Genomic DNA, 72089 nt, shown 5'->3' on the forward strand with positions numbered 1-72089 from the left:
TGTGTCTGTGTGTCTTTGTGGTTTGTGCGTGCATCTGTCTGTGTGTCTTTGCGGTTTGTGCGTGCATGTGTCTGTGTGTCTTTGCGGTTTGTGCGTGCATGTGTCTGTGTGTCTTTGTGGTTTGTGCTTGCATCTGTCTGTGTGTCTTTGCGGTTTGTGCGTGCATCTGTCTGTGTGTCTTTGCGGTTTGTGCGTGCATGTGTCTGTGTGTCTTTGTGGTTTGTGCGTGCATGTGTCTGTGTGTCTTTGTGGTTTGTGCGTGCATGTGTCTGTGTGTCTTTGTGGTTTGTGCGTGCATTTGTCTGTGTGTCTTTGCGGTTTGTGCGTGCATGTGTCTGTGTGTCTTTGTGGTTTGTGCGTGCATGTGTCTGTGTGTCTTTGCGGTTTGTGCGTGCATGTGTCTGTGTGTCTTTGTGGTTTGTGCTTGCATCTGTCTGTGTGTCTTTGTGGTTTGTGCGTGCATGTGTCTGTGTGTCTTTGTGGTTTGTGCGTGCATCTGTCTGTGTGTCTTTGCGGTTTGTGCGTGCATTTGTCTTTGTGTCTTACCCTTTGTGGTTTGTGCGTGCATTTGTCTTTGTGTATTACCCTTTGTGGTTTGTGCGTGCATTTGTCTTTGTGTATTACCCTTTGTGGTTTGTGCGTGCATGTGTCTGTGTGTATATCAATAACAAAGTGTGAGTGTTTATATTTGTTTCAGGCTTATACCTCCTGAGTGACTAGTACAGAAAGAATGAAGGAGTGCCTTGGCTTCTTTAAAAACCCATCTACTCCCATTCAGACCTTATTCATGACTCTGTTGACCCCCAGAGCATAGCTCTAGCAGTCCCTACCTACTGGCTTTATTAGTAGGAGTTTACAGGCCTGTCCATGACATTCCCACCGCTCTCTGGGAGCTCCTCCACATTATTCCAGGGCAACTGCAGGTTAATGTAAGCCAGGTGGAGCCTCCCCCGCACTTCCTCTGAATGAGGCTGTTTGATTGACAGGGAGTTGTGGTAGTGAATCGGAGCGTTGCTGCTCAGGATCAGGTTGTGATGGAAACATGGAGACTCACAAGGAACAGCTGTTTGACTTGGCCACAACAGAGACGACTTCTCCACTCACTTGTGACCATTCTTAATTAAAACGTGTGGATGTGTGTGATCAGGTCTGTGTCAGTCAGTGCATGTTGAACTCCTATTCGTCTCTTACATGTTGCAAGTATACTGTAAGTGTGGTTAAAACTGTGTTACCCTACATCTGAAAACACATGAAAACTAAACGATCGCAGACACTAATGTGACATAAGTTGTACTTTGTACCTGTGTAGACACTACAGATGTAGGATCTTAATTTGAGACAGTTTAACAACAGGTAAACTATGGCCTATTTATTGCCTTACCTCCTTACTTCATTTGCACACAGTGTATACACATTTCCTACTGTATTATTGACTGTACGATTGTTTATTCCATGTGTAACTCTGTGTTGTTGTTTGTGTCGCACTGCTTTGCTTTATCATGGCCTGGTCACAGTTGTAAATGAGAACTTGTTCTCAACTGGCCTACCTGGTTAAATAAAGGTGAAATAAAATAAATACAAAATCATTATGTGGATTATAATTCATGGACATTTTTGTAGAGGCTGATGCATTTTTTTTGTAAGGGAAAATCAAGTCTGAAATTTCTAAGTGGAAATTACAAACTACAGAAGCCTTTTTAAACCTCAAATACACAGCATTGCAGGAAAGTTCTCCCGCAACAGTTTTATCAAATTAAGATCCTACACCTGTACCTTTGAGAACTTTTGACACCGGCAATAAAACAACATTTACCATCATTCAAATACGTTCCTCCAAATAATTCACTCCGTCAGTCCCATTCGTCTGATGCATTATGTCCATACTAAAATGATCTTACATGTCAGTAATCGTTTGTCAACGATCATGTTATGCTTACAAGGACATACCGCAGGACTAACGTAAAATCTATAAACACTATATATCCTCCTTTCTGCTGATACACTGCTGTCTGACAAACTGCATCTATCTATGTGACGTTAACTAGCCCACAGAAGAACATGACACCCAGGGTGACACAGGGATTACTTGTTCTATATTTAGTGTTTATGTACATGAATATTGGCAGGACAACTCTGTACATGTGACAAACACGGTGATACAGTGATAACACAGACCTCCAGCACAGAACACATTTACAGACGGGCTCTTGAGTGTACCCTGGCTGAGATGCACAAGGGAATGTCTCCACAACCACAATTTCCTCATAGATTTTGAATTACTTCCTCATAAATGTAATAGTCATCATTACCAATAAATCAAACAATCAAACCAAAAGAGGCAAAGAAGTATAAAATAATTGAAATCTATCCTAAATGTGAATAAAGCAATGAGAGAACTATACAAGGCCGGTAGCTATTGTATCTCTGCAGGTCCACGGGAATTGAAACTGAAGGAACAAACCATTTTGACAAACACAAGAGTCATGCAGCAACAAAGAAACACACAAGATGAAACAGTCTCTTTTCTGAAGCTCGGAGGTCTCCCTGTTGGCAACGAGATGCTAGGTCCCCAAGCAAAGGTGACAGAGCACCTCGCTATGGATCGCCCAAAAACGTGCCAACAATGAAATGTAAACATAAATATACAGGTTGATATCTCTACAAACAGTTCAGTCTCTGCCACAGGCCCATCAGCTGTGTGAGTAGTCAGTCTGTATTCACTCCTTAGTAGAATATCACTTAGAGTTAAATAAAACTTTTTTAATATATATATTTATAATAGATTTATTCTATGCAGTCTTTTAGCAGTATTTCCTTGTTTTCACCAGTTTGCTCTGGTATTTGACTGAGTGACCACTGTGGCCCACAACATAAACGTCCAGCAGGTAGGTCTTGCCCGGCTCTAGCCCTGTGATGGTTTCCGTGGTAACGGCCTTCTGCAGGTTAGGGCTGTGGAAGTACTTGCAGAGGACCTTCTCTGACTTCCTGCGCGTCTCGGGCCCGGCACACTGGTTCTGCTCACGGCGCCGCTGCTCCTCGCCGTAGCTCTCGGACACCTCTTTTTTGTAGACACAGTACTTGTTGCGGTCCTGCGTTCCCAGCCAGGCCACAGTGGCAGTGGAGCAGGTACGCAGCTTGTCAAAAGCCTTGATGCGCGTGTCCTCGGGAAGCGAGGGGAAGGGCTGCTTGCTGCTGGGCTTTGTGGTGGCCAGCACCTTCAGGGTGGACGCTCCTTTCCTGCTGCCTCGCAGACGGATCAGGTACTTGGCCTTAGGCTTCCCCCGCAGCTGGAACTGTCGTACCCCTTCCACATTCTGGGAGAGCAGCAACTTGCCGTCACGCCTCACCTGCACCTGGACAGAGTCCAGACAGGCGTGCACAAACAGAGTGACCCTCTGATGAGAGGAGACCGGGGCGAAGCGTAGGAACTTACTGCCCTTCCTCTTGATGAAGACATCAGACACCTTGCCATCCTTCAGCTCCACTGTCTTCTGCCGAGCCTCCTCCTTAGTGCGGGCGAACGTGCCCACGTAGGCAGTGCTGGTGTTGGTGGCAGAGTTCATAGCAAATACGTCAAAGTAGTACTGAGTGTCCGGCTTCAGATCCGACACGGTGAAGATGTTCTTGTTACCGATGCAGACTTTCTGAATGTCCGAGGCCTTGGACTTGGCTGTGTAGGAGCGGGAGATCTTGTTGCTGGTGAGACCTCGGTCCTTGTTGAAGTCATTGTCTGAGCGGACAAAGCCAAAGTGGGCAAAGTCGAAGGGGCTGAAGTCCCGGCCTGGCTTTGGAACGGCCATGAAGGCATCGTCAGCGCTGATCTTAGCCTCGGCAGCACACAGACTTTTGAAGTTGTGCTCCTTGTTGATGACAACACAGTACTGGACGGGCTGGCCCATCAGAACGCCCGTCGGGGTGGGCTTCCAGGCCAGAGTGACAGTGGTACGGCCCAGGGCAGTGACGTCCACCCGGGGATCGTAGGGCAGCTCGGGGTAGGGCTGGTCAGACTCTGGGGTGGTGGTGGCGTACACCTTGAAGTTGCTGTCCTTCTCTGTGGAGAGCATCTCCAGTTGGTAGAGGCCGGAGGGAGAGCTGGTAGCCACGTAAGACTCCACATCATTCCCCTTGTAGGAGAAGAGCTCTGTGCCCTCATCCACTGTCACCTGCTGCTGCTTCTGCTGGTCCAGGGGCTCCGGCTTACCTGGAAAGCACACAGAGACACAGGAAGACTTAACATTACTTATTTTCATATCACAGCAACCACATCATCATCTCCTGAGATATTTTTTGTTAACATCCCCTAATGTTTTTGTTTTTGTTTTTTATGTTTTTGTCCTGAAGTAAAATAATTTCCATAGGTGGCAAATAATTACCCATTTAAAGTGTTGATCATGGTGAGGTCATGGTGAGGCAATCTCCGAGCCAGACAATTAGCCCCTTATGAGTCAGCAGCCATGCTTTCACTCTAAACATCTCTAAACATCCCAAAAGATCACAGGCCAATATTCACTTGGCCCTTCCTGGGAAGTTCTGCTACAAAGAGGCCCAGCCCTTATTTCAGTTGTGCTTAGAACCATAATATTATGTTTGTCATCCAAAGAGTGGGCTGAACGGTGTTCTAAAGGAATGATAAAAGATCCAATCTGAGTCTGAGACCTTCAGCAAACAGAGGAGTAAACAGATGAATAGATAGAGAAGTTGGGCATTTGTGGATTTACAGTGTTCACTGGAAATTCGTGCACATACATCGCCTTCTACCTATATGTGAATGGCTCCTTGGTCTACGGTAAGATGCCATGTGTAGCAAATATGTAGCACATTACTGTGTTACAGTATTTAGTCTCTATTCTGTAATATATTAGGACAGTGAACATCAAAAAAGTAGGTAGTATCAGGCAAAAAGCCCATTTATTAATTGGCAGAGACACACGTGCATACGCATATTCATACACGTGCATACGCATAGTCATACACGCGCATACGCATAGTCATACACGTGCATACGCATAGTCATACACGTGCATACGCATAGTCCTACACGTGCATACGCATAGTCCTACACGTGCATACGCATAGTCCTACACGTGCATACACATAGTCATACACGTGCATACACATAGTCCTACACGTGCATACGCACAGTCCTACACGTGCATGCGCATAGTCATACACGTGCATACGCATAGTCATACACGTGCATACGCATAGTCCTACACGTGCATACGCATAATCATACACGTGCATATGCATAGTCATACACGTGCATACGCATAGTCATACACGTGCATACGCATAGTCATACACGTGCATACGCATAGTCATACACGTGCATACACATAGTCATACACGTGCATACATGTACTTTCACACCCTCACATATGTACACTCTAAAACCACCGCTGCAGTCCATGTCTGTGCTCTAATGGGACTGGGCTTGAGGGAGTTGATTGATTTTTTGTGTTTCAAAGACACTGTCCAGATGGAGAGAGTCCGAGTGTGTGTGAATGAGAGGGGAGGGCGAGAGAGAGAGAGAGAGAGAGAGGGGTGGGGTATTCAATTTGAAGGGCAAAAGGAGTATATGCTAGTAGTGGACAAGGGGATTCTTGTACCTAGCTATCTACAGATGTTATGGGGGATTCATGTAGAAGGCTTAATCACATTCTAAACTCTTTACTTATACACTGTATTTGTCTGCCAGCCAACCAACCAGCCAACCAGCTAATGAGCCAACCAGCCAGCCAACCTGCCAAGGGCAGTCTCTCCTATTCAGGGCTCTGTGCCCTTTTCACAGGCTACAGACATCAGGTGTGGTCAATCCAGACATCAAGTGTGGTCAGTTCATACACTGTGTTAGTTAATAACCATACCACAACCACAGCAAAAAAGCAGACCACCAATGCTGCCCAACCACAACAAAATGTAGAGTGTCTTTCCAATTTTATTCAAAACCACATCAATCAAATGTTAATGCTAGTTACTGTTCATCCTGATACATTTCTGAAATTATTGTTTATGTATTTGTTGTACCTTAATCATATATTGCACGTTTTACAACTTAATTACATTGTAATAGTCCCATTTACATTAGCTAATAGTTCCATAAATCATATTTATATGAATTCCCATTTACACTACATTACCAAAGGTAGGTGGACACCTGCTCATTGAACATCTCATTCCAAAATCATGGGCATTAATATGGTGTTGGTCCCCCCCCTATGCTGCTATAACAGCCTCCACTCTTCTGGGTAGGCATTCTACTAGATCTTGGAACATTGCTGCAGGGACTTGTTTCCATTCAGCCACAAAAGCATTTGTGAGGTCGGGCACTGATGGGTTAGAGGTGTTCGATGGGATAGAGGTCATGGCTCTGTGCAGGCCAGTCAAGTTCTTCCACACCGTTCTCGACAAACTACTTCTGTATGGACCTCGCTTTGTGCACAAGGGGGCATTGTCATGCTGAAATAGGAAAGGACCTTTCCCAAACTGTTGCCACAAAGTTGGAAGCACAGAATCGTCTAGAATGTCATTGTATGCTGTAGCGTTAAGATTTCCCTTCACTGGAACTACGGGGCCAAGCCCGAACCATGAAAAACAGCCCCAGACCATTATTCCTCCTCCACCAAACTTTACAGTTGGCACTATGCATTGGGGCAGGTAGCATTCTCCTGATATCCGCCAAACGCAGATATGTTTGTCAGGACTGCCAGATGGTGAAGCATGATTAATCAGTCCAGAGAACGTGTTTCCACTGCTCCAGAGTCCAATGGCGGTGAGCTTTACACCACTCCTGTTGACGCTTGACATTGCACAAGGGGATCTTAGTCTTGTGTGCAGTTGCTCAGCCATGGAAACCCATTTCATGAAGCTCCCGACAAACAGTTATTATGCTGACGTTGCTTCCAGAGGCAGTTTGGAACTAAGAACTGAGTGTTGCACCCGAGGACAGACGATTTTTATGTAGTACGCGCTTCTGCACTCGGCGGTCCCATTCTGTGAGCTTGTGTGGACTACCATTTCACAGCTGAGCCATTTTTGCTCCTTTACGTTTCCACTTCACAATAACGGCACTTACAGTTGACCGGGGCAGCTCTAGCATGGCAGAAATTTGAAGAACTGACTTGTTGGAAAGGTGACATCCTATGACGGTGCCATGTTGAAAGTCTACTGCCAATGTTCATCAATGGAGATTGCATGTCTGTGTGCTCGATTTTATACACCAGTCAACAACAGGTGTGGCTGAAATAGCCGAATCCACTAATTTTAAGGGGTACTCACATACTTTTGTATATATATTCTAATTGGTGTTTACCTGATCCCTCTCCGCTGGCCTCATCAGGCAGCTCCTGCAGAGTGAGCTTCCACTCCAGAGGAGCATCACATGGTGTCACCGTCACAGACAGCGGGGTGTTGTCCTCCTCCACCACAAAGTAGTACCTGCAGGAACAAGAAGTAGTGCCCAGGTAAATGATAGGGTTAACTACAGGTTTAACTACTGAAATCATCTATGGTCACTCTATGGTTGTCTCCGAGTGCTAATGACCTGAGTCTCTTTCAGCAGACATTATCTCAATTACATGAACATCTCTTTCTCATCTATTATGCATTTCCTCATCCTAGTATCCATTACAATGTATTCCATATTCCCAATGCATCCACTTACAGTAAGTCATTATACAGAGCCTACAGTACTATTTAGTGTGGGAAAGCTACAATGCTGTTTGTTTTCGATCAAACACAGCCTGGTCTCATGTATTTGGTAAGATAAGACATACAGTACATGTACATGTTTGGAGCAGTAGACCTACATGTTGGTAATGGTTGTTGATAGTGATGGTGGATTTATAGCAGGTTAGTGTTTTTTGTCATGAATCTTGTTCTGGAGGTCACCAGCTAGCACAGCCACAAAGTCATACAATCTGATTTTAAACCAAACCCTAACCTTAACCCTAACTTTAGCCACACTGCTAACCCTAATGCCTAACCATAACCTTAAATGAAGACCAAAAAGCTTTGTTGAATTTTTACAATATAGCCAATTTTGACTTTGTAGCTGGCCTATCTACAGGGAAATCGCTGTTCTGCCTCCAGGACAAAGCTTATGGCAATAAACGTCAACTTGCGTATTGCTATAGACCTGGAATCGTTACCTTTTAGGTGTGTCCCTGAACAAGTATCCACTGATCTCGGCGCCGTCTGGGATGACGGAGGAATCATGAAACAGGGTCTTGTCTCTGATCTGCATCTGGAACAGGCCCTCATCTCGTGTGGGCAGCTTCTGGCCAAATACAACCCCCAGCACCAGAGCCAGGCCCAGAGGCCAGCCCTGAGGTCCCAAGCACAGCCTCATCCTCCTGTAACACACAAAATAGTAATGCAGGAATGTCAGAACAGTTAGAAATGCCAAAGTACACTCTTGGAAAAAAGGGTTCCAAAAGGGTTCTTCGACTGTCCCCATAGCAGAACCCATTTTGGTTTCAGGTAGAACTCTTTTGATTTCCATGTAGAAGCCTGTGAAAAGGGTTCTACATGGAACTGAAAAGGGTTCCACCTGGAACTAAAAGGGTTCTTTAAAGGGTTCTCCTATGGGGACTGCCGAATAACCCTTTTAGGTTCTAGATAGCACCTTTTTTTAAGAGTGTAGTGAATATTGGAAATCTTTCAATCAATACTTGGAAGAAGAACTTGAAAATGTGTTTCCAGTTTTGCCTGTTAAGTCTCAGAATGGAAGGGAAACCAGTAACATGCTGCCAAAGAGAGGAAAGTGAGAGACAGAGATGGACAGAGAGAGGCCCCATCTCTTCAAAAAGAGAGTGGAAGGCAGACAAAAAAGAGAGAAGACACTTTGGACCAGAAAGGGGGAGAAGATAAAGACAGTGGCTAGTGTGAGAAGGGTCAAAGAAACTTCATTTAAGGGGATAGAAGAGGAGGAAAGATTGGCACTGGTAGCTACAGTGTACTGTTCAGTAGATATCTCTAACAGCTATGGGATGTGACTCAGTACACGGGTCTATGCAGCTTACTGAGGCTCAGGAACACAGAGATATCCTCTGTCTATTGATTTGACCACATTGATTGCAGCTGATGGGAAAGCCAAATCCCGGCTGATTTAATCAGGGTAATGATGGCAGATTAGCCAGATACTTTACTGCCATTTACTGCAAGTGAGAGTGTGTCCTTTTAATAACCCCTCTTCCCTCTCTCTCTCTCTCTCTCTGTGTCTCTCTCTCTCTCTTCCTTGTCCTCCTTTTCTCTCTCCTTCTTTCTCTTCCACCCTAGCTCTCCATGTATTTTTTCCCCACAAATATAGCTCATCTTTTTTTTCTTCTCTCGCACACACATGTACAGTAATCTCTATCCCACCCTCTTTCTGTCCTTGTCAAACAGACATTCTCTCCTTCCTCTCCTCCCTCCCTCTGGAGAGACATAAGTCAAACCAGAGAACCCAAAGCTGGTCATGCTTCCATGCTACAAACATGGCTTCATTACTACATGATCTTCCTTTAAAAACACAATGCAGAGAAAAGCCCTCGACAGCTCCTGTCAGTGTGTCCATCTCCCCTGTGCCTGAGCTGAGCCTCCCATCATCCTGTCAGACTTCAGAGAGGCGGAGGAAAGCCATCTAAGTGGTACTTTGAGGTTTGACTCACAGAGAGGTGATCCTTAGCTCCTCAGCTTGTCTCATTCCATTTCAGAAGAGTGTCAGGCGGAACAAATGTCTATTAATACTCAAGACAGCGCTGAGGTGGTATGTACAGAGCTCTACAGGGACCCCAATACACAGCACAGAGGCTCCCAGAAGACTCTCCCAGTCCCTGCTGCACTAAGCCCACGCAATGACACTATCAGACTGATGTCATCCGATATGGGATATGTGCTCTCTCAATGGTTAGTGTGGTATCGTCCATCAGATTTGCCTGCCAACATATTTAGCATAACCCAACATGCACTTGATGTGCTGTTTCCAATGTAAGCAACTTGCCCACCGCGTGTGGTAATACTGATTTAAACCAATGCCTTTGGTTTGAGTTGGTCAAAGTGCTGCAGTATCCCAAGTCTGAGAAGTGTTACCACTAAATGCTACGTTCCTCCATCCAGACTCAGATCCCATGTATGAGCCATCACTGAAAGATGACACCTTCACATTAATATAGTTGGATTTGACTGTGCTAATGTCTGGGCCATGTGGTTGTGTGGAGCAGCACAGACAGACTGGAATTTGGAATGGTTGTGCATGCATGAGACTGCTCAGGCCATGGAGTTAGCTCTCTTTACCAAAATAAAACTTCAAAAAAGCTGCATCTGGAACAAATAAAGCCTAATGTTTAATTAGAGTGAGGGAGAATGTATGATGGTAATTCGGGGGAGGATAATTTGAAGGCAGAGCCGGCCACAATCGTGTCAACTTTGTTTTGCTGCCGTTTATTTATTTATTTATATATTCATTTATTTTTCACTTTCACTCCGACTGGAACTTTGTTCAAAACTTGAAGCACTTTTGGTCATTAAAGAAAAAAGCCTAATGCATAATAGATGTGAAGTTGTGCATAGCCGCAGGAAGTAGTTTGGGGGTGGGGGTGCTGCGATTCTTTTGCCAGGGGGCGGAGAAAAAACTAATATTGCCTGCGCTGAAGATGTCTTTATCTGTCCACTAATACAATACACTACTTTTGTGAATAAAATTTGACTAAATGTAAGCCTATTTGAGTGCTTACCAGCATTTGTAACTTGAGTCTGATAATGTACAAAACAGTTAATCTGATCATACTTGTTGAATATAAAAATACTTGCTTGGTATATGTTTTCAAGTTTCTTTAAATACTTTGCAAATGCAACTTATTTCTATGTGAAAACTGAAATGGTCTATTCATGACTTTTCCATTTTAGTAGATGCTCTTATCCAGAGCAACTTACAGTATTGAGTGCATACATTTTCATACTTTTTTGTACTGGTCCCCCATGGGAATCGAACCCACAAGCCTAGCAACTGAGCCACATAATCACATTACTTCATCACAAACAACTTGATGTCTCAATGTACTCAATTACTGTATTGTGCATGGTTTTTCTTCATAGTGAATAATACTGAACAGCTTATGCAGAAAGCATAATTAATGATAGAAATATAAGTATGTCTGTCACAATTTAACTGTATAACCTGTAGTAATAACTATGTAATAACCACCTAAATTATATGACTTTACAATGACAGTTAGTTCCACCTGAATTCCTATATGGCAACAAGAACATGAACAATGCAGTGTTCACTCTGTGCCTTTAACAGAACTACGTGAATGACAATTTAGCCAGATAAAAATATTAACACAATAGATTAAACTATACTATCACTTCCCAGGTGGAGAGTCGTTGGAATAGCACCAAATCATCTAGTTCATATAAATGCATCAACTAAGATTAAAGCAAAGTGAAGAATAATCTCATCAACTAATCAATCAACCATTTACTCAATCAATCCATACATCAAACAACTGAGATGTTCAAGAAGTCATCCTGTGAATGGTCAGTTTGGTTGTAGGATGTAGGTGTTTGTTGTGGTTATTGGTGTGTGTGCTGTTTGCTCCCAGTTGGTGAGTCAGTGTGCGTGATTGAGCTGGTATTCCAGCAGTCAGTCAATGTGAAGCCAGCACACACTGATGACTAGCACATATAATCTGTGTATAGAGCCATTTCTGAGTGACAGCGAGCATGTATGCACAACAAAGCAGCTTACACCTGTCATTCACAGGGCACTACAGTAGTCCTACCCTCCAACTGTCCAACATGAAAGAACCATGTGGAGTGTGTGTGAGGACCTCTGTGTGCATATGTATATGAATGTGCTCACATGTGTGAATGTATAAGCATGTGTATGTAAAGGAAGATTGTGCGTGTGCATGTCTGTGTGCTTGCCTGCCTTTGTACGTGAGGCCATGTGCACCTGCAAGTGTGTATACTAGGCACCCCTTACACTGCCACATCCCCCCTCCATCTCTCCATCCCTCCAATGTGTTCTTTGGGTTGCCCTGTCTACCTCCTTCTGCAGCCTCAGCCCCAACCCCAACCCCAACCCCAGTCCTGCAGCTCCATCCTCCCTCCAGCCTCCCGGCCCCAGCTCCATGTCTCTCTGTCAGGACGGGTGAACCTCCTGCCTGCTCCCACATGGAGCTCATTAGCAGGACAGGAGGGAAAAATACACTAATTTCAACACAAATAAAGAGACATTTGGGATTCCTCACAAAGAGACGCCTGGCAGGGCTCAAAGGACCTGGAGCCGCTTTGTGTTTTCTTAAAACCTCTCTGAAGGCAGATTTATGGTCAGTAGGTCTTCGGTAGCAGACTCCATCACTGATGTGCTGTCACTTCAGGGCCAACCAGGGGATTGGGGATACAGACAGACAGGCAGGGCTGAGGGCTCAGAGCCTGAGATGGAACCAACCACACATAACCTGGGCCCATGCTGATGGACAGCCAAACCCAGAGCAGGTCTGGTGCACTAGGAGAGCCAAACAGCTCATTAATGAATTGGTAGAGACTGTGGTTTAGGGCCTCTGTCCAGGAGCAGAACTTTTGTCTGCGCAGAATGTGAGTTTATTTGCATGTGTGTGTGTGTCTTCTAAACTGTCAAATTCCTCTCACCCAGAGTGTATATAAGTCTACATTATCCCCCACATTCTGTCTCTAAACCATCTACATCATCATCAGCCCACAAAGACTATGCTGCTGCTACTGGCAAAATAGTATGTTCAGAAAGGGGAGCCTACTGTATTTTCCATCCTTGTCTCTCTGTTTTATGGTCCATTTCTGAGTGAGGCCTGCAGTTAGCACTGCATCCCGGAAGGATGCATGGTGGAGCATGTCAGGTCGCAGGGGCAGTTTCTATTACTGCGCTACAAATAAGACATTCAAATTAGGGGTGCAGTTCTGACTGATGTGCAATTCATTGCTGTCATTGTGAATGAAGGTCAGATCACACAAGATTAGCCCTACAAAAAGCACAATGGGAAAGAAATCGTCCACTCTCTGCCAATCAGTATATCAACGATAAGGGCACAGACCAGCATCGTGGGAAATGAGTCAATCATGTATCCGGTGGACAGAGAGCACAGACCCCTTCTTCAGGAGAGAGACGTCCACCAGTCTGATGGCACTGTCTCTGCTTGTGTCCATCTAAGGAGGCATAATGAGGGCTTTGCAGAGTGAATGTCCTGGACACTGGGAGAGGGTGTGGATATGATGAATAATTTAAGGAAGGGAATAAAACCTGTCGCTATGGCCTTAATCTTCCAGCAACGACTCTGGACGTGACATCCCACTCCAGCGGTCCGCACAAAGCAAAGGCAGTGAGGAGACTGTATATACACTGCAGCCCGTCACTTCTCCGGACGCATAAATGTTGCAGCAACACTGGCGGAATTCTTTCAGCCCGGAGTTTTCATATGCAAATCACTGTTTAGTTACGGTATGCAACACAGACCTTCCCATTTTCATACTTTTGTTCATTATTCATTCTCCTGAGAAAGTACGGGAGGCAGTGTGGCTTCTCTCTGCAACTAAATACAGTTATTCAAATTCCCAGTCTATATTGCCTATATTTTATATAGGCTACAAATATATTTTTTAAACGAATAACACTTTTGATCAATAATATATATAATTTTTTTTATCAACTCAAATACATGTTATTATCTACAATAAGATAGTAAGTAGCCTGTCTAAAAACATCGCGAGAGACAAATTAATAAGTAATTATGTAAAAATGCAACACGAAATTATGTTTACTACTTTTCATACATTTCAATAGCAGTAGGTTACTTTGTCCTGATTTTAAGAGGGAATTTTGTGTAGGCTCCCAAATGTGAGATGGTGTGTGGGTGAGGAATCAGAGCAGGATAGAGGTAGGCAACTTGCAGGTGCGTGGGCTTGCTCATTGGTAAAACGAAAACTCTGCTGTTGTAAAACTGACACCCCAGACCAGACTAACATTTTCCCAACATTTGTGTCATGTTCATCCGCAGCACCACTATAAAAAAGGGCCATTGAAGAGAATTTATGCCACGTACTATAGAAGGGGGCGAGAACGCATATTGATGAATTGCGTCTGGCGGGTTTAGAGGGTGCTCCGTCACCCCTGAGAGCATGGGAACTCCGTTATGGGCACAAAGCAGGGCTCCTCAGACTCAGAGCCCCGAGTGCGCGGACACTGCCTTCCGCGTGTCCTTTTCAACTCCCTCAAAGGTTCATCCTTTTCACGCGACATTCACCGTGCCTTGTGAAATACAGCCAAACTAAGCGAACCAAATTAAAAGAGCATGCGAGCCCAGGCTTGATTGAAATGTGTTTTGAAATCCTTAACTTCCCGGAGTTGTAAACCACAAAACCCCTTCCCCTCTATTTGGCAGACGTTTCAAAGGCAAGCGTTCTTTATTCGGAGAGTCCCTCTCTGTTTTTCTTTTTTATGGAAAAGTCTCTCCAAAAAGCGCTCCACAAACCATTTAGACTTAATAGGCTACAAAAGCGCAAGTTTATTGCTTTATAGAACCGTTTTTTTTATCGATGTGGTTTATCATAAGTTCACTTCATGGAACATGTATATAAAGCAGTGATCATATGGATAGCCTAAATATAACATATTTTGTGAATGAGCCTCAGTCTTACCTTTCAGATTTAGGGATGATAAAACAAGCTGGAAAGTTCCCTCAACCGTATCAACACTTCTGAGACCAACACAATACAAAAACTAAATCAAACAAAAAATACAATAAATGTGTCCTTTTTAGTGTTCGATAGATTCCTCGAGTCAGTTCTTGTGTGGTGATAATCGGACTACAGCTGTGGTGCGTGTTGGCAGTTCTGGAGGGTTGAACCTTGTCTGTGTATCCTGAGTTCTGGCAGCGCGTCCGTCCCCTGCCGTGTGGCTGCTATTGAGACTGGACCGACTGAATTGGAAGACAAACTGATGCGAACTTCTGTCTATGCGCTTCCCTAGGAGCACTCCGATAACCGGCCCACTCCTCCCCCTGGACACCACAGCCCCAACAAGTAAAAAAAACAACCAGAGACCAGGCAGAACCAGCAACGAACCTATCACAGACACGGACTCAAACTGACAATCCTTTATGAATGAAGAACCTATATTTCAAAAGCACCTTTAGGACTACTTTGAATTGCTATAGCCATAAACAACCCACTGTGGAAAAAAATGGCAGAATCAACGTCATTTCCACCTCATTTCAACAACAACAAAAACTCGTGGTGAGGTTGAAGCAGTGTGAAAAACTGATTGGATTTGCAAAAAGTCATCAATATAAGGAAATATTGTATTTGTTTCAACCAACTTTTAACCTAAATCCAATGACATAGTGAAATGTTTTGTTGATTGCACGTTGAATTTCGGTTAGGTGACAACTCAACCAAATGTAAAACTAGACGTTGAACTGAAGTCTATGCCCAGTGGGAAGTATAGGCCTAATGTATATACAATTAGGCATACACACGTATTAGCCTACATTATACATTTACAAAATAGATATATTAATTCGAAATACTACTTTTACAATTGTTTTCAATCGAAGGTATTATCCCTGAAATGTGAGCACTAAGGTTGAACTGATTCGAAGTACTTTTACAAAGCAAAACAACGCATAAATATCGTGTCTTCGCCTCTGTTTTTTTAAGCGCGGGGATCCCCCTCATAGTTCTCTTGTTGGGAGCTGTTTACATCGTGATGGGCTCTGAAAACGGGCACGCTTGGGTACCACCCTTTTCAAATTCAGCAAACCTCGAGGTTACATGATCTGTGTGTGGGCAAGTTTTGTCATGGGCTTAGATAGCGGGACCATTTTATTGCTTCATCTGTCGTGCGTAATTCATGTGTAAAATAAAGAGTGTGTTCTCCTGGTTGTTCTCGTTTGTCCGTAGTGTTTACCCGAAACTAATTTCACTGGGTCCAATGTGTTTTTGTTGTTCAAAGTTAGTCCGTTTAAAGGTGTGAACACGCCGGCGGGACAGGGGTGTTTTGATCTGTTCCCGGGCGGTAACTCAGGGAAGTAAATAATTATCCAAGATAAGGGCCATTGACAAAATTATGTCGCTTATTTGAATTGCACGGAATTTATGACTTGATGGGGCTGCTGAGCTATGCTGGGTAGCCGGATTAAAACGATGTCGTTATCCCTGCCCTAAAGGATATAGATAGGAGCTTCAAATTACCGTTTTAAACAGTCGTTTCATTACCCCCAATCCCTTGACGCATGATCAGGAACAAGTGTAGCAATGATGCATAGGCTATATAAAGGGATACATTATTAAAGGGGGAGAGGGAGAGGAAAGCAACGTTGGATAGGAGAGAGCATGGCAATGTTATAACACTTTGTTTAAAAGAGCGCCTAACATTTCCTGTTTGACCTCTAGCCTAATCATATAATTGAATACAGGGTAATTCAATATTTAGCCTGTTCTATCGATTAGATATTGTTCCAGACAATTAAGAGTACAAAATCCGTAATTATGCATTATGCCTAAACATTAGCCTACGCTTTAAACTGGATCGAATCCCTGAGCTGACAAGGTACAAATCTGTCGTTCTGCCCCAGAGAAAGGCAGTTAGCCCACTGTTCCCCAGGCGCCGAAGACGTGGATGTCGATTATGGCAGCCCCCCGCACCTCTCTGATTCAGAAGGTTTGGGTTAAATGCGGAAGACACATTTCAGTTGAATGCATTCAGTTGTACAACTGACTAGGCATCCCTCATCCCCTAAGCATATTCATTCGCCTTTATGTTATCTTAATTTTAGCCAGTAATAAACATCCATAATTTACAGAAAATACTATTGAGCGAGAAGCCTTTGTACAACAGCATCATCTAGCGTCAGTGTTCATTCTGGAGAAGTACATCCGCTCAAACCAACCGACACTGGTTATCACGCTGGCTGGTGAATTACCGAGGGACATTCTATGACTACTCAGAGACTATGAATATCAATAATATTTCCAGGGAGAAGCAAAAAGAACACGACGTTTATGATCTTGGGTCTTGTTATGTCCACTGTAAGTTAACGGTTCTCCAGGCACAAGGCTGCCGCCATGATTATGTGGTCTAGTCAGCGCACAGGGTTTAATGGGTTTGAGTCATTCGGCCCAGGACCATGGTGCCACAGTGGTAGGTCCTGTCCACTCACGGCTCCGCGCATGGTCTGGGTTGTCTTGAGCCTGTAGATCCTGTGTTGAACTAGATGTAGAGCTCTAGACCCCTGTCTTTCTGACCTTATTTCTCTCTTTCTCTTACACACACGCGCGCGCACACACACACACACACATACATGGCTCTGACGGTGATTAGACTGCTGTGCTGTGACTTTTGTGTTTTTGAGATTAAAATATATGTCAAATTCAATCTGCTCTCAACTACACCACAGAGCTGTGGGAATGAATCCACTATGAGGAGGGGCACACTCAAACACACTTTTTCTCTTGCTCTGACTCTCACAAAAACACACAGATTTTTGGGGGGCTATTTACATGCCAAAGTACAGTATTTGAAACCCATCCACACTAGGGATAATTTACTACCGATGGGGGAAGGACTGGAGGAGGTTAATGAGGTGAAAAATGTTAATGGCATAATTCTCTCCACTGTAATTCAGCACATGGCAGGGCAGAGACGTACACTACAGTACCAAAAGTATGTGGATACCTGCTAGCCGAACATCACATTCCAAAATCATGGCCATTAATATGGAGTTGGTCCCCCATTTGCTGCTATAACAGCCTCCACTCTTCTGGGAAGGCTTTCCACTAGATGTAGGAACATTGCTGTGCAGACTTGCTTCCATTCAGCCACAAGAGCATTAGTGAGGTTGGGCACTGATGTTGGGCAATTAGGCCTGGCTTGCAGTCAGCGTTCCAATTCATCCTTAAGGTGTTCGATGGGGTTGAGGTCAGGGACCTGTGCAGCCAGTCAAGTTCTTCCAAACCAATCTCGACAAACCATTTTTGTATGGACCCCACATTGTGCATTGGAGCATTGTAATGCTGAAACAGGAAAGGGCCTTCCCCAAACTGTTGCCACAAAGTTCAAAGAACGTCCGTTGGACGGCCAGATGGTGAGGCGTGATTCATCACTCCAGAGAACACGTTTCCACTACTCCAGAGTCCAATGGCGGCAAGCTTTACACCACTCCAGCCGACACTTGACATTGCATATGCTGATCTTAGGCTTAAGTGTGGTTTCTCAGCCATGAAAACCCATTTCATTAAGCTCCAGGCGAACAGTTCCTGTGCTGATGTTACTTCCAGAGGCAGTTTGGAACGCGGTGGTGAGTGTTGCAACCGAGGACAGACGATTTGTTTGTGCTACGCATTTCAGCATTCGGCGGTCCTGTTCCGTGAGCTTGTGTGGTCTACCACTTTGTGGCTGGGCTGCTGTTGCTCTTAGACATTTCCACTTCACAATAACAGCACGTACAGTTGACCGGGGCAGATCAAACATGGCAGAAATTTAAAGAACTGACTTGTTGGAAAGGTGGCATCCTATGATGGTGCCACGTTGAAAATCACTGAGCTCTTCAGTAAGGCCATTCTACTACCAATGTTTGTCTGTGGAGATTGAATGTCTGTGTGCTCAATTTTATACACCTGTCAGCAACGGGTGTGGCTGAAACAACCGAATCCACTAATTTGAAGGGGTATCCACATAGTTTTGTATATATAGTGTATTTAATTTTCACACACAGCCACTGACAAAAGCATTCCAAGCACATTCCAGCACACCATTAGACACATTTTAGCATTATACTACCTATAGCCAATTGTAATTAAAAACATTAGGTTAAAGTGGTGTAATTATTCTAATCATATACCATTTAAAGACGTACATCCTTACAGTAATTTTGAGTCAGCTTTACGCCATATTGTAGCCCACTCCTACAGATGTAGGATCTTATTGATCAGTTAAAAAATAAAATCAGTTTAGTTGGCGCCATAGATTTGAGGAATCGACTCTTTCAACATGCAGAGAAAGGAATCCGAAAATCTACCCCTAAACTTTGTTTCAACAAGTCAAAATCTGTTTCTATCTACTCCTCAGATACCCTAAAATGTAATCAAACAATAACATTTCTTACGGAAAGAAGTATGTTCAATAGGAAACCGATGCGGTGTGTCCTGTCTTCATGGAGCGTGCAAACACAAATTTCCAAGACTGTGTCCCTGTACTAAAACTGAGATGTCTTATTCATTTTGGAAGTTACAAGCCTCAAACCTTGAACATAGACTGCTGACACTCTGTGGAAGCCATAGGAATTGCATCCTGGGAGCTTTTCAGTATGCCTCTTGGGATTAGGTGGGATGCTAGCACATCCGGTGAAATTGCAGAGCGCTAAATTCAAAATACAAAAATCGTAATATTAAGCATTCATGAAAATACAAGTGTCTTACATCGTTTAAAAGCTTAACTTCTTGTTAATCCAACTGCTTTATCAGCTTTCAAAAAGGCTTTACGGTGAAAGCATACCATGCAATTATCTGAGGACAGCGCCCCATATACACCAGCATAAAAAACATTTCCCAAACCAGCAGAGGCGTCACAAAAATCAGAAATAGTGATAAAATAAATCACTTACCTTTGAAGATCTTCCTCTGTTTGCAATCCCAAGGGTCCCAGCTACACAACAAATGGTTGTTTTGTTCGATAAAGTGCTTCTTTGTATCTCAAAAAAGTCAGTTTAGTTGGCGCGTTTGATTCAGTAACCCAGCCGTTCCACTCGTTCAACATGCAGACAAAGTAATCCCAAAAGTTACCGGTAAACTACGTCCAAACAAAGTTTCTAATCAATCCTCAGGTACCCTAATATGTAAATAAATGATACAATTTAAGATCGAATGTAGTATATTCAATACCGGCGATAAATAACGAAGTGCGCGCCCTCATCCACTCGCGCCACAATACTACAGTCCAAATGAGACCCACCTTGAAAAACTATAACATCTAACAATTTTTTCAAAAAACAAGCCTGAAACCCTTTCAAAAGACTGTTGACATGTAGTGGAAGCCATAGGAACTGCAATCTGGGAGGAATTCCTTTGAATATCCCATAGACAAGCATTGGAATGGCATGTGACCTCAAAAACAAAAAAACTAATTTCCGGATGGATTCTCCTCGTGTTTTTGCCTTCCACATCAGTTCTGTTATACTCACAGACATTACTTTAACAGTTTTAGAAACTTCAGAGTGTTTTAAATCCAATGCTTCCAATTATATGCATATCCTAGCTGGGCCTGAGTAACAGGCAGTTTACTTTGGGCATGTCAGTCATCCGAACTTCCGAATACTGCTCCCTAGCCTTAAGAAGATTTATACTTGCCATTGTAAGAGGTAAAAAGTAAAAAGTAAATGTCAAAGTAAATAGTCCGGTGGCCATTTGATTAATTATCCAGCATTCTTATGGCTTGGGGGTAAAAGCTGATAAGGAGCCTTTTGGTCCTAGACTTGGCACTCCGGTACCGCTTTCCGTGCGGTAGCAGAGCTAACAGTCTATGACTAGGGTGGCTGGAGTCTCTGACAATTTTCTGGGCTTTCCTCTGACACCGCCTATTTTAAAGGTCCTGGATGGCAGGAAGCTTGGCCCCAGTGATGTACTGGGCCATACGCACTACACTCTGTAGCACCTTATGGTCAGATGCTGAGCAGTCGCCATACCAGGCGGTGATGCAACCGGTCAGGATGTTCTCGATGGTGCAGCTGTATAACCTTTTGAGGATCTGGGGACCCATGCCAAATATTTTCAGTCTCCTGAGGGGGAAAAGGTTTTGTCATGCCCTCTTCACGAGGTCTTGCTCACATCGGCTACCGAGAGCGTTATCACACAGTCATCCAGAACAGCTGTTGCTCTCGTGCATGCTTCAGTGTTGCTTGCCTTGACTCAAGCATAAAAGGCATTTAGCTCTTCTGGTAGGCTCACGTTTCCCTTTGTAGTCCTTTCTAGAAAATATTGCGCTCATGAAAGTCACCTGTAAATGAACATACACTATGCCCGCTCTGTTGGAATAACAGTTTTAACATACAGTATCTCTGGTTGTCAACAATCGAACTTGCGCCTGGGACTTTCCTTGGAAGGTTTGGCTTTTCTTTTAGAGTCTGTGGCATTGAGCCACTTTAAGATGTTCCGATACACACAGATAAACATCCCTGGACGTTCTGGTGACATGAACGGTTCATTGTTTCTAAAAGTAGTCTATCTTTCCCACTCTCCTTCTCTCTAAAAAACTATTTCAATCACGGGGAGGAAGAAAACAAAAAGCCCCAATTGAAGCCAGATGAAAGAAGACAAGAGTGAAGAGTGAATGTCACATATCAGAGTCTAACTTCCTCTCATTATGCAATAAGAGCGCGGTGTGTCAGCGTTCGACTTCATCTTATTATCCAATAAGGGAGCAGCATGACAGTGCTACCCAAAATACCCAGGGGATGGCAAACATAAACATAGCCCAAAGTTTGGATTCACAATCACGTACAAGCCCCTACACACACACACACACACACACACACACACACACACACACACACACACCTGTACACACACAGGCACACACACACACACACACACACCTGTACACACACACACGCTTGTACACACACACGCCTGTACTCACACACGCCTGTACTCACACACGCCCATACACATGTACACACACACACAGTCTATTCCAGGCCTTTTTACTGAAACTCTAGAGCTCAGCAGCCAGAGGCATGGTATGTGTATTGTAAACACAGCCATGGAGAGTGAGTGAGCGAGAGACAAGTGGAGGAGAGCTTGACTTCCTACTCTGCCTCTTGTCTAGGCCACAGGAGGACACACTCAGCAGAAACACTGCAGCACTGGCAGCACAGCAGCATGGTTACACAACTCACCCTTTACAGAATTTAGATATAAAGTTCAAATAAATTGTTGTTGAAGAGTTGCTAACAGGAAGTCACTGGATGTCTACTGAATAATTGTCAAATACACCAAAAAATATAAGACGATTTGTTACTATTGCCGCATTGACCAACATAATGAATAAAAAGTATGAGCCTATGAATAGTAGCGACTGATCAGATAACAACCTGATAGTGTTGTAACTGGAACTGTACATTCCAAGTGATTTTGGGGTGTGGACCGCACCCTCCTAAGGGTGACTTAGCTGCACCCAGGGGGCATCCCACTGCGCACACCACATAATTTCAACGTGGATAATTGGGCAATATTTGGTTGAGATGTTGATCAATGAGATCACAACCTATATTCACACACTCATAAAGACAGCCAAAAGTTGGTTAAATTTCAACCATCTAAAAGCACAACCAAAATCCAATGGAAAAACAATGTCAGATTTTTGGTTTTAGTTCTCACCCAAATGTCTATCACTGTGTAACCCGAAACCTTCCAGTGTCCTTCAAGATCACCCAAGTTGAGGTAAACATCGAATGTATCAACATCAACGAAAGCAAATCTTAATCGAACCTAACCTACATGGATAAAATATGAACCATGAAAGTAAGTGAGACTATATCTTTTTTTTTATATGACCAACTAACGCACCGATGTTAGCATAGGGTTAATTAGCACCCATTTTCACGTGAGCTAGCTAATTGCTCACAATGAGGGAATCTTATTCTACATTCTACATCCTGAAATATATTCCTGGGGAGGGGGGGGGGTATTATTATTATTTACTATTATCATTATTGTTGTTATCATAACTATCAAACTTAACAACCTACTCTTTCTTAGTTTACAGTATGCTCTGTACATTGCAATGGAAGCATCGTGTGATTTCACAGAGGTATGTATAAATTATGAAATTCTCATCACTATATAATGTTTTTTGGATACTCATCTGATTGTGTGATTTTCTTTTTCAAAAGAAAGCATGCAGCAAATTGGGTGATGGTTGTGCCTAGTTCTACTGCAGAACTTTCCCATGCCATGAGTCTTGAACATTATAAAAACCTTTCATTTGCATCCTTAAAATCACTTGTTTCACTGTAGCCAGACTGACCTGAGTATATGTTCATATTGAATGTATTGGTTGAAAGATCAAAAAAGGCGTTGACAACAAAACACACTACAGGTAGGTGTCATTTGATGAGTGGTATAGTCATAAACCAATGTTTAAAGACTTAAACCCCCCCTCCCATATGATGAGTGGTATAGTCATAAACCAATGTTTAAAGACTTAAACCCCCCTCTCATATGATGAATGGTATAGTCATAAACCAATGTTTAAAGACTTAAACCCCCCTCTCATTTGATGAGTGGTAAGAACCAATGTTTAAAGACTTCTCAATGCCCCCCCCCCCCCCCCCCCCCCCAATATATTTCAGTATGATGTAGAAGACGTGCCCCCCAGAAAGTCACAGCATGTCACATCAGCATCCAGCTCTGCAGGATCAGGTACTGTATGGGCTATTAGCTAAAGTGAGGTGCATTCTTCTACACACATCCCTAGAGGTTCTCTTACATTACTTAATGACAACAATCTGTTTTCTTTCTAGACGATACTGAAAACAAAATGCACAGCGAACTGGGAGCTGTGAAGTGTGTATGTAGTCTACTGTGTGTAATACTGAAGGCTTGATGCATGGCAATATATAATAGTTGTGATGACTTGTTGAGTAGTTATAGATATCACTGAAAACCCCTTTAGTAATAGTGGCTTTTGTTTGCATGGCGGTATTGTGAAAGTGGGGTGTAATTTGTCTTGATCACCCAATGAGGCACTACTCTTAATATTTATTCTTCCTTTTTCTTCAAGGAAGCAGATGTACTTCTAAGGGTCATCTTAGAGGAAGCAAGGTGCCATGATCTCCAAACATTTAAAGGCACCGTTTCCCTCCATAGTGTAATTGGGATGGACGGGGAAGACCGCATTACAACCCTTAAAGAACTATGGTTGTATGATGGCTTGGATGAAGAGGAACATATTCTCCTCAAGGAACCATGCATGTTCCAGCTACAGAGAGATAAGATGTTCTATGTGGAGGAAGTTGACAACAAGAAAATGACTGTCTTTGCTTCTTTTGATGAGCAGGAGTGAAGCCATTTTTGAGGAATGGTCAAAACTTGTTTTTGTCTGCTGTGTTAATTGTTTATGTTGTTTAGTAAAGATGACTTAGAAGTCACCCAGGTCTCTGATCACTTTACTGGAGCTGGTATAACAATGTACAAAGCACATTCAGCTTATGGTATATGGTACCAATATGGTATAGTTTGTCTCCATTCTCATGAGGAAAGTAAATAGCATTATAAATCAGGATAGGCAGTAACTGTGTGTGTGTGTGTGTATGTGTATACAGTGGGGAGAACCAGTATTTGATACACTGCCGATTTTGCAGGTTTTCCTACTTACAAAGCATGTAGAGGTCTGTAATTTTTATCATAGGTACACTTCACTTCAAGGAATCCAGAAAATCACATTGTATGATTTTTAAGTAATTAATTTGCATTTTATTGCATGACATAAGTATTTGATCACCTACCAACCAGTAAGAATTCCGGATCTCACAGACCTGTTCGTTTTTCTTTAAGAAGCCCTCCTGTTCTCCACTCGTTACCTGTAAGACACCTGTCCACACACTCAATCAAACAGAATCCAACCTCTCCACAATGGCCAAGACCAGAGTGCTGTGTAAGGACAACAGAGAAAAAATTGTAGACCTGCACAAGGCTGGGATGTGCTACAGGACAATAGGCAAGCAGCTTGGTGAGAAGGCAACAACTGTTGGCGCAATTATTAGAAAATGGAAGAAGTTCAAGATGAAGGTCAATCACCCTCGGTCTGGGGCTCCATGTAAGATCTCACCTTGTGGGGCATTAATGATCATGAGGAAGGTGAGGGATCAGCCCAGAACTACACGACAGGACCTGGTCAATGACCTGAAGAGAGCTGGGACCACAGTCTCAAAGAAAACCATTAGTAACACACTACGCCGTCATGGATTAAAATCCTGCAGCACACGCAAGATCCCCCTGCTCAAGCCAGCGCATGTTCAGGCCCATCTGAAGTTTGCCAATGACCATCTGGATGATCCAGAGGAGGAATGGGAGGTCATGTGGTCTGATGAGACAAAAATAGAGCTTTTTGGTCTAAACTCCCCTCGCCGGGTTTGGAGGAAGAAGAAGAAGGATGAGTACAACCCCAAGAACACCATCCCAACCGTGAAGCATGGAGGTGGAAACATCATTCTTTGGGGATGCTTTTCTGCAAAGGGGACAGGACGACTGCACCGTATTGAGGGGAGTATGGATGGGGCCATGTATCGCGAGATCTTGGCCAACAACCTCCTTCCCTCAGTAAGAGCATTGAAGATGGGTCGTGGCTGGGTCTTCCAGCATGACAACGACCCGAAACACACAGCCAGGGCAACTAAGGAGTATCTCAAGGTCCTGGAGTGGCCTAGCCAGTCTCCAGACCTGAACCCAATAGAAAATATTTGGAGGGAGCTGAAAGTCCGTATTGCCCAGCAACAGCCCCGAAACCTGAAGGATCTGGAGAAGGTCTGTATGGAGGAGTGGGCCAAAATCCCTGCTGCAGTGTGTGCAAACCTCGTCAAGAACAACAGGAAACGTATGATCTTTGTAATTGCAAACAAAGGTTTCTGTACCAAATATTAAGTTCTGCTTTCCTGATGTATCAAATACTTATGTCATGCAATAAAATGCAAATTAATTACTTAAAAATCATACAATGTGATTTTCTGGATTTTTGTTTTAGATTCCGTCTCTCACAGTTGAAGTGTACCTATGATAAAAAATTACAGACCTCTTCTACATGCTTTGTAAGTAGGAAAACCTGCCAAATCGTCAGTGTATCAAATACTTGTTCTCCCCACTGTGTGTGTGTATATACAGTGCCTTGCGAAAGTATTCGGCCCCCTTGAACTTTGCGACCTTTTGCCACATTTCAGGTTTCAAACATAAAGATATAAAACTGTATTTTTTTGTGAAGAATCAACAACAAGTGGGACACAATCATGAAGTGGAACGACATTTATTGGATATTTCAAACTTTTTTAACAAATCAAAAACTGAAAGATTGGGCGTGCAAAATTATTCAGCCCCCTTAAGTTAATACTTTGTAGCGCCACCTTTTGCTGCGATTACAGCTGTAAGTCGCTTGGGGTATGTCTCTATCAGTTTTGCACATCAAGAGACTGACATTTTTTCCCATTCCTGCTTGCAAAACAGCTCGAGCTCAGTGAGGTTGGATGGAGAGCATTTGTGAACAGCAGTTTTCAGTTCTTTCCACAGATTCTCAATTGGATTCAGGTCTGGACTTTGACTTGGCCATTCTAACACCTGGATATGTTTATTTTTGAACCATTCCATTGTAGATTTTGCTTTATGTTTTGGATCATTGTCTTGTTGGAAGACAAATCTCCGTCCCAGTCTCAGGTCTTTTGCATACTCCATCAGGTTTTCTTCCAGAATGGTCCTGTATTTGGCTCCATCCATCTTCCCATCAATTTTAACCATCTTCCCTGTCCCTGCTTAAGAAAAGCAGGCCCAAACCATGATGCTGCCACCACCATGTTTGACAGTGGGGATGGTGTGTTCAGTGTGATGAGCTGTGTTGCTTTTACGCCAAACATAACATTTTGCATTGTTGCCAAAAAGTTCAATTTTGGTTTCATCTGACCAGAGCACCTTCTTCCACATGTTTGGTGTGTCTCCCAGGTGGCTTGTGGCAAACTTTAAACTACACTTTTTATGGATATCTTTAAGAAATGGCTTTCTTCTTGCCACTCTTCCATAAAGGCCAGATTTGTGCAATATACGACTGATTGTTGTCCTATGGACAGAGTCTCCCACCTCAGCTGTAGATCTCTGCAGTTCATCCAGAGTGATCATGGGCCTCTTGGCTGCATCTCTGATCAGTCTTCTCCTTGTATGAGCTGAAAGTTTAGAGGGACGGCCAGGTCTTGGTAGATTTGCAGTGGTCTGATACTCCTTCCATTTCAATATTATCGCTTGCACAGTGCTCCTTGGGATGTTTAAAGCTTGGGAAATCTTTTTGTATCCAAATCCGGCTTTAAACTTCTTCACAACAGTATCTCGGACCTGCCTGGTGTGTTCCTTGTTCTTCATGATGCTCTCTGCGCTTTTAACAGACCTCTGAGACTATCACAGTGCAGGTGCATTTATACGGAGACTTGATTACACACAGGTGGATTGTATTTATCATCATTAGTCATTTAGGTCAACATTGGATCATTCAGAGATCCTCCCTGAACTTCTGGAGAGAGTTTGTTGCACTGAAAGTAAAGGGGCTGAATAATTTTGCACGCCCAATTTTTCAGTTTTTGATTTGTTAAAAAAGTTTGAAATATCCAATAAATGTCGTTCCACTTCATGATTGTGTCCCACTTGTTGTTGATTCTTCACAAAAAAAATACAGTTTTATATCTTTATGTTTGAAGCCTGAAATGTGGCAAAAGGTCGCAAAGTTCAAGGGGGCCGAATAATTTCGCAAGGCACTGTATATATATATATATATATATACACACATATATACATATGCTCAATGAAATAATATAATGACAAAGTTATAACATTTATCAACACAATTGTAACAGTACATGACATACATAACAAGTTGTTCACTGCAACAATATCAGCTTGTCTCAAATATAGGATGAAGCAAAAAGTGTTACAACACATCTGCTTGCTTGTACCACTTTATATAAAATTTATTACGATCTTCAAAAATGAAATACGTTTGTAATCAAGGTGTGCCTTGCGCAAACGTGTGTGTTTGTATTCAGTGTGTGACTGTCAAACCTCAGATGGACAAAAAGTTGGGCGAGGTCAAACGTGTGTGTTGAAGCTTGGTGAGTTGTTGACATTATTGGATAGAGATTGAAAAGTGATTGAGCATTTTTTGTTGTTGATATTATTCAAATTAGTTTATTCAAATTACAGGAGACGGAGGATGTAGATTATAAATAGTTTTCTTGGTTTTGTAACTTTATTTTTGTGTCCAGTTAGTGTAATTTATTTCAATTTGCCTTGCTAACTTCAGTTACCAACTCGAGTGTGCAGTTTTCGCCGCCAACTCTACCCCATATTTCGTTGACTTTTTGTGGAAGAACATATTTAATTATCTTGGGTACACGGAAAAAGTGCGATTTAAAACCGAGCGTTGACCTCTGCCTGAGATTAGTTTCATGAAGAAGGATGAAAAGGTGAGGGCGTTCAGTACCAATTGTTATCAAATGTATTTTTGGGGGTTACTACATGATTCCATGTGTGTTATTTCATAGTGTTGATGATGTCTTCACTGTTATTCTACAAAATAAAAAAATAAAGAAAAACCCTTGAATGCGTAGGTGTGTCCAAACTTTTGACTGGATCACCACCCCTGCGTTTTGGGGCATGCAATAACTGTCTTTTAGGGGACACGAAGAGACGGAAAGTTCCGTTGAACATATGGAACGCTCTACTGTCTTTTCTGGGATGTAGAAATAAATTCAGAATGATTTGATTGCTTCCATCGCATCATCCATTAATAGTTAGATTAAAGAGGTTGACGCAGCGCATTTTTCCGCGCGTAAGTGGACTCAAGTAGGCTTTCCACTTTGCTCCGGTATTTATTTAGCAAAGATGATAACACATAATCACTCCGGACAGACACAAGAAAAAGCTCGTTACATAAATGTTGTAGCAGCCTAGGCTACACCTAAACATTAGACATCTAACATGCTGTATGGGATGAAAACGAGACAAATACAGCCTATGTGCGCTGTCCATTTGGTCAGGGTAACTAATTGGTAACGTTATGTATTTCTAGTAAAAAATAATTACTCTTTGATGATTTTTGAAACACACTTTGACGTCTGTGTGTTCCGCGCAGCAAAACACCAGTCTCAATGTCAACAGTGAAGAGGCGACTCGGGGATCCTGGCCTTCTAGGCAGAGTTTCTCTGTCCAGTGTCTGTGTTCTTTTGCCCATCTCTATCTTTTATTTTTATTGGCTAGTCTGAGATATGGCTTTTTTGTTGCAACTCTGCCTAGAAGGCCAGCATCCCGGAGTCGCCTCTTCACTGTTGATGTTGAGACTGGTGTTTTGCGGGTACTATTTAATGAAGCTGCCTGTTGAGGACTTGTGAGGCGTCTGTTTCTCAAACTAGACACTCTAATGTACTTGTCCTCTTGCTCAGTTTTGCACAGGGGACTCCCACCTCTCTTTCTATTCTGGTCAGGGCCAGTTTGCGCTGTTCTGTGACGGGAGTAGTACGTTGTACGAGATCTTCAGTTTCTTGGCAATTTCTCGCATGGAATAGCCTTAATTTCTGGAATAGCCTTCACTTATGACATTTCTAAGTGACCCCAAACTTTTGAATGGTAGTGTACATAGGAAACCACATGAGCATGTTGTGGTTGGCTGATCTAAGCAGGAGATTTTGGAAGTAGATGAAAATAAGATATAAGTTCTTATTTTGTTTTCTGGAGAGAAAAACATTTGAGATGAGATCTAGAATGATGAATGGTTTCATTTCAAACACAGAGGGTAAGTAAATGAACTGTTCATCTCTGGAGAATAGAATCATTAACCATTTTACATTACTGCATAACATTACATGTAACAATATTTAAGTTTTCTTTATCATAAATGGAGTCAAGATAAATCTAATGTGGGATATCACTATCTCTTTTTCTCTTGCTCTCTGTAGTCCAGCTCTGATCCAATGCAGTGTATGGAGAGCAGTGCCCCTTGCTGGTTGACCGTCAAAACAGCTGCCAATGACTGGACCTGGACCAGGTCAGCATCATCTCCAGCTGGATAACTGGACTGGATCAGGTCCTCCTCTACAGCTGGAAGAGCAGGACCACACCAGGTCAGCACAAACACTCAACACAAATATTAGTTTCTAAGCTTACAGAGAACGACCCATGTACGATCACACAGAAACTGTGACCATTCCCCAACACACGTGGCCATGTGCTGTAATCCCTGTGTACACACACAGATACGATCTCGTATAGCCCCCACAATCCACACATAAGCACAGATAGACACAAAGACCCATAACACAAGCTGTAGAACACGCTCTGCGTAGGGACAGGAATGTAACTAGCCCTTAAAGTGAGGTCTGCTGTGGAGAAACCGGAAAAGTACTTGAGTAAAACGAAACCATTCTTCCAGGTCACAGTATTTTTCTGTCTCCTCTGAGGCTCCTTGTCAATCTGCTATACTGTGCATTTCTGTGGGGTTTCTTGTGAAACCTGTTTAAGAGCAGGAGGACTTACTATACTGTACTATCATACAGATCAGCACTAACTAAGCAAACAGAACTTACACTGAGTTTGGATGAAACTCCAGATCTATGCAACTAACAGGTCTATCTGTACTAATTATCACAGTGATGATGTATCAGATGCACAGGGTGCATATAGTATGTTGAAGTGTGAAGCACAGAGGGGTATACAATGCACTATGCATCAAGAGGGGAAAGCTACATAGTGTACATATACAAATAAAAAATACTGGTCTGTTTATTTGAAGCACACATATGTTACTGGTCGTTTGAGGAACAAGTAGTATGTTACTACCATTAAGATATCCGAGATCCCACGGAGATCAGTACAGTCTTTATTAGAGTTGCTCTGCCTTAGTCAGGGGACATGTCAAGCCAAAACATTGGAGGTCCATCTTTTTCAGCCAGAGGTTTTTCAGTCCATCCCAAAGAGAGGCTGTACAGGAAAAGCCCCATAAAACCCTCTTAGAGAGACGTCCAGAATCAACAGCACATTCTAGCTTGCCAAAGAAGAGGTTGAAGAATATGTGAATGGGTAGAAATGAACACGCATAGGTCCACTTACACACAGTCTGAAAAAGGTCCATGGAGTGTTTAATCAGGTCTACAGTATATGGAAACATAGAAGTAAATACATTCAAATGGTCAAACAAAAAAACCCATGACCTTTACCCTACAAACTGTATGAAGCCACATGTAATTCTGTCTGAACATCATGTTCTTATGACACAATCAAAGACTTACAGTGTTACACAATATTACTTCAAGAATCCAATGATTACCAGGTGCCAGAAGGATGAGTGAACATCCAAAGATTTTCAGAGGGTATTTGTGTCATGATTACAGAGACTACCCTTTTGTGGCCAGAGTAGTATATTGCACCCACTAAACCCAAGATGCATGTTGGTGTAATACACACTAATAAACACCTGAGGGCAGTCAAAGATTATATGATATCAAGCAAACCAAGGTTTCTGTGTCCTAGTGATGGAACTCTGTTCAACCCATAGAGATAGATAGAGGACTCATTTTGTATCTGTGCCATTATAGCGTCTGTGACAAAATGGGCAGTGCAATTGTGTCAATATCCAGTTTAAGCAGTGGAGGCTGGTAGGAGGAGCTATAGGAGGACGGGCTCATTGTAAGGGCTGGAATGGAATTAATGGAACGGTATCAAACACATCAAACATATGGAAACCACATTTGACTCCATTTATACCATTCCAGCCATTAAAGTGAGCCCGTCCTCCTATAGCGCCTCCCAAAAGCCTCCACCGATTTTAAGGTAGTCAATTTTCTTCTTCACGAACGGCTGATCCCTCCCGATGACATGACTCCTGAAATTCTGCTAATTTTCTCATAGATGAAACATTTGATCTCAATACATTTCTGTTCCCAGAACTAAAATATGTTACAAACAGAGTGGGCACCTTTTTGAAGGCTTTCCTCTTTGCCAAAGTTTCAAAAAAATTGTGTTGTTTAGCAAGAGCGAATTGAGTTATTGTACACGTGCACTTCACAGAGTAGGCATTCTCTAACGGAAATATTCAAAGACATGCTAGAATGCACTAATACAATCTCGCTAGCTCTTACTGGGCTCTGCCCACCTCCTTGCTTGCTCTGCCCACTATGATTAATATGCTCCAATTGGAAATGACACGCTGTGGTCTATCTTGGGTTATTTACAACAACAAAAAACATGTTAAACAAGAGACTGCAGGTTAGGGATTAGTGAAGTTGATGTCTCTCAAGGTATCTATTTGCAGTAAACACACTGTGACGATTGTCCCATGTCCATCGTCACCGTCCTAGCTGAGGAACGCTCGACTCTCTTATAGGGAGGTGGAGTTGAGTTTAGATAACTGGTCGCAGGATTTGCTAGAAACAACATTGAGTCACCATCAGTCGATTATTGTGAAAATGTCTGGTTGTATTTGCTAAAAGTTATTAAAAGCATGAATTTCAGCACCCTGCTGAAGGACCGCAGTTGTACAGGGCAAACATAGTAGGCTGCAGGTAAGCATTTTCCAAATAGACATTTTTACAAGAATCAACTGATGGTGACTCAATGTTGTTGCTATCAAATCCCACAACCAGTTATCAAAACTCAACTCTGCCTCTATATAAGAGAGTGGAGTTGAGCGTTCCTCAGCTAACCGTCACCTGAGCTTGAGCGCTCCTCAGCTAACCGTCACAGCAGCACGAAGCATGGGTGATGAGGTGCTGCAGCACCCCCTGTTGGTGAGGTGGTAAAACTGCACAAATTAGAATTTTTGATATAAATGACAATGGGATTTGGGTAGGGGAGAGAAAAAAACATGGGATATTTATATATGGGCCACGTTCTGCATGAAAAGCTCTCAGCTCTGTTTTGTAAGTGGTGCGCTCATAATATGCTCTTATCTATTCATTTGGGGGTTTGGAGTTGGACACATGCTCTGCTGTAAGATCCCTCTCTCCCTCTTCTCTCACCCTTGTGGTGGATATCAAGTGATCTGCAGCAGTGCTCACAATACTTTTCCACTTCTATTGTCTACTAGTTTATAATTCTAAACTTGGCGAAAAAGGAATGGGAACAATATCAAATTAGGAACATGCCATTTTCTCACCATCGGCTCGCAGGCCTGCTCCTGTCCATGTCAAACACGTAGATGTATTAGCCCACTAGTCTAGAAGGAACACAGTGCTGGAAGTGGTCCAGTGAGTGGTGCTTTCCACCCCCTGGTGCCGGATCGAGGTAAGAGGTCCACGATGGATCGCATAGCTGCCCATTTGTGCTCAGTTTTAATAGGCACAATCTTAGTTTCTAGACAACACCCATCTCATTATCTCTCTCACACACACACCCATTGTAATTATACAGTACAAAGAAATGTGCGCTCTGTTCAAAATTGTGAATTCCTAGGTGGAGTGTGAGTTTCAAGTTTGCAAGTTTCAAGTTGGGGAACGCTTACAATTTATATTACCATTTCTACCGATCTGCGTGCCATTTATGATTTTCATATGGCCATTTTTGTGTTTCATTTGAATTATATAATGTTTTTGTTTCTCAATCATTGTCACATGGTTAATAATACAAATCTGAATTAAAATGATACAAATCTAAAAGTAAAAATTCCACTAATGCGAGACCACCAGCCTCTGCCATTTGGACACATTGATTCACCTTGAGCCATTGACATCTAAAGAAATGAGGGAATGGAACTAAGAGCCTAGGCCAAAGTAGCAGTAGGCCTATAGTAGGCCCCATTGTCAACTAAGTAAAAATACATAAAAACAGAAAATATCCAGATGAAAATGCAGGTTCTTTCAATTGCATTTATCTTCCAACTCCGCCTGTCTGCCTCCCTTTCTATCTGTCTTGACTTGAGCTATCGCTAGTGAAGTGCAACATTGTCCGACCCAATGACCATATGAAGGTCCTGCCCGAAGCTGTTCTCCGAGCCAGTGGGAAATGTGTTCAGGTATTTTATGACATATCGGTTCCTCAGAGCATTACATTTTGCTCTCACACTGAGGCCTGGTGATTATCAAGGTATTTTTCAAATACTGTGAGGAACTATTATAATTTTTTTTAACTGACTTTGTTGACTTACTGTGTGAAAAAAATACTGAGAAGCTCAGCTTAATAGTGGTAGTGAGTTAAGACAATCAAAAATCAGACAGCTCTCCCTCGTAGCAGTGGTGTGTGGATGTGTGTGGTAGTCTGTGCCTTGACTCGTAGCCATCGCTGTAGTTATTGAGATATTGTGGCAGGTGACCGCCGACCACATCTTGTGGAGGATCTTCTCTGTTAACTGGCATACTTGGGCTGTAGAGGTTACTGGATCCGGCTCGGAGAACCATGAAAAATATGGGTAGGTTGTAGAATTGAAGGACAATTAAAAATAGGGGGATATTGTAGGTGCTGGTTTTCGGCCGGTAGCAACCACCACAGTGTGTCTGTCCAGAACATGAGTAAGCAGTATTCCATTTTAAGGGGGTTTAATAAATGATCCACACACACATGAACATCCAACACCACTCTGACAGTAATTGTGGTTATTGAGATGCACACACAATACTATATCAGACAGACAGGATTTTCTTTCTCAGCGGGAGAGAAAAACTGGTAGTGCTCATCAGGATGGGGAAAGCACATTTCTGACCACACCGTGTGCTGGGGTCCTACACCAACTGAAACAGAAGTCCCAGGAATCTAGGCCACTGATAGGCTGAAGGAGATATGGTGATAAGTAATTGGCGTGACCTTGACCAATAAGACACTAACAGAAGTGGGGGTCATCTGAATGGGAGACTAAGCTGCCTGACTAGAACTAACCAGAAGGGATGGCTAGAATCAGCTGACCGGACCAGGCCGTTTTTACACCCAGAGCTATCTAACAATACAAATGTGTATACTTTCAAGCTGAAAAGTGAGTGACTATCTGAAAGGTTTGCTAAACAATTGTTCCGTCTGTTTCTAACACACAACCAACATTCCCAGCTCAGCTGACGGGTGTTGGGTGAGGTGAGATGTATTGTTACATCACCTCTTGGACACCAGATGTTGACCTAAGCTAACCCCTCTCAGCACATCAATAATAAATACATAGTCTCGCTCATATCTCATTCACTGTATGCAGCTACTTGCAACATTATTGAAATGTTCCTTAGCTGTCATGAAAGTGATCATCAATGATCTAAGACAGTCCTCTGGCATTAGCGTAATGTTTGTTGTTGCTAGTTAGTTGCATCAGAGTTGTGCAGCATATGTGATTTAATAGCTGGGTCTACATGTTGATACATAACCTGTCCAAGGATGAATTTCCTAAAACCTTTGTAGCACTAAGGTCATTTTAAATCCATTGGTAGGAAATGGATGAGCAATGATCTTATTTCCAGAAATGTTTTGTCAAATTCACCCCAGTGTTAACACTGCTGCATCCTTCCTGTAAAATGTAATGTACATACAGTAGTTATTGGTTTGAAATCTCTCTGTTTGTAGGATGAATCTAAATGACAAAGGACAATGACTTTCTTCCATTACCTTTCGGTGTTCTCCTAGCAGCACCTGCTCTTCCAGATCACAGAGCATCTGGAGCTCAAGGACACCTGTCATCATCATTGACCTCCGACCCCCAGCTGGAGCGCCGCTCTGGAAATACTGTAGAGGGCCCTGCCGGTAACAAACACACACACACACACACGAATCAAGTTTAATTGGCTATAATCGTGTAATGTAGAGGCTAATACAATGGTTTTGAAAGACAGAATTAGAGAACATGGGTTGTGTGTGACACTGTCTTTGTGTATCTGTGTGGGTGTTCTACAGACACTCCCATATGTGTGTCTGCTGCTGAGAGGCCAGACTAATAGGCAGTCTGTTTTTGCCTACAGTAAATATCTACTCCATGGAAAACCAGATGGCTGTGTGTATGTGTGTGTGCGTGCGCGTTCATAGCTGAGGCTTTGAGTTACCCAATACATTATTCAGTGAGAGCTCCAGCACCAAGTGTCTGCTGCATGTAAGACAAAAATGTGCCCGAGTAACACTGCTGCATCCTCCCTATACAATGTAATGTACATACAGTAGTTATTGGTTTGAAATCTATCCCTGTTTGTAGGATGAATCTAAATGACAAAGGCCAATGACTCTTTCCATTACCTTTCGGTGTTCTGCCAGCAGCACCTGCTCTTCCAGACCACACAGAGCATCTGGAGCTCAAGGACACCTGTCATCATCATTGACCTCCAGCTGGAGCGCCGCTCTGGAATATTAGGAGGGTGTTCTTAATGTTTTGTACACTGTGTATATATACAAAAGTATGTGGACACCCCTTCAAAATAGTGGGGGTTTGGCTATTTCAGCCACATCCTTTGCTGACAGGTATATACAATTGAGCACACGGCCATGCAATCTCCATAGGAAACATTGGCAGCAGAATGGCCCGTACTGAAGAGCTCAGTGACTTTCAACGTGGCACCATCATAGGATGCCACCTTTCCAACAAGTCAGTTGGTCAAATTTCTGCCCTGCTAGAGCTTCCCTGGTCAACTGGAAGTGCTGTTGTGAAGTGGAAAAGTTTAGGAGCAACAATGGCTCAGCCGCCAAGTGGTAGGCAACACAAGCACACAGAATGGGACCGCCGAGTGCTGGAGCGCGTATTGTGTAAAAATCATCTGTCCTCAGTTGTAACACTCACTACCATGTTCCAAACTGCCTCTGGAAACAATGTCAGCACAATAACTGTTTGTCAGAAGCTTCATGAAATGGGTTTCCATGGCCAAGCAGCCATACACCAGACTAACACAAACCATGTGCAATGCCTAGCGTTGGCTGGAGTGGTGTAAAGCTCGCCACCATTGGACTCTGGAGCAGTGGAAATGAGTTCTCTTGAGTTATTTATCATGCTTCACCATCTGGCAGTCCAACAGACGAATCTGGGTTTGGCGGATGCCAGGAGAACACTACCTGCCCCAATGCAGAGTGCCAACTGTAAAGTTTGGTGGATGAGGAATAATGGTCTTGGGCTGTTTTTCATGGTTCGGGCTAGACCACTTAGGTCCAGTGAAGGGAAATCTTAACACTACAGCATACAATGACATTCTAAGCGATTCAATGCTTCCAACTTTGTGGCAACAGTTTGGGGAAGGCCCTTTCCTGTTTCAGCATGACAATGCCCCTGTGCACAAAGCAAGGTCCATACTGACCTCAACCCCATCGAACACCTTTGGAATGAATTGGATCGCCGACTGCGACCCAGGCCTAATCGCCCAACATCAGTGACCGACCTCATTAATGCTCTTGTGGCTGAATGGAAGCAAGTTCCCGCAGCAATGTTCCAACATCTAGTGGAAAGCCTTCCTAGAAGAGTGGAGGCTGTTATATCAGCAAAGGGAGGACCAACTCCATATTATTTCTCATGATTTTGGAATTAGATGTTCGATGTGCAGGTGTCCACATACTTTTGGTAATGTAGTGTATATTCAAAGTGTTATGTTTTTAGTCTCACAGTTAGCCTGTAATTGCAGCTATATACACTCTTCAGCTTGAACTATTATTGTAAAGTCTCAGGTAAATACCAATCTTGGTCCTGGAGAGCTACAAGGTGTGCAGGCTTGTTTCAGCCCAGTACTAATGCACCTACTACCTAAGACAGTGAGACTAATGTTTTCCCCAGTAGGGTGTGTGGCCTGGATGCATTACATTTCTAAGAACGCTATGACTACAATGGCAGAGGTCTTCTCCTGAGTTACAGTACTCGTGGCTCCCGTTCCTGAGCTGCCGCTGCTGGCCACTCTGATCAAAACAGAGCTGAAGAGATTCTAGTGGTTCCTGAACGAAGGTTTAGAAGGATTCTCTTGCAACACAAAAGGCCAGCTGGAGAATACTAACAGATAGACTACGGTGGATAAGATGGTGGAGACCAAGGTATTGTGGGAGCTGTGAAGATCTCACTGAAGAAGATTAACCAGAACCAACTGGTTGAAACAGTAAAGAATGAGTACGATGAGGGTGAGACAACAGAACCAGCAGGTTAGAGGACTATAAAACTTTTAAGATGACAACTGCACAAACAAATAACAGGACATTGATTTTTCAGACTAGACAACCAAACAAGAACATTTGAATTTAATAAGCTGTCTCTCTCTTTCTCTCTCAGCCCAGAGTGCTTCAGAGGTTCTAGATGTCAGAGGTAAGCCGTATGAATTAACACAACAGCACCCAGGAAGCAGAATTTGACAGGTGACGCCATTATGATGCCATATTATGGTTGTAAACTTCTGGTTCAGAAGACATCATATCAACCAGGTAAAGATGTATTTTTCCATGACAACGTCAAGACATCATGGTAAAGAAGTCATATTTTGGTTGTTATCTGGTCAGATAACCAGATTATTGTCTGTTGGCTAAAAACAACCTGACCAAAACACATAATAATGATATTATTGCAAGGCCCTATTATTGCACTCTGACTAATCCAATCCAGACACACACAAACACATACTATATAGTAATCATGACCGTAAAATAAAGAATAAACTTTGATTTTCCTTGCAGACAAAGGCAAACTGAAAGTCTAAATAAGTATGGTTGTATATGAGGGGACTTCAAAGAAAGGGGAATCTGTCTAAATCTATCTAAACCAGATATACAGTGATCTCCATGTGATTGAGGGGGCCTGGGGAGGGGTCAGAGTTGAACATGAGGTCATACATCTGGAATCCAGAACACCAGCCACAGGAGAGACCGCTATTGAAGCCAGCCAATGTTCAAGCCCATGTGAAAGTCTGTTTCTGTTCAGAAGTTTATTCATGACTGGGCAGAAGGAAAAGGTCTTTCCACAAAATAAATCATTATGTAGGGGAAAACAACTGTGATTGAACTGCTTCATGAATTCTTCCCTAAAATTAAACCAATCAAGACTATGACGAGCAATTCTAAAGTTCTGTTCATATTTGATGGCCTGGATGAGTGTCGACTCTCTCTGGACTTCTTGGAATCATGTGCCCCTAGAACAAGATGGCCGCATGAACTGAAAGCTCCACACAAACTGAGAGCTCCGCACAAGTAATTTCCAGTTCTTAATCTTACCTCCACTTCAAGTTAAACTCCATTAGCTTTAGTTAAAAAAAAACATGGCGGCTACAAAAGGTGACATGACGTGACATTTTTACCTGGACTCAAGCAATATCTGCGGAAAAAGCCTCCAAGAAACAGGTAGCTTCAGAAAAAGCTGGCACCTCTGTCGAAGACATCCTTTCTTAGCTTAGATCCCAACGTACAGAACTCAACATCAAACTAGATGGCATTCTCTCAGATCAGTGGGATAGGGGGCAAGGCGACAACCCTGGAAAATACCTTTCTTGGCATCAACATCAACGTGGGGCGCCTTGATGAGGCAGAAGGGTGAATCCTATCCATGGAAAACTCAATGGCACATGTAATGGAAACAACAGCATCTGGCAGACGCCATGGAAACAATAGCATCTGCTACCATAGAAACAACAGCATCTGCTGAAAAGAAAATAGAGCATCTGGAAGAGAAAACAGAGGACCTGGAATATAAAGGGAGAAGGAATAACTGTGTTCTATTAAACCTGACCATAAAAGAAGAGGGAAACATACCACTGATCCGCTACCTGCAAGACAAACTCCCCGAGTGGATCTCGAGAGAGCTTACCTAGTACTGAGGCCCTCACCAGCAGCCAGACAACCACGGCGCCCAATAACCATACATTTCCTGAGATTCACCGACAAGGAACGAGTCCTACAGACGCGAATAATAAACACCATTACAGTGGGAAAATCCAAACTCACTTTACACCAGGACCTGTCAGCTGGAATACGCAGAGAGTTTGACGAGGTGAAGAAACACTTCAATGACCGAGGCATCTTCAGGGGATTCAAATACCAAAACGAGCTCAGGATTCTTCACCAAGGAGCACTGCGACACATCAAAACTCCTGAAGAGGCAAAATGTTTTTTGAAGGACAATCCTGGCCACTGAGAAATAGATCAACGACTAAGTGATTACTGTTATTACTAATGGAGGTAAGACAACATATATCCCCCATACAATGACCCACCCGCCCTGCTAATGTCCATTTTTTAAATGTTATTTTAGCTGAGAGAGGGATAGGCCCTATAGCTTAACCTAGGCCTTCTAATGTTTTAGCCTAATTGTTTTTCCACGTTTAGGTCAAGTGAGAAAATTAAGCATTTACAGCTGGTTATCTTGTCTGTAGAACGTATAGGCTAATTGGCAGACATAGAGATCAGATACTGTCAATTTATATTAGGCCTATAGCCTATTTTTAAAATTTGTATTCATCATTTTCACACAGATCTTCACCATTGATAGCCTGTCGATTACGACACATCTACAGACATAACGAGAGGCTCAGTGTGAATTTTTTGCCCATGGTTATGATATCCTGTTGATATTTCGTTTTAATAATAACAAACAACTTATCCTATAGATGTCATTTAGGGATTTGCTCTCTCATTTCTGTCTTATTTAGTCCAAACATTTAGGCCTTTGTCCTTTGGGGGATGTATTTGTAGGCTAGGCTTTTGATTTTATTTACTTAATTTCTCCATCTCTTTTTTACTGTGGACGGGGGCTATGTTGTCACAGAGAGGATGAGGCATTTATTTCTCTCTCTCAGAAGATGTTGTGCGTTGCGAACTGTTCCTGTTTTTCGGAACACAGAATTGTGACTAAGCGTGGGGTTAATAGATCCAATAGGATATGTCGAGTTGTTGTTTGAGAACTTGTGTTCAGGTGTTCAGAGATTGTTATTTTATGTACACAGTTTCTTTTTCTTTTATGTGATCGCAGCTGTAACTATTATCCACCTATACTGTCACACCCTGATCTGTTTCACCTGTCTTTGTGATTGTCTCCACCCCCCTCCAGGTGTCGCCCATCTTCCCTGTGTATTTATACCTGTGTTCTCTGTTTGTCTGTTGCCAGTTCATCTTGTTTGTCAAGCCAACCAGCGTTTTTGTGTCAGCTCCTGCTTTTCCCCAGTCTCTCTTTTCTCGTCCTCCTGGTTTTTTAACCTTGCCTGTCCTGGCCCTGTACCCACCTGCCTGCCCCTGAGCCTGCCTGCCGTTCTGTACCTTTGCCCCACCTCTGCCTGACCTGACCCTGAGCCTGCCTGCCGTCCTGTACCTTTGCCCCTGTTGCTGTAATAAACATTGTTACTTCGACACGGTCTGCATTTGGGTCTTACCTTGATACCTGATATATACTCAGAGATGACTTGCACTAGAGTTCGATTACTGTTCGATGACATTGTACCTTAAATCTACTGACATGGAACTGCCATGGACTAGGTCATTTAATAAAATGGTATAAAAAGTGCTCTCAAAAAGGGAAATGTAGACTATTACAAGAGGTACACCTCTGTAGTGCTGAACATGCTAAACTCCACAGAGCTTGGGTGGGACAGGTGTATTTCTAATCCTTCAAATCAAACAGTAGAGGCACAGCCATACTTATCTATAAGCATGTTCCATTCATAATTGACAAAAACATATCTGATCCGGAGGAGAGATTTATTCTGGGTCAATGTATGGACAACCAATTACTATCTTAAATATTCATGCCCCTAACACTGATACTCCTGCTTTCATGTCGAAAATAAAAACCCTGTTCAATGAGCATTGTGTTTCCTTTGGAGTGCTGGCTGGTGGTTTTAAATTGTACCCTCAACTCAACCCTGGACAAATCATCTCAAGCCCCCACCACAAACCCTAGATCAGCAAAGATGTTGAACTCTCTTACTAAAGAGATGGGACGATAGATATCTGGGGAGAGACTAATAGCTCATCTATGGACTGACTATACATACTATTCCAGTGTCCATAACACCTACTCTTGTATAGATTACATTTTTATCCAAAAGATTTTCATTAATTCTACCATTTACACAATCTAACCAATAGCACTTTGTCTGCGTCTGCTTTGACCTCTGTAAAAATATCCCGAGGTTAAAGAGCTGGAAATTCAACGAAGCATTCCATACATTGGTTACTACATGGATATCAACTACACACAAGACAGCAAAGACTCTCCTGTTTCTCTGGCCACAATGCGGGACACTGCCAAAGCTACACTGAGGTCATCTAATTGCATATGCTTCCTCTAAGAAAAAAAGCAATGGAAGCACACAGGTTAGATCTTGAGGGAGCTGGAACACTGCGAAAAAGTACCTAAAAAAAATCCCCAGACAGCGCCTCCTAGGGTCAATTTAAAGCAGCCAAAGCCAAACTAAACTTGGACTATACTCAGGATAAATATATATATATATTTACTAAACAGATACCATGAGTATAGCAATAGGCCTACCAGATTGCTTGCTTACCATTTTTTTTAAGCAGTCAGTGCATACAATCATGGCCATTCAAACAGCAGATGACGAGGACATGTATCCAAATGAGATTCCATGATTTTTACAGCAAATTATATACTTCTGAGAGAAAACATACAGCTGCAGAACTCGGTTCTTTCCGAGAAGGAATCTCGCTATCAAAACTATCAGAGACCGACCAAGAAGATCTCAACTCCACCTTCACTCCTGAGGAGGTCCTATAGGCAATTCTCTCCATGCCACCTAACAAGTCCCCAGGCCCAGATAGTTCTACAAAGCTTTTTGGCCCCAGTTTAGCCTTATTTTCATGCCAATTCTGGATGATTTTTGCAATAACGGTGCTCTCCCAGACTCTATGTATACAGCTCACATTACAGTGTTGCTCAAAAAAGACACGGACCCTCTATCCTGCTCGTCCTTCCGGCCCATAAGCTTGTTGGATTTCCACTATAAAATAACTGCCAAATTGCTCACCAAAAGACACTCTCCTTCCCAAAATAATAAAAGCAGACCAAACTGGATTTATTAGAGACCAGTACTCTTCTGATAACATTCTCCGTCTTTTTGATATTATAGATCAAGTAAACTTCACTGGATGCTGAGGAACGTTCAACAGGATGGAGTGGAGCTTTCTGTTCTCAGTCTTAGAAAAGTTCAATATGGGACCAAACTTTATCAAATGGATTAAGTCCCTGTATTCTCATCCAAATGCCATGGTGTCTACTAACGGTCTGAATTCTGACAGATTCCCTTTGGGATGTGGCACAAGACAACGATGCTCGCTGTCCCCCCCGCTCTACTTTTTGGGGGCGGAACCTTTGGCGGAGTTGACAAGGAGCAATTCAGCTATTATGGATGGGTGTTTCGGCAGGCGGCCTTCAGCATAAGATTTCACTCTACGCGGATGATGTCTTGCTCTACTGTTACGAATCTCTTTTGGCCCGACAGTCTAGGGGGATGGTAGTGAGACCCGTAACATAACTCATGTAAATTATAATAGTGACAAAGTAAAAGTGAACGAAATAACCACGACAACCGAAATAATACCGTCAAACTCAGGGTTTATTATACACACACGGTAATGGGGGGGGGGAGCAGGAAAAGGGCTGAGCTGGACCCAAGGAAAGAAACAAATATGCAAAAACACCCCTAAGCTAGGCTAGCCTATTTCAACAACAGCTAACTAACTAACCAAAAATACAGTGGGTGGTCCGCCCAGTTCTAACTAGTGTGTTTTAACAAAGTTTACCTACGGGTAGTGTATGCCCATGGGCGACTTGTCTTGGGTTCCCCTTTTTCCCACCAGCAAACACCATAAACAAAAACAATACTCACAGGAGATGACAAAGTGATTTGGAGGTGCTCAAACAAAAGAAGAGGTTAATTATTACACAAAGAGAGAGAGCTACATACATGGCATTTACAAAGAGATTGTGCTACTGAAATCTATCAAGAACAGCTATCTACCAACATGGCATTTACAAAGATTGAGCTCTCCTGAAATCTATAAAGAACAGCTATCTACCAACATGGCATTACAAAGATTGAGCTCCTGAACAAACAAATGATGGGGTTTTTAAACCATGGGGAAGGAACTGTGATAGGGTAGGAAACAGGAGGAGGTGTGTCTTCTGATTGATGGGTTGATTGTTGACTGATTGGGGAGTGATGATTTTCACCTGTGAGGGGAGAAGGAGAGAAAAGAAACACACACAGGATACACACAGACACAGGATACACACAGACACAGGATACCTGTATCCGTAACATCTACATATCCAACCCTGAGAATGGCAAGTTGTCAGGATATAAGATACATTTGAACAAATGCATTGTTTGTCCTCTCAATCTTCCACTCACCAGCTCTATGAAGACATTCTGCCCGATCCAATGGAAGACAGGGGTTTCAATACTTTGGGATCTTTGTAACACCCGATCTGAATTGCCTTTTCAAGGAAAATTATCTCCCACTCCTGAATTGAATCGGGAATGATCTCCGAACCTGGATCTCCCTCCCAATTAGCTTAGTCAGAAGAATCAATGTTACCCCTATTAACATCCGCCCTAGATCTAATTATTTATTTTAGATGCTCTCATGCTATCTCCCAGTTAATTATTTTAAAACAACCAACCAAAGCATCACCAAATTTATATGGGGCAATAAAAAACCTAGGATCAAGTTTTCCACTCTATCGAAACCTGAATCTAAGGGTGGTTTTGCCCTTCCCTGCCTTCAATTGTACTACTGCTCTGTCCAAATCCGCAATATGATAACATGGATCACAAACAGACAATACTCAATATGGATTCATGAATAACGTTTGTGAAGTGAGCAACATAGCCAAAACCTTTGATTTACAACACCCTACTAGCATGGAAGGACTAGGAAATACTATGGCATTTCTTCCCAGATATGCTCCCACCTGCCTATAGTATGCAACCCAGACTTGCCAAAATCCCTGAGTGATGCCAACTTTCATCTTTGGCACAGTTTAGGGATCAGGACCTTTTCAGACCTGTTTCATCAGAACACAACCACACTGACATCCTTTCAAGAGCTCTGCAGTGAATTCAATGTGCCAAGATCCCACAAAATGTAATATCTTCAAATTAGACACGTAAATTGTTTTGTACACCCAGTGTAAATTAAAAAAGCTATAGTATACAACGTTGAGTGGAATCTACTTACTTGTAAGATAGCAACGTTTGTCTGTAAGACAGAGAGCAGACAGTCAGCTTTAGCAAACACCATAAAATGAGCCCAGCTCTACACTAATTGAATTTTTTTTGTGACTGGTATACGTTTGCTTGAGACGAGCAAGTTAACCCCAATGTGTCAATGACTAGGTTGAGTATGGGGATAATGGGGCTGTGATCTAACAAGTTCATTGATCACACACACTAGGTCCTGGACATACTTAATCAAAGCAAAATATATTGTTGGGAATAACATGTGGGTTCTCACGTAATAATGGCATAACAATAACATTGAAGAACGGAGAACGGAAGGACTAGTGGGCTAGTTAAAAGACAGTGCAGGAATTGAGATGAAGGCAGGATCCAATATTTAGGGTATTTATTAGGCCCAAGGGTATACACACACAGGCAGCACACACACAGGGATTTTGAATTATATGGATACACAAAGGGGAGAACATGCTACATTATAACAGTACATAACCAGTGTCAAATAGATTGCATATGATTAAGCAGCTAAAACCGGGTTAACATGTCATCATGGTACACACAGCATTCAAAGGAGGACTGAGGACAAGGCAACACCATGAATTCACCAAACACTGAAGAGGAAAACAGATTTGTTTTGTAGTAATTGTCTGATTGGGAACTACCCATATCACATTTCCATCTACAGTTTTTATGCGAGTAAAGTCATACCTTATAATAAATCAGAACAGTGGTTTTCGGTACAATTTTATAAATGCCAGATAATTTTGTTAGTTCGACATGGTGGGATCTTTGTGTTTGTAAAAATAGCGGTGGAATATTAACCATCATATCGAAGTTAACTTGGAGTCTCGCAATGACATGGTGTTTGGTCCCCCCACTACGACTCTGGGAACCAAGACCAGAGTAGGCACATACCGTGCCACCGTGCACACAAAACTATTGGTAAAGTTGAAAATGCGATGGAAACACATTGAACATTAGAATTGTATTCGGTACATGAACACTTAACCTTTTACTGCAGTGGGCTGAATCAGGGTCACAGAGTGTTTCTTCATAGTCTTAAATCTACTTTGAAACAAAGCATACACCTCACAAACATGGTTATGGGCTTAAAAAGAAGATGCATGTACCATGTTGTCACGATCGTTGGAAGCATACTCGGACCAACGAGCAGCGGGCTCTGGGTTCCACATCTTTATTTAAAGTAAGTGAACCACAAAACAATAAAGAATAACCTAAACGTGACTAAGTGGTGCACAAAATAATATCCCACAAACACAGGTGGGAAAAACAGCTACTTAAATATGATCCCCAATTAGAGACAATGATTACCAGCTGCCTCTAATTGGGAATCATACAAATCATCAACATAGAAAATAAACTAGAACACCACATAGAAATAAATCAACTAGATCACTCCCAGTCACACCCTGACCTACTCTACCATAGAAAATAAGGTCTCTCTATGGTCAGGACGTGACACATGTCAGATATAGAGTTGAAATGTATACAATATTACACTTTATATACATCACAGAAGACTGAAATATAACAAAAACCTTTTGATATGGAAACAATGGATTTGGGGCATTTAAAAATAAATTATGTTTATTAATTTTGAAAAATATAATGTTCCACCAATGAGGCCACTAAAGTTTAAACTAACGTTTATTTGGCACGTGCGCCAGATACAACAGGTGTACGTACACCTTACAGTGAATTGCTTACTTACAGGCTCTAACCAATAGTGCAAAAAAGGTATTAGGTGAACAACAGGTAAGTAAAGAAATAAAACAGTAGTAAAGAAATAAAACAACAGTAAAAAGACAGGCTATATACAGTAGCGAGGCTATATACAGTAGCGAGGCTATAAAAGTAGCGAGGCTACATACAGACACCGGCTAGTCAGGCTGATTGAGGTAGTATGTACATGTAGATATGGTTAAAGTGACTATGCATATATGATGAACAGATAGTAGCAGTAGCGTAAAAGAGGGGTTGGCGGGAGGTGGTACACAATGCAGATAGCCCAGTTAGCTAATGTGTGGGAGCACTGGTTGGTCGACCCAATTGAGGTAGTATGTACATGAATGTATAGTTAGTGACTATGCATATATGATAAACAGAGTAGCAGCAGCGTAAAAAGAGGGGTTGGGGTGGGGGGGGGGGGGCCACACAATGCAAAAGTCAGGGTAGCCATTTCATTACCTGTTCAGGAGTCTTATGGCTTGGGGGTAAAAACTGTTGAGAAGCCTTTTTGTCCTAGACTTGGCACTCCGGTACCGCTTCCCATGCGGTAGTAGAGAGAACAGTCTATGACATGGGGTCTTTGACCATTTTTAGGGCCTTCCTCTAACACCGCCTGGTGTAGAGGTCCTGGATGGCAGGCAGCTTAGCCCCAGTGATGTACTGGGCCGTACGCACTACCCACTGGTGGGCGCTTTGGTTATTTGACTGCAGGAAAGGTACATGTTGTGTGCACTATGTTATCACACACTGATTTCTGTCCACAACAATTCAGTTTGGTTCAAACATCACTGGTGGGAAATGCACATATTTTCTTAATGCAGTTTTGAATATTCAAATCAAACTAAATTGTCTCAAATTATTTCGCTTTGGCAATGGAAGTTTTATTGAGTACAGTCAGGCAGTCATAGAGAGTCTCAGATATCAGTTATCAGCAAGCCAGAGGCATCCCACTTGGCACACTGGTTGAATCAACGTTGTTTCCACGTCATTTCAATGAAATTACATTGAACCAACGTGGAATGAACATTGAATTGACGTCTGTGCCAAGTGGGATCTGTGGAAAGAGCACAAGTAGTACAAAGATTTACATGAAAATATAACAAATGTATCATTCAGCATTCCACCTAAAACAATGACATGAGCTTTGTCCCAATTCATCTCTGCTCAAATCCTCACTTCAACTCTACTCGCATCCTTCTCAAAACCCATTGGAGGTCTGAGATCCTCCAATTGGGTTTTTAGAAGGAGGCATGGAAAAAGGATGTAAGGAATCGAGAAAAGATAAAATGGCACAGAGCTGTTGCAGGTTTGCCTCAATATGGAATGGCAGATGTGGGACTGAGTCGAGCTGTACAATCCACACCATCCGTCAGCATTGAGCCATAAGAAACCCTCTTGAAACCTTTAGTTAAGAAACACATAAATTAGAATACAAGTACTGTATGTTTAAGGCTGTTTAAGCAGTCATTACATGACTGTTAGGAGTGCGGTGCCATACCTTTTAGCTCCCTGGTGCAGAAGAGCTGGCGCACTAAATATGAAGTTGCGGCAGATGTCTGTGGAGGGGGTCTTGGCCAAGCTCTGGCTGTTCTTCAGACAGATGTCTGTGGAGGGGGTCTTGGCCACGCTCTGGCTGTTCTCCAGACAGATGTCTGTGGAGGGGGTCTTGGCCACGCTATGGCTGTTCTCCAGACATGTCTGTGGAGGGGGTCTTGGCCACGCTCTGGCTGTTCTCCAGACAGATGTCTGTGGAGGGGGTCTTGGCCACGCTCTGGCTGTTCTCCAGACAGATGTCTGTGGAGGGGGTCTTGGCCACGCTCTGGCTGTTCTCCAGACAGATGTCTGTGGAGGGGGTCTTGGCCACGCTCTGGCTGTTCTCCAGACAGATGTCTGTGGAAGGGGTCTTGGCCACGCTCTGGCTGTTCTCCAGACAGCAGTAATGCTTTAAGTGTTACGCTCGTCGATGGAAGGATCGGACCAAGGTGCAAGGTGGTAGGCATACATTTTAATTTATTAAATGAACACCGAAAAAACAACAAAAACGTAACGTCTAGTAGGGCTAAACAGCACGGTACCAAAAACAAGATCCCACAAACTACAGGTGGAAAACGGCTGCCTAAGTATGATCCCCAATCAGAGACAACGATAGACAGCTGCCTCTGATTGGGAACCATAACCACACCCTGACCTAACCAAATAGAGAATTAGAAGGATCTCTAAGGTCAGGGCGTGACAGGAACGTGTTCCAGGCACTGCTCTTGGCCACGTCACCTCTCTCAGAACCAGTGAAGATCTCCAGGTTTTTACAGTGAGGCATCAGCACAATCTGTAGAGACGGCAGAAAGATAAGGGAGATGGAATTAGATTTCGTTGAAGGCTAAATCCTAACTTGAGATCCTTGTAGCAGAAAATGTTATGCAAGTGACATCACTGCATGGTTAACGCAAAGGTCTCAGTTGTGTCTAGGTGTTTAACAGTGTGTGTGTGTGGTAACTAACCAAGTCGATGATTGTATATGGCGACTGGACATCACTGAGTGCAGAGTAGAGGAACAAGCTCAGGCGAACAGTGTATTTCAGCCCTGCCTTGAAACACATTGGTTTTGGGAGAACCAAACATCTGAGGAGACGAGAGAGAGAGAGAGAGAGAGAGAGAGAGAGAGAGAGAGAGAGAGAGAGAGAGAGAGAGAGAGAGAGAGAGAGAGATGTCACAAAACACTGCACTAAATCAGACTCAAGAAAAGGGTAAGTATGCCACTCGTCAGTCAGTATGGCTCAGTATTTAACAGCCTGCTGTCATTTCATGCCCAACTCTCCTCGTGAAACGCTATCCTCCTATAGGTTAACACTTCATCCTTTGCCTAACTTACTTATATATAGTACATTCAGTATGAAGCCATTCTCTGTATAGAACCATCTTTTTAACCAATAGACAGCAGTTGGTCAAGGTCAATTACACATCACCCTCTCAGTACCACTAATGATTAAGTGATTGTTGGATGTCATGGTTACCGGTTCGATTTTCCAACGGGACCAGAATGAAAAAGTACAAAAATGTACTCGCTCGACTTACCTGTACCCCCACGGTACCCCCTGTATATAGCCTCATTATTATTATTGTATTGTTACTTGTTTGTTTTTTTTACTTTATTTAGTAAAAATTTTTTGTTAACTCTATTTTCTTAAAACTGCATTGTCAAAAATAATACAAATACATGTGGAGGGGAAGAGAGAAAAGAGGGGGAGCACTTAACACAATAAAATAACATACAACTAACCAGGGGGAGAGAGAGGAAGAGGGGGAGCACTTAACACAATAAAATAACATACAACTAACCAGGGGGAGAGAGAGGAAGAGACGGGAGAAGAGGAAGAGGGGGAGCACTTAACACAATAAAATAACATACAACTAACCAGGGGGAGAGAGAGGAAGAGACGGGAGAAGAGGAAGAGGGGGAGCACTTAACACAATAAAATAACATACAACTAACCAGGGGGAGAGAGAGGAAGAGACGGGGGAAGAGGAAGAGGGGGAGCACTTAACACAATAAAATAACATACAACTAACCAGGGGGAGAGAGAGGAAGAGACGGGGGAAGAGGAAGAGGGGGAGCACTTAACACAATAAAATAACATACAACTAACCAGGGGGAGAGAGAGGAAGAGGGGGAGCACTTAACACAATAAAATAACATACAACTAACCAGGGGGAGAGAGAGGAAGAGACGGGGGAAGAGGAAGAGGGGGAGCACTTAACACAATAAAATAACATACAACTAACCAGGGGGAGAGAGAGGAAGAGGGGGAGCACTTAACACAATAAAATAACATACAACTAACCAGGGGGAGAGAGAGGAAGAGACGGGGGAAGAGGAAGAGGGGGAGCACTTAACACAATAAAATAACATACAACTAACCAGGGGGAGAGAGAGGAAGAGGGGGAGCACTTAACACAATAAAATAACATACAACTAACCAGGGGGAGAGAGAGGAAGAGACGGGAGAAGAGGAAGAGGGGGAGCACTTAACACAATAAAATAACATACAACTAACCAGGGGGAGAGAGAGGAAGAGACGGGAGAAGAGGAAGAGGGGGAGCACTTAACACAATAAAATAACATACAACTAACCAGGGGGAGAGAGAGGAAGAGACGGGGGAAGAGGAAGAGGGGGAGCACTTAACACAATAAAATAACATACAACTAACCAGGGGGAGAGAGAGGAAGAGACGGGGGAAGAGAGAAAAGAGGGGAGCACTTAACACAATAAAATAACATACAACTAACCAGGGGGAGAGAGAGGAAGAGACGGGGGAAGAGAGAAAAGAGGGGGAGCACTTAACACAATAAAATAACATACAACTAACCAGGGGGAGAGAGAGGAAAAGACGGGGGAAGAGAGAAAAGAGGGGGAGCACTTAACACAATAAAATAACATACAACTAACCAGGGGGAGAGAGAGGAAGAGGGGGAGCACTTAACACAATAAAATAACATACAACTAACCAGGGGGAGAGAGAGGAAGAGACGGGGGAAGAGGAAGAGGGGGAGCACTTAACACAATAAAATAACATACAACTAACCAGGGGGAGAGAGAGGAAGAGGGGGAGCACTTAACACAATAAAATAACATACAACTAACCAGGGGGAGAGAGAGGAAGAGACGGGAGAAGAGGAAGAGGGGGAGCACTTAACACAATAAAATAACATACAACTAACCAGGGGGAGAGAGAGGAAGAGACGGGAGAAGAGGAAGAGGGGGAGCACTTAACACAATAAAATAACATACAACTAACCAGGGGGAGAGAGAGGAAGAGACGGGGGAAGAGGAAGAGGGGGAGCACTTAACACAATAAAATAACATACAACTAACCAGGGGGAGAGAGAGGAAGAGACGGGGGAAGAGAGAAAAGAGGGGGAGCACTTAACACAATAAAATAACATACAACTAACCAGGGGGAGAGAGAGGAAAAGACGGGGGAAGAGAGAAAAGAGGGGGAGCACTTAACACAATAAAATAACATACAACTAACCAGGGGGAGAGAGAGGAAGAGACGGGGGAAGAGGAAGAGGGGGAGCACTTAACACAATAAAATAACATACAACTAACCAGGGGGAGAGAGAGGAAGAGACGGGAGAAGAGGAAGAGGGGGAGCACTTAACACAATAAAATAACATACAACTAACCAGGGGGAGAGAGAGGAGACGGGGGAAGAGACACTTAACACAATAAAATAACATACAACTAACCAGGGGGAGAAGAGGAAGAGACGGGGGAAGAGGGGGGGGAGCACTTAACACAATAAAATAACATACAACTAACCAGGGGGAGAGAGAGGAAGAGACGGGGGAAGAGGAAGAGGGGGAGCACTTAACACAATAAAATAACATACAACTAACCAGGGGAGAGAGAGGAAGAGACGGGGGAAGAGAGAAAAGAGGGGGAGCACTTAACACAATAAAATAACATACAACTAACCAGGGGGAGAGAGAGGAAGAGACGGGGGAAGAGGAAGAGGGGGAGCACTTAACACAATAAAATAACATACAACTAACCAGGGGGAGAGAGAGGAAGAGACGGGGGAAGAGGAAGAGGGGGAGCACTTAACACAATAAAATAACATACAACTAACCAGGGGGAGAGAGAGGAAGAGACGGGGGAAGAGGAAGAGGGGGAGCACTTAACACAATAAAATAACATACAACTAACCAGGGGGAGAGAGAGGAAGAGGGGGAGCACTTAACACAATAAAATAACATACAACTAACCAGGGGGAGAGAGAGGAAGAGACGGGGGAAGAGAGAAAAGAGGGGGAGCACTTAACACAATAAAATAACATACAACTAACCAGGGGGAGAGAGAGGAAGAGACGGGAGAAGAGGAAGAGGGGGAGCACTTAACACAATAAAATAACATACAACTAACCAGGGGGAGAGAGAGGAAGAGACGGGGGAAGAGGAAGAGGGGGAGCACTTAACACAATAAAATAACATACAACTAACCAGGGGGAGAGAGAGGAAGAGACGGGGGAAGAGGAAGAGGGGGAGCACTTAACACAATAAAATAACATACAACTAACCAGGGGGAGAGAGAGGAAGAGACGGGGGAAGAGGAAGAGGGGAGAGAGGAAGTCATTGACTTTCAAAAGAATGGACAAAGCCAAAGATGACATCACTCCATTGTTTCATATGTGAAGTCTCAGTGGCGCATTTGAAGATCAGGAATGTCATTTTAGCATGTCGATATCTTGCTTCATGGAGGAGTTTTTGGAAATATTGCATGATCAGTTTGAGCTGCTCTAGGAAGTGATGTTGCAGGTTAGCTCAGTGCTGCCACCTCTCATGGAGTATCTCAAGTTTAAGGCCGACCAGGGTACTGCAGGCGGCAAATTATCCTTAAATTATAAAATAATATGTTCAAGGATATACATCTGGTGAAATAGAAGCAAGTATTGGTACCATGATTGTGTTTAAAAAATACATAAAAAAATGTATACACAAATATTGACTACGAAGATTGCCATACTACCTTTGACTATAATTGGGGATCCTGCCTTCTGAAAACATTGCCTTCAGTACTCCGGTTAGCCTTTAACTTGAAATCCTCAATGAAAGGGGGAATTCTCCCCTGGAGGAAGGAGAGGAGGACAAGAGATGAGGGAGAGAAAGTGAAGGGTCATGTTCAGTGTGCCACACCAAAATGCTAGTCTTATTTCACAGAGACACTTGACCGGTCCCAGGGACTCGACTCATTAGCCCCTCCTCGACTAATCAGGTCTGCACAAGTTTCTAATAATTGCATTCATTAATTAATAATCGACTCATTAGCCACTACTCAAACAATCAGGTCTGCACAAGTTTCTAATCTATTTATTAATTAATTAAGACCTTTCTGTTATAAACATACTTATAAAAAGTGATTGATTGTTGAAGGGTTACTAAATTCTGACGTCTACTCTGACATACATACACATATTCCACTCTACATTCACTGGGCCCCTCTACCCAAGGTTTGGTGTTAGCTACTCTGTGTTTCAGTGTTTCTGTGTCAGGTAGATTAGCCTTCTGTATCCCAGAGGAACAACTAAGTCTCCAGGGAAGTCACACTTCTGTTCAACCACAACTGGGTGACTTGATGGGATATGTTTCACTCTCATCATGACATTAACGTTTTAATATCCATGAATATACATCCCTGAAGTTGACAGACCTTGTAAACTAGAATTACCACACTGCTGTAAAAATGTCTCATTTAGAAAATCATTGATCTTGTCATTGTTTTTCCTTATTGTTTGTAAATCGAATGTCTGTAGAATGTTTATTTGTAAAATTGTTGACAAAACAATCCTGCTTCTGAATGACCTCGATTACAATGTGACATATTTGACTAAATAAGATGTGGTTGAGAATATGTCAGAAGGACATCAGTGGGTGTTTCAGAGGCTTTATCAGTCAGCTGCACAGAGACTCTATTCAGTGGCGAGAGAAACACAACAAAGGGACAATTTAAAGGAACAAAGGCAGCCACTTCCTGCAGGCCATGCTGGCTGCAAATCAGAACAAAACCTCCCACAACCTCCCACAAACTCTAAGGAGACCTTAAGACAACCATTCAGACAGACTTCCACAAACCACCAGATGACCTTACAAACTTTCAGGGAACATGTACTGTACTGTATATCCTTTACCTTGCCCTGCCCATTAAACATTTCACATGACAAGAGACGTTCCAGGAGAGGATAGAATTACTAGACCAATTAATGGAAGGATTATGACAAACTAGCCAGGGATGGCCCAAAACAACAGGTGTAAAAGGTGAACGAAAAATTAAAAAAGAAATGGTTTCACTATGATTACCAGAAACAGTGAGGGTTAAAGGTAGCGTCTCACGCTGAATCCTGGGGAGAGGACTACCATCCAGGGCGAACAAGGCCGTGGGCTCCTTTAACTGTCTGAGAGGAATGTCATGTTCCCGAGCCCAGGTCTCGTCCATAAAACAGCCCTCCGCCCCAGAGTCTATTAAGGCACTGCAGGAAGCTGACGAACCGGTCCAGCGTAGATGGACCGACAAGGTAGTGCAGGATCTTGAAGGAGAGACAGGAGTAGTAGCGCTCACCAGTAGCCCTCCGCTTACTGATGAGCTCTGGCTTTTACTGGACATGAAGTGACAAAATGACCAGCAGAACCGCAATAGAGACAGAGGCGGTTGGTGATTCTCCGTTCCCTCTCCTTAGTCGAGATGCGGATACCTCCCAGCTGCATAGGCTCAGCACCCGAGCCGGCAGAGGAAGATGGTAGTGATGCGGAGAGGGGGGCAACGGAGAACGCGAGCTCCTTTCCACGAGCTCGGTGACGAAGATCAACCCGTCGCTCAATGCGAATAGCGAGTTCAATCAAGGAATCCACGCTGGAAGGAACCTCCCGGGAGAGAATCTCATCCTTTACCTCTGCGCGGAGACCCTCCAGAAAACGAGCGAGCAAGGCCGGCTCGTTCCAGCCACTGGAGGCAGCAAGAGTGCGAAACTCAATAGAGTAGTCTGTTATGGATCGATTACCTTGACATAGGGAAGACAGGGCCCTGGAAGCCTCCTCCCCAAAAACAGATCGATCAAAAACCCGTATCATCTCCTCCTTAAAGTCCTGATACTGGTTAGTACACTCAGCCCTTGCCTCCCAGATTGCCGTGCCCCACTCACGAGCCCGTCCAGTAAGGAGAGATATGACGTAGGCGACACGAGCAGTGCTCCTGGAGTAAGTGTTGGGCTGGAGAGAAAACACAATATCACACTGGGTGAGGAACGAGCGGCATTCAGTGGGCTCCCCAGAGTAACACGGCGGGTTATTGATTCTGGGCTCCGGAGATTCGAAAGCCCTGGAAGTGGCCGGTGGATCGAGGCGGAGATGGTGAACCTGTTCTGTGAGGTTGGAGACTTGGGTGGCCAGGGTCTCAACGGCATGTCGAGCAGCAGACAATTCCTGCTCGTGTCTGCCTAGCATAGCTCCCTGGATCTCGACGGCTGAGTGGAGAGGATCCGAAGTCGCTGGGTCCATTCTTGGTCGGATTCTTCTGTTACGGTGCGTGAATGAGGACCCAAAAGCGAATCAACTTAAACAGAGCTTCTTTAATTACCAAACATAGGTAGGCTCAGATGGACCGGCAGATTCCGACAGGACAGGACAAGGTTACAGCAAACATGACGACAGTCTGGTTCAGGCATGAATGACACAAACAAACAAGAATCCGACAAGGACAGGAGCAGAAACAGAGAGAGATATAGGGACCTAATCAGAGGGAAAAAAGGGAACAGGTGGGGAACGGGGTGAATGGGTAGTTAGAGGAGACAAGGGACAGCTGGGGGAAAGCGGGGGAGAAAAGGTAACCTAACACGACCAGCAGAGGGAGACAGGGTGAAGGGAAAGGACAGAGACAAGACAACATGACAATATTTGGTACGGTGTATACTGAGTGGGTTTCGGTGTAGGAGAAACGTACAGTTATTTACAGTAGGCTTTTATATAGGAAGGTATGCATCATCTGATTCAGACCCTGACGCCATCATTCTCCCAGTCGATTTCTATACTGTTCTCCTCAACAAACCTAGAAAGCAGATACGGGTAGTATTACTCCATCCAATATATACTGAACAAAATGATAAACGCAACATGACATTTCAGGGATTTTACTGAGTTACTGTTCATATAAGGAAATCAGTCAAATAAATTAATTAAGCCCTAATCTATGGATTTCACTTGACTGGGCAGAGGCACAGCCATGGGTGGGCCAGTGAGGGCATAGGCCCACCAACTTGGGAGCCAGGCCCACCCACCGAGGAGCCAGTCAATCAGAATGAGTTCTTCAAGACAAAAGGGCTTTATTACAGACAAATGCTCCTCAGTTTCATCAGCTGTCCGGGTGGCTGGTCTCAGATGATCGCACAGGTGAAGAAGCCAGATGTGAAGGTCCTGAGCTGACGTGGTTACATGTGGTCTGTGGTTGTGAGGCCGGTTGGACGTACTGGCAAATTCTCTAAAATGACATTGGAGGCAGCTTGTGTTAGAGAAATTAACATAAAATTATCTGGCAACCAATCTGGTGGACATTCCTGCATTCAGCATGACAATTGCACGCTCCCTCAAAACCGGCCCTGATTCAAATAGAGTAATCAAACTGACCAAGGGAAATGCAGATTACCTGTTGCCGTGACTACAGCAGCTGCACTGTGTCACAGAGTGAACCCACCCAGACCAAGGCCTAATTTGAGCTTGCCTAACACACACCATGAAATCTGAGATAGGTCTAGATCAACATGACAGGTGTACCGGGATGGCCAAAGGTAGCGTTATAACCAACCATGTAACCATGTTAAGACAGGTGTACCGGGATGGCCAAAGGTAGCGTTATAACCAACCATGTAACCATGTTAAGACAGGTGTACCGGGATGGCCAAAGGTAGCGTTATAACCAACCATGTAACCATGTTAAGACAGGTGTACCGGGATGGCCAAAGGTAGCGTTATAACCAACCATGTAACCATGTTAAGACAGGTGTACCGGGATGGCCAAAGGTAGCGTTATAACCAACCATGTAACCATGTTAAGACAGGTGTACCGGGATGGCCAAAGGTAGCGTTATAACCAACCATGTAACCATGTTAAGACAGGTGTACCGGGATGGCCAAAGGTAGCGTTATAACCAACCATGTAACCATGTTAAGACAGGTGTACCGGGATGGCCAAAGGTAGCGTTATAACCAACCATGTAACCATGTTAAGACAGGTGTACCGGGATGGCCAAAGGTAGCGTTATAACCAACCATGTAACCATGTTAAGACAGGTGTACCGGGATGGCCAAAGGTAGCGTTATAACCAACCATGTAACCATGTTAAGACAGGTGTACCGGGATGGCCAAAGGTAGCGTTATAACCAACCATGTAACCATGTTAAGACAGGTGTACCGGGATGGCCAAAGGTAGCGTTATAACCAACCATGTAACCATGTTAAGACAGGTGTACCGGGATGGCCAAAGGTAGCGTTATAACCAACCATGTAACCATGTTAAGACAGGTGTACCGGGATGGCCAAAGGTAGCGTTATAACCAACCATGTAACCATGTTAAGACAGGTGTACCGGGATGGCCAAAGGTAGCGTTATAACCAACCATGTAACCATGTTAAGACAGGTGTACCGGGATGGCCAAAGGTAGCGTTATAACCAACCATGTAACCATGTTAAGACAGGTGTACCGGGATGGCCAAAGGTAGCGTTATAACCAACCATGTAACCATGTTAAGACAGGTGTACCGGGATGGCCAAAGGTGGCGTTATAACCAACGATGTAACCATGTTAAGACCTGTTTGGTTTTGTAAGTCGCATTTACACACGTGTGTGTGTTTGTGTGAATAGAAAGCGTTGATGGTGTATATGAGTATACCAAGTGCTTTTTACATGTCGTTCAATTTTGTTTTTTTACAACTGTGCTAGTGCGAAACTGAGTTTGTGTGTAAATGTGAGTTTGTGTGTGAGCCATCCAAGGTTAGTTTTTTGTGCCTGTCTGTGTTTAGATGACTCCCGAGTGGTGCAACGGTCTAATAGGCTGACCACACCGCTCGCGTCGCGTGCGCGAGCGTTGCAAAATAAATGTAGATGTTATTAAATTATTGCACCCACACTGCTTTTGCGCGCCAACGAGTGTCTGCATTGCAAAGGGATAAAATAGAAATCAGTTCTATTTCTGACACAGATCGCGCTGCAAGTCCTGCCTCTCCCATCTCCTCATTGGTTTATAGAAGCAGGTACCCACGTGCCATCTCCTCATTGGTTATACCCACGTGGGTGATTGAAGCAAGCATTTCGCTACACTCGCATTAACATCTGCTAACCATGTGTATGTGACAAATAAAGTTTGATTTGATTTGAAAGACAAACTGTGTTGCCTGTCGGTGTAGTAATACTATGAAAGTTTAGATGCCAATCACCATATAAGTTCAAAGATGAAAAAACCTGGAAGGAGGAGAGATGACTAGAAACAATTTGGTTGACTGTTTTATGTGTGGATTAATTGTCGGAGTAGAGGACCTTGTGCATTTCAGGTAAAATAACAACTCAATGTTTATATCCCAGGACAAATTAGCTAGCAACAGCAAGCTAGCTAAATAGGACAAATTAGCTAGCAAGTGCAAGCTAACTAGCTAAATTGCCATAAATGTTTAATGCTTTTCGACCTGTCCCAAATTAATGTAATTGGTTCAGAGTTTGTTTTGATATTTTAACCTGCATGTTGTAATCGCGTTTGGTGTAGGGGGACAAAATAAATGTATGCACGGTGGTGCACGCGCGCGCAGCCATTTGGGTTCCGTGTAAGGCAATGCATCTCAGGGCTACAGGCGTCACTACAGACCCTGGTTCAATCCCGGGCTGTATCACAACCGGCCGTGATCGGGAGTCCCATAGGGCGGCGCACAATTGGTCCAGTGTTGTCCGGATTAGGGGAGGGTTTGGCCAGGGTAGGCCGTCATTGTAAAATAAGAATTTGTTCTTGACTTACTTGGCATTAAATAAAGGTTAAATAAAAATACTAAATAAATAAGATGTGTAGGTTAGAGGTTGGGATTTAGGTGTCATATTCTGCATGTGCCACTGCCAGGATAGGGCAGTTGGAGGCCTGAGCCTCAGAGAACAACCCACACCAGTCACCCTTGCAACAGCACCCTCCAGGCCCCAGCCATGGTCCCCTCCCCCGGCCCTGTCTAATCAGTGTGTGTGGGCGTGTAGGAGGGCCAGCACTAACAGCTGGCAGCCTGCCTGCCCCATCATCACTCCCCCACCACTTACCCCAGACTGGGTAATCACAGCCATATGATTTCTCAGCACCCTCGGTGGCTGCCACACCTGCCCCTTCCCTCACTGGTGGGATGTCCCTTCTGGGACACATGGGGGGAGGGTTGGTGGGGTACAGATGGTGTCTACTTACCAACTAAACAGTTGAAAGTGCAATGAGGACAGAGAAGAGTAACCTCTGTTGCTTAATGAGATAAGCAAGAGATCACTGGAGAGAAATATTTTGTTTTGGAAAAAAACGTAATGAGTGAAGCATCATACAGCCAGTTGTGGTCCGATACCAATTGTGTTATAGTGGCAGCCTTTGCTTGTGTTGGTCTCAAGATTTCCTCGGATTCTGATAGGTTGCATATCTGTCACAAAATCTTTATTGCAGATTTCATACTTTTATTACATGGATATAATACATTTTGGGGGTGAAAGGTCATGGAATGAGAAAGGGAAAGGGGAAAGGGAGATACCTAGTCAGTTGTACAACTGAATGTATTCAACTGAAATGTGTCTTCCGCATTTAGCCCAACCCCTCTGAATCAAAGAGGTGCAGGGGGCTGTCTTAATTGACATCCACATCATCGGCACCCGGGGAACAGTGGGTTAACTGCCTTGCTCAGGGGCAGAACGACAGATGTTTACCTAAGAAACGAGCCCTGTATGTATGTATGTGTATGTAAGTGATTGTTAGGTGCTCAGCAAATGGAACATTGACTATGACACACACCAGTGTGGTTCGGTGATATTCCTCCTCATTATGTCAGATGATATATACTGTATATATGTACAGTACCAGCCAAAGGTTTGGACACACCTATTTATTCAAAGATTTTTCTTTATTTTTAAATGTTTTTACATTGTAGAATAATAGTGAAGACATCAACACTATGAAATAACACATTTGGAATCATGTAGTAACCAAAAAAGTGTTAAACAAATAAAAAATGATTTTAGATTCTTCAAAGTAGCCAACTTTTGCCTTGATGACAGCTTTGCACACTCTTGGCATTCTCTCAAACAGCTTCATGATGTAGTCACCTGGAATGCATTTATGTTAACAGGTGTGCCTTGTTAAAAGTTAATTTGTGGAATTTCTGTCCTTCTTAATTAATGTGTTTGAGACAATCAGATGTGTTGTGACAAGGTAGGGGTGGTATACAGAAGAAAGCCCTATTTGGTAAAATACCAAGTCCATATTCTGTGTATACCATGTTAAATGCAGTCTCTATGCAGGTTTAAACGCAACAGACATCCAATGATCTTCACAATCGTTTGAGTTATTGGTCCCTTTCATCAACACAAACCGTCAGTATTGAAGGTAGTAACTAGATAGAGTTTCTACCAGCAATCATTTACAGATTAATGAGATTGAATGCAAATACTGACCCAGGGAAACACCCCATTCAGTGACTGGATCAACACAGACTCTAATGTTTAAATCCATTAAACAGCACTTTATAAAGCTTTGAAAAGGTATAGCCACTTCTGATTATGATCATGTGTGTTGTGTTAAAGAAAGAAAGTATGCATTTTCCTTTCTAGCCATTAAATCGAGTTAAGGAGGAAATCGACGCCTTTGCAGCCTAAATGGAGAATGTATAGCCAGCTGCATATTCCCTTTGGACAGTCAAATGAAATGACTCAATATCACCATCTGCCGGATTTTGGACTAACGATGGTGGGGGTTGGGGTATCTGACATAGGGGACTGGATCAGTTCTTGACTTGGACTGAATTAGGTGCTGGTACTCATTTTTGGTTCTGGTAGGCCTACTGTTTATATTTAGGAGCAGGAGCTCCACAATACTTTTGAGCTAATATTCAATAAAAGGAATAGGAGGTCAAGCAGTAGAATATTTGAGGTGCCGGTACTCTGCTCCAGTGAGCTCCTGCCCATGTCAAGCTACACTGGATGTGCTCATTCTGCCCAAACCTGCAGTAGATAAAACAAACTCAGAAATGAAATTTAAAGCTTAATATTCAGGACATCATGATGAAATACTGGACCTTGTGAATAAGGAAAGAATGACGTAAACAATGCAGTGTTCTTTACAGCTCCGGACGGTAGAAGGGCTCAGCAGCATTCACTACAAAGGGCGAAACGAGGGTCAGAACAGAACATGATGCGGACGTGACGTAGGCGTCATTCACTGGGGACCGTTAATCCGCTGCCGCAGCAGCCCGGCCGGTAACGAGAGGAGGGGTACACGGTCAGTCAGGATTGGATTGCGCAGGCTACAATATAACCGGATATATTTATAAATAGGGGCCTATATTAATCGATTTTAATAATAAGAACATAATATTAATTGTAGAAAACGCCGACTGAACAGAGACAAACCCCTCCTCTCTCGTTAGGCTACTTCTTTGTCGACGCATCTATTCTGCACTGTGTTCTCTTGTTCTAGGCGGAGAATTGAAAAACTTAGTTTAAATACATATTTTTACATAAATAAATGGATGATTACGGGTTCGGCTTATTACAGACAGCGACCATTGGACACAACTCTACCCTTCTCGACGGACGCGCTTTCTGATCCTAATGCTCCTCCTCTTCTGCGGTTTCCATCGGCCAGTTGTGCCCCGGCTCACCCTTGGTTTCGCGCAGTAGCCTCGCTGCCTCGTCCCCACTGTTCCTGTCAGCTGCTGCGCATCAGCAAAACATGCAGAATGAGTCTGTGGGGGTGACAACCGAACAACGACCCTAGTCAACAGAGGAAAACTACAGCAGCAACAACAACACAATCAATAAAACCGGGATACAGCAACCAAACCAAACCAACAACCAGCTAGGAGCCCTCACTTCCTCCACAACCACCTGAACCAGAATCCAGATTTTCCATATTTTGGTCATTCTTGCCCGACGCAGTCTATCTGTGACCTTCAGCACGACCGGAAAATACATCAGCAGTTAAGTCAGAGAGCTGAGTTTGGCTGCACTGAGTCGCCCCCACCCCAAGGAAAATTCAGTCACCTGCCGCAGAGGCAGCCTTTCACCGCTCAAGTCTCCATCGAACCCGAGCGCAGCGCATACTCCAGACCGGGACAAATCAGCCGCTAGCCAGTGGAGGAGGTTGAAGCCGATGTGGAGACTGCCGCGTTGCCATCGCCCACTTCCGTAAATCCAAACAAGGTTAGGATCCAAATGGACTCCCCCATCACCCACCATATAAATAACAGCAATGGCAGTAGCACCGGCAATATGTTGTCCGGAGGACTCGGGGGCGGTTTTCCGAACCTCCAGAACCAAGAGATGCAGAACCCGAGTGGCGCCTCAGCTTCACCTCCCCTCCCTGGATTCGGAACCCCGTGGTCCGTTCAGACCAGCTCTCCACCACCACCCGTTTCTAACTCGGCCAACCCTATCCACCACTCAAACGCAATTAATCAGTTGCCTCATACCGACCCAGACAACAGCTTCTATCCCGGTATCCCCTCGTCTATCAACCCGGCCTTCTTCCAGAGTTTTTCTCCGGTGTCGACTAATCCATGCCCAGGGATTAACGTGCAGGGCTTCAGCAGCCAGTTCTCACCCCAGATCAACGCCCACCAGCAGCCGCAGCAGCAGAGCCGCAGATCCCCCGTCAGCCCCCAGATGCACCCCCAGCACCATCATCAGCACCAGCAGGGCGCCTTCCTGCAGCAGAGGAACAACTACAACCACCACCACCAGGTGAGCTCTATTCATCTGTTCACATGAAAACCCCACATCAGCATCCCCATAGAATAGAGGATTGAGCCTTTAAAATGACAGATAGAAAGAAGCTGTTAAAGAGGTGGGAGATAATATCATAATTTTTGTAAAGCTAATGTATGCTACTAGGCTTATACACACCTCTTAGATTGTATTGGGTTCAAGCCATGGTTATACATATATGTTATTACATGTTACTATGCAGAAGTGCATAAACCCAGTTATGATAATGAAAACTAATGTGGCCCTGTGCTCCCGGGACAGAAGGTCCATGTAGAAGGGCTGCCCGGCTAGGGTAGGGCAGGGGAGGGACTGACTGCATTATTCATAGACGAACCCCACACTGGCTTGTCTTCTCCAATTGTCAGTTAACCTACAGCAAACAGTTTCAGGCCTGCCTCAACCCCCAAAACCATTATGGAGAAACTGCCAACCAGCACTCCTAATGGCTAGGACCTTCTCATGTGACACTGCTGAGATAAGGCATGACCTGAAAAGCAGCTATCTCTCTTTGGGTGTGTGTGTGTGTGTGTGTGTGTGTGTGTGTGTGTGTGTGTGTGTGTGTGTGTGTGTGTGTGTGTGTGTGTGTGTGTGTGTGTGTGTGTGTGTGTGTGTGTGTGTGTGTGTGTGTGTGTGTGTGTGTGTGTGTGTGCCTTTCATCAATCTAAACCCATGATCATAGAAGGCAAATAGGTTTTATCTGTAATGCATTTGTCGTGTCCTCTGTTATACAGATAACTGCTGCTATACAGATGTAGGATCTTAATTTGAGCCAGTTTGCTACAGCAGGAAAATAATCATGCAGCAACAGGGAAGGGGAATTATTCTGTGGATTATAGTTTATGGACATTTTTATGGTGCTTGATACATTTTTCTTAAGGGAAAATCAAGTCTGAATTTTCAAAGTGGGAATTACGAACTTCAGAAGCCTTTTTAAACTTCAAATACACCACAAGTTTTAAATGTGCCGCATTGCAGGAAAGTTCTCCTGCAACAGGGTGATCAAATGAAGATCCTACATCTGTATGCATAGTTTCTCCCTCAGTAGCAGGGCAGGGGAGGCTGACAGGGAGGGAGGGGTGAGAGGCAAACAAGGGAGCATCACTGAATCTGACTTTTGTTCTCTGCTTGAGGCCAGCACAGAGCAGGGCATAGTCATCACTTATCACTGGTTCAGACTGATGCTCTCTATCTGAAGTCAGAGAGGCAGAGAGAGGCTGTACTGACATTGGGGGTCATGGGATTTTACTTGATGGGGGGGTATATCTGATAACCAGAGGCTATACACATAGCCCTCATCGTGGGGGTGGGGTGATGATGCTATACGGTGGCCTGCCTGTGTCAGCTAGAAAGAACATCCCCACTGCAGCAATAGATTTGCTCTCAGTCACAAGGGAGATTTCAGGACTCCTATTTGCAGGCTCCAAAGTGCTATTGGCATCAAGAGCTGTACATACATACAGCATAGGGTAGGGGGCTGGAGACTGCTGCATGACAGCATTTGAGTGTGTGCATGAGAGAGTTGGTGGTGTCAGTGTGGATGTATGGTGGAGACAGACAGACAGACAGACAGACAGACAGACAGACAGACAGACAGACAGACAGTAATGAATGTTGGTGGTGTCAGTGTGGATGTATGGTGGAGACAGACAGAGAAAATCAGGACCAGCTCATAGTAGACTGTGGCAGAGGAAGAAACACAGGACCAGGTCATAGTAGACTGTGGCAGAGGGAGAAACACAGGACCAGGTCATAGTAGACTGTGGCAGAGGGAGAAACACAGGACCAGGTCATAGTAGACTGTGGCAGAGGGAGAAACACAGGACCAGGTCATAGTAGACTGTGGCAGAGGGAGAAACACAGGACCAGGTCATAGTAGACTGTGGCAGAGGGAGAAACACAGGACCAGGTCATAGTAGACTGTGGCAGAGGGAGAAACACAGGACCAGGTCATAGTAGACTGTGGCAGAGGGAGAAACACAGGACCAGGTCATAGTAGACTGTGGCAGAGGAAGAAACACAGGACCAGGTCATAGTAGACTGTGGCAGAGGGAGAAACACAGGACCAGGTCATAGTAGACTGTGGCAGAGGGAGAAACACAGGACCAGGTCATAGTAGACTGTGGCAGATGGAGAAACACAGGACCAGGTCATAGTAGACTGTGGCAGAGGGAGAAACACAGGACCAGGTCATAGTAGACTGTGGCAGAGGGAGAAACACAGGACCAGGTCATAGTAGACTGTGGCAGAGGGAGAAACACAGGACCAGGTCATAGTAGACTGTGGCAGATGGAGAAACACAGGACCAGGTCATAGTAGACTGTGGCAGAGGGAGAAACACAGGACCAGGTCATAGTAGACTGTGGCAGATGGAGAAACACAGGACCAGGTCATAGTAGACTGTGGCAGAGGGAGAAACACAGGACCAGGTCATAGTAGACTGTGGCAGATGGAGAAACACAGGACCAGGTCATAGTAGACTGTGGCAGAGGGAGAAACACAGGACCAGGTCATAGTTGACTGTGGCAGAGGGAGAAACACAGGACCAGGTCATAGTAGACTGTGGCAGAGGGAGAAACACAGGACCAGGTCATAGTTGACTGTGGCAGAGGAAGAAACACAGGACCAGGTCATAGTAGACTGTGGCAGAGGGAGAAACACAGGACCAGGTCATAGTAGACTGTGGCAGAGGGAGAAACACAGGACCAGGTCATAGTAGACTGTGGCAGAGGGAGAAACACAGGACCAGGTCATAGTAGACTGTGGCAGAGGGAGAAACACAGGACCAGGTCATAGTAGACTGTGGCAGAGGAAGAAACACAGGACCAGGTCATAGTAGACTGTGGCAGAGGAAGAAACACAGGACCAGGTCATAGTAGACTGTGGCAGAGGGAGAAACACAGGACCAGGTCATAGTAGACTGTGGCAGAGGGAGAAACACAGGACCAGGTCATAGTAGACTGTGGCAGAGGGAGAAACACAGGACCAGGTCATAGTAGACTGTGGCAGAGGAAGAAACACAGGACCAGGTCATAGTAGACTGTGGCAGAGGGAGAAACACAGGACCAGGTCATAGTAGACTGTGGCAGAGGGAGAAACACAGGACCAGGTCATAGTAGACTGTGGCAGAGGGAGAAACACAGGACCAGGTCATAGTAGACTGTGGCAGAGGGAGAAACACAGGACCAGGTCATAGTAGACTGTGGCAGAGGGAGAAACACAGGACCAGGTCATAGTAGACTGTGGCAGAGGGAGAAACACAGGACCAGGTCATAGTAGACTGTGGCAGAGGGAGAAACACAGGACCAGGTCATAGTTGACTGTGGCAGAGGGAGAAACACAGGACCAGGTCATAGTAGACTGTGGCAGAGGGAGAAACACAGGACCAGGTCATAGTAGACTGTGGCAGAGGGAGAAACACAGGACCAGGTCATAGTAGACTGTGGCAGAGGAAGAAACACAGGACCAGGTCATAGTAGACTGTGGCAGAGCGAGAAACACAGGACCAGGTCATAGTAGACTGTGGCAGATGGAGAAACACAGGACCAGGTCATAGTTGACTGTGGCAGAGGGAGAAACACAGGATCAAAGAAACACATCAAATATAAACAATAAATAATACTTGTTCAACAACACACAATTTCACATTGGGTCTCTTACCCCTCCTTCCCGTTCTCTCTCTCCTTGTCTCTCTCCTTGTCTCTCTTCATCTCTCTCTCTCTCTCTCTCTCTCTCTCTCTCTCTCTCTCTCTCTCTCTCTCTCTCTCTCTCTCTCTCTCTCTCTCTCTCTCTCTCTCTCTCTCTCTCTCTCTCTCTCTCTCTCTCTCTCTCTCTCTCTCTCTCTCTCTCTCTCTCTCTCTCTCTCTCTCTCTCTCCTCAGTCCATGGTGAAGCAGTCTCCCTGGACTGGCAGTCACCAGGGGAGTGGCTGGGGCTCTGGGAATATGTCCTGGGGTCGGGACCACCGTCGTGGTGGAGGCATGGGCATCCCGGGCTCTGTCAGCCAGGTTTCCCCCATGAAGAAGCCCTTCCCCAGTAACGTCATTGCACCTCCCAAGTTCCCCCGCTCCGCCGGCTCCATGGGCCCCAAGTCCTGGATGGAGGAGAACATGTTCCGAACAGACAGTAACAGTAACACGCTTATGCCTCTCCAGGTACATGCTTTTTTTCAGTAAGCATAAATATACATGGGGTCTGTGTGTGTGTATATGTACTGTATACATTTTGGTGGAAGGAGTGCGTACGTGTGGTCGGTGAAAGGTAGAGAGAGAGAGCAGGGGGGACAGGGAAAGCTTTAAATGATGGGAATGAGACAGTTTAATATTCACAGCACTGTTTTCAGGGTGCAGAGTGTTTCACAGTATAGGATTGTTGGAAAAAAGGAGCAGGGAGGTGACAAACATCAAACGCAGAGAGCCAGACAGTGAGAGCAGATCAGGATGCAGAGGGGAAGAGAGAGAGCTGGGAGGGAGCAGAGGGAGAGAGAGGAGGGGAGAGAGTGTAAAGGGGCTGTTTAGAAAACACACAGCTGAGAATGAATGTCAATTCCCAGATGACGAGCAGAATTACCATTTCAATCAGGCGGGAGCAGTGTTATTTCTTTCTGCCATGGTGGAGGTGTCAGGGAGCAGGCTGCAGTTAGTGCTGCTTTAAAGCTACTTTAACACCACATTTAGCAGGTAACACCACATTTAGCAGAGTCTATTTCAGGATGGGGGTTGTTATAACTCATTGCAGACATACTTAGAGACCCATAACTGATGTCATCTAATTGTGTACAGCACAGTTCTGACCTTTTAAGTACAAAGGGGGAAACTGGAGGCAGCAGGCCTTAAGAAAGGATCTTTGGGTGGGCCACCATCACCATACTGTATCTTGGTTGAGACCGGAAAAACACGCAAGTTATTTCCCTAACACATTTTTCACAGTAATCCCTTGTTACTTTCTCCCCTCTGTCATGGCGCTGCACTTCCTATTCCAGGAAGCAGGCCCTCCTCCATGAATTTTTCATTTCTATAAACAGTGTCCAACCACGAATTCCTCAAATTCCATACGCGTCTCCTGTCTTTTGCTTCCTTCCTGTGTGTAATGTTTTGGATAGGGGATATGCATTTGTGCTTCATCATGATGTGAATGTCATTGACAGAGATAAGCAGAAGTAGAAAGGGGGTAGTATGCTGGCACTGGGGGATTTAGAGGGGTGCCCTGTTGCCTAACCCATGGAGGTTACATTCCTACATGCTTCGATCTTTATGCCTTTATAACCATTCATTTCTTTTATTTATTTCACCTTTATTTAACCAGGTAGGCTAGTTGAGAACAAGTTCTCATTTACAGCTAACCCTAACCCCCCCTAAAATCAACAAATGAGAATCTAAATTGGGTATAGCAGACAAAAAGGAAGAAATGAAACTTTGTCATCCCAATTGGGAGCATAAACACTAGCCAAAACAAGAGGGGTAGAAAACAGTTTACCGGTTACTATGACGTATCGTCCCTTAGGATCAGCAATAACCTCAGAAGCTACAAAGGGAGTAGCTTTATCAACCAAAATGGCAGCACCTCTTGATTTACTATGAAAGTTAGAGTGGAACACTTGACCAACCCAGTCCCTACGCATCCTAAAATGCTCACCAGTCCTCAAGTGAGTCTCTTGTAGAAATGCAACATTTTCATTTAAACCCTTTAAGTGTGTCAACACCCTCTTATGCTTCACCAGGTTATTAACCCCTTTGATGTTCCACGAAATGTACTTGATCGCATTATTTAGGCCCCTCTGGGCATTCCCGTTATAGAACCCTGTCATTAGAGCATAGAATGGAAAAGCAATGAGCGCCCAAAAACCCCAGAATAACTTGTCTCAGAGTAATAAAGTAATAACTAAAAAGACAGAATGACAACATTAGAACTGAACAATTCAACCCCCTGCCCCCCTCCCCCCCCATCCCAGACAATACCTCCCCAAACGAGGTACAAGCCTAAATAGAACATGTTCTCTTCGCACAGTATGTCTGTGAGAGTGCGGTCTTAAACCTAAACCCACAGTCCCGCTCTTTAAAGTCGCGTTTTGTTAGTGGATCAAACAGAAAAAACAGAGATTACATTTTTTAAATGTTTTCAAAAATAAAAATAAATAAAAGTTAATCCCTTGTGCAAATGAAATTACAAAAGCACCACTTGTAGATGTATATAATTACAGTGGGGAGAACAAGTATTTGATACAGTGCCGATTTAGCAGGTTTTCCCACTTACAAAGCATGTAGAGGTCTGTAATTTTTATCAAAGGTACACTTCAACTGTGAGAGACGGAATCTAAAACAAAAATCCAGAAAATCACATGGTATGATTTTTAAATAATTAATTAGCATTTTATTACATGACATAAGTATTTGATCACCTACCAACCAGTAAGAATTCCGGCTCTCACAGACCTGTTAGTTTTTCAGCCCTCCTGTTCTCCACTCATTACCTGTATTAACTGCACCTGTTTGAACTCGTTAACTGTATAAAAGACACCTGCCCACACACTCAATCAAACAGACTCCAACCTCTCCACAATGGCCAAGACCAGAGAGCTGTGTAAGGACATCAGGGATAAAATTGTAGACCTGTACAAGGCTGGGATGGGCTACAGGACAATAGGCATGCAGCTTGGTGAGAAGGCAACAACTGTTGGCGCAATTATTAGAAAATGGAAGAAGTTCAAGATGACGGTCAGTCACCCTCGGTCTGGGGCTCCATGCAAGATCTCACCTCGTAGGGCATCAATGATTATGAGGAAGTTGAGGGATCAGCACAGAACTACACGGCAGGACCTGGTCAATGACCTGAAGAGAGCTGGGACCACAGTCTCAAAGAAAACCATTAGTAACACACTACGCCGTCATGGATTAAAATCCTGCAGCGCACGCAAGATCCCCCTGCTCAAGCCAGCGCATGTTCAGGCCCATCTGAAGTTTGCCAATGACCATCTGGATGATCCAAAGGAGGAATGGGAGAAGGTCATGGGGTCTGATGAGACAAAAATATAGCTTTTTGGTCTAAACTCCACTTGCCGTGTTTGGAGGAAGAAGAAGGATGAGTACAACCCCAAGAACACCATCCCAACCGTGAAGCATGGAGGTGGAAACATCATTCTTTAGGGATGCTTTTCTGCAAAGGGGACAGGACGACTGCACCGTATTGAGGGGAGTATGGATGGGGCCATGTATCGCGAGATCTTGGCCAACAACCTCCTTCCCTCAGTAAGAGCACTGAAGATGGGTCGTGGCTGGGTCTTCCAGCATGACAACGACCCGAAACACACAGCCAGGGCAACTAAGGAGTGGCTCCGTAAGAAGCATCTCAAGGTCCTGGAGTGGCCTAGCCAGTCTCCAGACCTGAACCCAATAGAAAATCTTTGGAGGGAGCTAAAAGTCCGTATTGCCCAGCGACAGCCCCGAAACCTGAAGGATCTGGAGAAGTATGGAGGACCTGTATGGAGGAGTGGGCCAAAATCCCTGCTGCAGTGTGTGCAAACCTGGTCAAGAACTACAGGAAACGTATGATCTCTGTAATTGCAAACAAAGGTTTCTGTACCAAATATTAGGTTCTGCTTTTCTGATGTATCAAATACTTATGTCATGCAATAAAATGCAAATGAATTACTTAAAAATCATACAATGTGATTTTCTGGATTTTTGTTTTAGATTCCGTCTCTCACAGTTAAAGTGTACCTATGATAAAAATTACAGACCTCTACATGCTTTGTAAGTAGGAAAACCTGCAAAATCGGCAGTATATCAAATACTTGTTCTCCCCAACGTATATTCCCAGTCTTAACAGGTATTGAGAGAGAAAATAAATAAAATGTATAAAGGCTCTCAGCCAAAAACCTAATTTGAAGTAAGGAAATCGTAGTAAGACAATCAAAAATAATAATAATAATAATTATAATAGTTGTCTAGTTGACGCTGAGACAGCTTACAACCAAGACCAAAACACTACGTCTGCGCAACTTTGAACGTTTGCTGGGCATAAATGACGCTCAAAGCTTTAAAAATTTAAGTGAAGACCCCAACAAACGTGTAGCCTCGGGAAACATTTACTGTTTTCTGGGTCAATGCAAACGGATGCAGTAAACAAATAACCAAAAATGTTTTGAGTCAGTGAGATACTATGTAAACAAACTGAATAGGTGAGCGAGACAGCCTAGAAACACAGGAGTTAAGTAAAACCTTAATACAAGCAAGCACACTAGATGATCAAAACATTAGATCACATCAAATAAGCCTGAATGGGTTCGCCAACTCCCCAACTATACAAGACTAGCATGTTATAACTAAACATAATTGTACCACAGGTTGGTTACTTACTATCCACAGTTCGCAAGCAACAGTTGCTGAACTATGAGCAAGTTCAAGACTTCTTGATGTGACATTGAATGTGAGCCATAGCCTCATCCGGAGACTCAAATGTGTAGTCTTTACCATCATGAGATAGCCATAAACGGGCCGGGAATCGCAGTCCATACTTCACACCTGGATGATCCCGAAGTAGTCGTTTAGCCTGTCCGAAAGCTGTGCGCTGCCTGGAAACAGTGGGGGAGTAGTCCTGGTAGATGGAGAAGCTCTGCCATTGAAAGTTCAGAGTGGTATTGCAGGCTCGTCTGAGAATCTCCATCTTCTCATGGAAAAGTGCACTCGAAGAATTATGTCACGGGGTCTCTCCCTTTCCCTGGGCTTTGGGCACAGCGACTGGTGGGCACGATCAATCAGGAGCTTTTCATCTAAGGCAAGAACATCCTTCAGCAGCCCAGAAACTAAATCCGTGGCGTGAGGCATTTCCGCTGACTCTGGGACCGATACAAGTCTCAGGTTGTTGCAGTGAGAGAATCCCTCTAAACTCACACAGCTCTCCTTCACCTTTTTCAAATCCACAGCTAGGCGTTTCACGTCAGCCTCCAGGGACGTAGTTAAGTCGGAGACA

General features: G+C 43.8%; 2 protein-coding genes across 4 annotated transcripts in view; one reads left to right on the top strand and one right to left on the bottom strand.

Moving 5' to 3' along the window:
* Nucleotides 1–2089: 2089 nt before the first annotated feature.
* LOC139409352 (protein NDNF) lies at nucleotides 2090–14938 on the bottom strand. The gene is made up of 4 exons (XM_071154370.1): nucleotides 14656–14938; nucleotides 8151–8354; nucleotides 7313–7437; nucleotides 2090–4201 (listed from the first exon to the last, which is right to left on the bottom strand). Exons 2-4 carry the CDS (start codon nucleotides 8348–8350, stop codon nucleotides 2802–2804), a joined length of 1725 nt encoding a protein of 574 aa, XP_071010471.1. The 5' UTR covers nucleotides 8351–8354; nucleotides 14656–14938; the 3' UTR covers nucleotides 2090–2801.
* Nucleotides 14939–61574: 46636 nt separating this feature from the next.
* The window catches only part of LOC139409349 (cytoplasmic polyadenylation element-binding protein 2-like), a 27993-nt gene continuing 17478 nt past the window's right edge, over nucleotides 61575–72089 (top strand). For 2 of the 3 annotated variants that reach the window (XM_071154365.1, XM_071154367.1), the window contains exons 1-2: nucleotides 61575–63102; nucleotides 67004–67276. In XM_071154365.1, coding sequence (XP_071010466.1) covers nucleotides 62575–63102; nucleotides 67004–67276 — 801 coding nt within the window. In that variant the 5' untranslated portion in view covers nucleotides 61575–62574. The remainder of the gene's footprint in view (nucleotides 63103–67003; nucleotides 67277–72089) is intronic. The other variant, XM_071154366.1, reaches the window with a different exon arrangement.

This window comes from Oncorhynchus clarkii, chromosome 5, assembly GCF_045791955.1.
Source record: "Oncorhynchus clarkii lewisi isolate Uvic-CL-2024 chromosome 5, UVic_Ocla_1.0, whole genome shotgun sequence".
NCBI classification, from domain to species: domain Eukaryota; kingdom Metazoa; phylum Chordata; class Actinopteri; order Salmoniformes; family Salmonidae; genus Oncorhynchus; species Oncorhynchus clarkii.

Bases quoted from the DNA above. Each gene is read 5' to 3' on its own strand.
- LOC139409352 (XM_071154370.1), bottom strand. From the start codon at position 8,350: ATGAGGCTGTGCTTGGGACCTCAGGGCTGGCCTCTGGGCCTGGCTCTG. The intron at 7,438-8,150 runs GTAACGATTCCA...TTGTTCCTGCAG, and splicing joins TTCAGGGACACACCTAAAAG to GTACTACTTTGTGGTGGAGG. The intron at 4,202-7,312 runs GTAAACACCAAT...TGTGCTTTCCAG, and splicing joins GGCCAGCGGAGAGGGATCAG to GTAAGCCGGAGCCCCTGGAC.